Raw genomic sequence first — 72089 nt, 5'->3', positions numbered from 1 at the left:
ACTCTTCCCTTTGCTTAACAACTGGTTGGTTGTATCTCCTTCTTTTTCAAATGCATCGGAAGTTGTGGCATTGGTTGTCAGGATTCCGGAAGAACACGGATTTCTGAAAACCCAGTCAAAATCGCATCTCATCCCGATACAATCAATCCAGTTCTTTGGAGCTCTATTCAACTCAGTAGAGGGAAGAGTGTTTTAATCAGAATACAAAAGGATCAAACTTCTTCCCCATCTGGAGGAACTGCTTTCCAAGCAAAAGGTGATGGCCATCGAATGGTTAACAGTCCAGGTGATTAGCACTTACACAGTACCCTTGGTTCCATGGGTGTGTTTACACATCCATCCCCTATTAAGATACCCGCTGGAGCATTAGAAACCCCTATTTCAGGCATATGAGTTTCTTGTTCTGGTAACCCATCATTTTCAACCTCTCTCCAGTGGCGGCTTAAAGTATCTGACCAGGGGGTCATTGATCCCAAACTTGTAACTATGGATAAAAGCGGAACAGTTTGGTGATAATAATAATAATAATAAGACCATTTCTTAAGCGCCTGGTTACACCTATGACGGTGTGTCCCCGCGCTGAAAAACTACTGCTCCCAGATGAAGCTAAAACCAAGTTACACTAAAATCCTAGATTGTATCAGGAAGCTATTTACTTGGGAAAGAGATGAGTTTTTAGATTTTGTCTGAATCTTGTTTCGGAGGGCTCCATCCGAAGATTCAAGGGGAGGCTATTCCAGTGTTTGCTAGCCAAGAAACGGAAGGAGTTACCTCCCATTCTGGATCTGTGAACTCGGGGGAGTTTGAATAACATCACTCCAGATCAACCTTAGATTCATGGAAGTTCTAGGGGAAATGAAGTTCACAAAATATTTCCAGGTCATCCCACGAGAAGGAATTAAGGGCAGTACTTTTAGCTCAACATTATGTCTCACAAGTACTAAAGGGACAAGCAGTCTGGGTCAGGACAAATAATATGGTAGCCAAATCTTGGATTAACCAAGAGGGGGCAGGGTCCCTGGAGTGGTACAAATTGGCTCAAGAGATAGGAAACTGGGCAGAGAACAATCTACCTTATCTCAGTCTACTTTCCAGGAGAACAGAATTCTTTGGCCGATCAGCCGAGCCAGTCCATCCAAACCTCAAGTTTCTGGTGTCTTCATCCAGAATTATTCAGTATGATATCCCACTTATTTTCAGGGTGTCTTGGTAAGACCTTTTTTTGCTCATGAAGCTAATTCTCTTCTCCCTCAGTTCTGTTTATTAGAACATTCAGATTAAGTTGGGCAGTGGATGGCCAAGCAGTAGTTTTGCCGCAGGGCCTGGCTTATTGATTCCTCTGCTGCCAAGAGCCATTCAGAAGATTCAGAAGGATCAAGCCTGGATGTTGATGGTAGCCCCTTGCTGACCTTGTACGAACTGGTTCCCTTATCTTCTGATTCTATTGATATTCCCTCCCTGGGTGTTTCCAGCTTAGTTCTCTCCTATAAGAGTTCTAGTTCTGGATCAAGCAATATTAGAGAGTTTAAACTTCGGGGTTAGAAATCGAGAGGTTAAACATCAGGTCTAGAAGCTGTTCAGCAGATGTAGCAGTAGCAGTTCAGCAGTCTAAGCGTCTATCAACTTTAAAGATTTACAACCAACATTGGCCGTTGTTTTTGAAATGGTACAATTATAGAGGTCTTCTTCCTGTCTCTTCTGAGCCTCCAAAAATGTTAAACTTTTTGAGGGATGGTTTTCGCTTGGGTCAAGCGGTGCCCACATTTAGAAATGAGTAGGTTGCAATCCAAGCCTTCAGAAGTACAAACTGTGCAGGCATGGACAATTTAGTTGGAAGATTACTTAAAAGTTATTGTCTAAAAAGATCAGTTTTTCACTTTCCAGATATCTCCCATTAGTTTTAAAGATTCTACAGTGTTCCATATTTCTTCCTCTAGAGTCAGAGGATCTTAAGATGTTGTCATACAAGATATATATTTGGTAGCTTTATACTCGGGTGTCGGATTGAAGAGCTAAGTGTCCTATTATGCACTGATCTCTTTTATGCATTTCTTTTCAGATAAGGTGATTCTAATTCCTGATACATCTTTCCTACTTAGATCTTGTCTTCATTTCATATCTCTCAGGATCTGGCGCTCCCTTCTTTTCATCATCATTCAGTATCTCTGGAGGAGATAAAAATAAATACTGTAGAAGCCCATCACACACACTCCATTTATGTTGAGAGAACAGCATCATTCATGAAAATAGACTCATTTTTGTTACCTTTGGGCTGCTTAGAGGAAATTTAAAGCCATCCACTTCTACTCTGAGTAAATGGCTGAAAGCAATGAATATCTTCGTTTATAAGCCAGAAGAAAAAAAAACTGTCAGGAGGGAAGTGATTCTAGGAAGATCCACTTATGGAGTTTGTACTTCATGGGGCTATTTTAAAGTGGCATCAGTGAAAGACATTTGTGCAGGAGCCAAACAGTCTACCCTCACACATTTATGACCCACTACAGACTTCGGGTGGGAGGAGATTCCTCTTCCGATTTTGTGGTAAAAGCACTGGGATCAGTAAAATCATTGTAAAATCTTCAAATATAGTAACAATAAGTTCACTGGCTGTAGCAGAATTAATGTGTGTCTTTTCCGGCTGTTTTACTTCTGCTTGAGCATACACTCCACCAGTAAGGACTGAGTTGAGGAAGATAGGGTCAGGAAATACTGGCCTGGTTACTTACTGGTAATTTTTAATACTGTGACTTAACTGACAATACCTAACTTAAGGATTTAATACTGATCAATTTATAATGCCTCTTTCTAGGTTATTTAAATCAGGCTACTCCATATTGAGTAATTTTATTTAGTCTTATTGTGAATAATTTATTCTGTCGCCCTGATATTCTACAACAAGTCCGTGCCCTGAATTTGGTACGGTATGGCATTCTGCAAAGGTATTCTACGTGACTTTTTGACATTTCATTTTTTGTCAATACCTAGTGGGCATGCACTAGCCCCACTGAGTTCCATACTCCTAGGCATTACAAGGCAAGAACTGCAGACCTCAGAAGCAGTGGGAATGGCTATAGCAGCTTCCTCATTTAGCAACGGCAATCTGATAACCTGAGAAGCTGTCCAACTTGGAAAAAAAGCAGCGCAGGGAGTGTGGATTCCGTTTGCTCCTAACAAAGAGTTTAGCTCCTTTAAAAAGACATTGAACAGTCAGGATTGGAAAGAAAAAAAGCAATGGTTGAACATATTTTTAGGAAGCATGGGTTCCAGCTTAGAGTGAAGTGCTGTGTTTCTGTTTTTGCATGTACATAAGGCTATAGAACTTGCTTTGAGTCAGTAGCCAGAAAGTGGATGACCGAGAATTCCTCCCGATTGGTCCCTACGACTGGCAGGAGGTTCATCAATTTAATGCTTCTGCCAATTTTAGACGTATGCAATAATTTGTGCAGTGGCAAGTCTGCTATACTCCGGTGTTCCTAAATACATGAAATCCAAGGGTGCCGTCAGCCTGCCCTAAATGTGGGGAGGAGGACACCTGGGTACATTAGATCTTCTCATGCAAAGTATTGAGGTCTGCGTTGTTTTGTTGTTTTGCTGAGTTAAAATCTCCTGATGCACTGACAGTTTTAATGGAGGGGATCAAGATACCTAGGTTTAACATCCAATGGGGCTAGGAAGGCCCGGTTTATTACTAACCTGATAGCCAGGTCCACCATTACAATGGATTGGCGATCAACCACATCTCCCACATTTCATTAATTATGAAATGATTTTAGTGTATAGAAAAGAGAAAATCTGTGACAAACGAGCTTATACACTGAATAAATGTAATCTTGCAAAACTGGTGGTAGACTAGGAGAAGTAGGGATAGTTATTAGATGTGGGTTTTTTTCTTCATAGTTTTCATTTTCTAAGTGTAAAGTCTTGTGTTTTTTATTAGGTTTTACTCTTTTAGCTTTGAAGGTCTATGAACAATGAATTTGACTGTATCATGATCTAATTTGCTGATGACCATGTGAAATCAAATTCGTTGTGTCACGATTGTGAATGCATTTTTGTAGCCAAATAAATATACAAATAAAAATACTGCTACTCAAGGTTTTCCTCGTCGCGGTTCTAGTTTTCCCTCACTACCTCCCAGGACTTCAGGGTTCAAACAGCAGTGTTATAGTAGTTTTGAAGTTTAGTTCATTTCAGGAAGTAATTCAGGCTCCACCTGCTATCATCATAAGTCACAGGAAATACCAGGCGGCAATTTTTGTCATTTTTATAAGCTTGACAGTGTTGGCAAACCAGGAAAAGGACTCCACAATCAAGGACTGTGACAAAGAAGACCTGGAGTCACAGTCATAAAGATTACTGTAGGAAATAGCCCTTTTTGCAGGGTTATCCCCAAACTATTTGCTTCTTCCTCCCTTATTTTTCCTGTCCTGTGGTTGTTGGCTATAGGACTCTGGGCACTTTACCACTGCTGATGAGTGCTAAACGGAATATGCTTTCTGTTTAAATTGTAATTATGATTGGTTATCCATGATTGGCAGATTTGTTTCATCAGTAGGTCCCTAGTAAAATGCACTGAGTGTTCCAGGGCTGGTGATTCAAATGCTACTAGTGGGCCCGCAGCACTGATTGTGCCACCCACATGAGTAGCCCTAAAATGGTGTCTCAGGCCTGCTACCGGAGTGCCTATGTTTAGTTGCTAACTACTATATTGACTGGGCAAGTACACCCACTTGTCAATCCCCGAACCTTCCCTTTTCTGCATTTACGACTCTCCCCTATGGTCGGCACAAGGGCAGGGTGCATTGTAGGTAAAAGGTAGGACATGCCGTGATGTGTCTGGCATGTCCTGATAGTGAATTACAGCCATTTTCGTTTTTCACTATTAAAAGGCTATCTTGCACATAGGTTAGAATGGGGAATGCTGTGTATAATGTTTACCTGCATAACTTCCCAAAGGAGCAAGATGGAAAATTGAAGTTTGGTACCCCTGAACTCAGAATTTAATAATCCATCTTTTAGGAAGGATGTTTTTTAAATCCTGTGTTTGAAAACAGCACTTTTAGGAAGTGGCTGTTTTCTTGTCTGACCTTTCTGTGTGCCTTTGTCTGTTTGTGAATTGACTGTCTGGTTTGTGAGTGACAGGGGCTGGGGTGGCTCCAGGGATCTTGGTGAGTCAGCACTAGACTGAATAGTTTCATCTGCATCTTCAGTGGTGGGAGGAGATAGCACTTGGGCCTGAATAGGGCTGTGCCTGCCTTCCACAATGCTGGCTCCCCCTCCAGCTGGGCGGCTGACAAACCTGCCCGTCTCTCTCAAAGGATAGAACGAGTCATGTAAACAGAGTGCTCCAGGACTGACCAGAACTGGTTTGGACTAGGCAAAGGCTTCTCTGCCTTCAGAGAACAAAGAAAATATTGGTATAAATGCTGGGGCCCAGACCCCAAGACTTTAGATCATCCTGGAATCAAGAAGGAACCTCTGCCCAGGAGAAAATCTGGAAGACTGAAGAGGAAGGACTGTCCTACTGTGTGTTTGTGGGCTGACCTGCAGTTGTTATTCTGCCAAGGAGAGGGGAAGGACTTTGCTGTTGCTGTGTCCCTTTGCTTGAAGAGATCTCCAAGGGCATGAGAAGAGCTGGCCTCCTGTTAAGAAGTCCCAGGCACAAAAGGACTTCCCCCCCATCTTCCCCCTGAACTCTGTTGTGTGAGTTCTGACCTGCCTAGAGTGCTTGATCCATTTGTGGGGCCTCTGAAGGTTGATGTCTGCTGTTTGAGGAGCTGGAAAAGAAGAAGAAAAGAAGATCTACAGTTTTGCACGCATCGCTCGCTTGCAGAGCCCACAGTCGACCGTGCAAGAGATTTCCTGTCACTGCGAAGATCGTCGCAGTGCCTGTTGCCGCTGCAGGAACCAAGGCATTGTTCGCTTGTGGAGCGCATTGCCCCGATACCGGAAGATTCCTGTCGCTGCGAATATCATCGCAGAGCCTGTCGTCGCTGTGAGAACCATTGCATCGCTTACTTGCGGACTGCAACCCATCACTGTGAACATAGTCGCATAGTCCAACGCCAACGCATCGAGGGGCCGCGGCAGTAGAGGATCAACACTGCACTGCGCATCGCCACTGCACTGAAGGTTGTAGCCGCCCCAAAGATCGTTGCATCGTGCCTGTGTGAGAAGTATCCTTCAGGAGAAGCTGCACCCCGAAATCCATACAAGGTATCGCATCGCTCCCCATACAGACCGGATTTGTCGCAACACGCCCACTGCATGCAGCGGGGTTGTTGCATCGCCTCCCCAGGGTCTCAGGAGTGACGTATCACTTGTTTTTCGACGCTGCAGTTGCTGCTTGGAACTTTTGTCGCATCTGCAGGTACTTCGGGCTAAAAGTGACGCAACTGTGGATTATTTTGATGCAAACCCTTGAACTCTTTTAAAATCATATTCTTGAACTGTGTATGTTGGATTTTTGTTGTTTTGGCCTTGTGTAGTTTAGATAAAGATACTTTATTTTTCTAAACTGATGTAGAGTCCATTTGTGGTGTTTTCACTGTGTTACTGTGAGTGTTAGTACAAATACTTTACACATTGCCTTTGATAAGCCTGTCTGCTCGTGCCAAGCTACCCAGGGGGTGAACAGGGGGTATCTAAAGAGTGTATCCCCCTTACCCTGACTGGAAGCAAGGGTTCCTATTTGGACATTGGTACCTACCTCGGCCAAATAGAGACCCCCAGATCTAACAATTACGGTAAGTAATCGGGTCATGCCTGATACTGGGCTTACTCCAGGTCTTGAGCTGAAGAACATTTACTACTGTTTTGGGTCAAGTTTGGCTGTATTAACTTTAGAAATGTAAGCAATTTACGAATATATCATAAATTAAAATGACTCGATCAATCCTCCTCATAATATACACAACACCTTCCGTGGCAGCCTCAATTCTACGAGGAGGTTATGGAAATCGAATGGTTATGCTGCCCTCAATGGGAGAATGTCTTTTTTTCAATACCTCTGTGATAGTTTAGGCCACATTCTAGTCAGGAGCGTTTGGAATTCCATCTTAAAAACAATTGTTAAAATGAAGACCTGCTGCAACTTATAACGTAATAACTATTTTTCTGCAGTCGCATTTTAGATGAATATACAAGAGACTTTTTCCTCAGCAAGTCTTTAAATTGAACAGAGAAGGAGAAATGCGTTTTTTCGGACTCGGATTGTATTTCGGTGCCAGCAGTGATTGATAGGGGCCTCATGAAAAGGGGGGGCTCTTGGCCCCCCCGCCCGCATGGCAGCGCGGCGATCGCCCCCTCCCTTTGTGCCTCTCGGTGGTGGGGCGTGCCCTCCGGGGCGCGCCCCACCACCGATTGGTTGGTGCCCTCCCTGACCCGGATACCATGGTAGGATGTCCGGGTCAGGGGCGGGCGTGCCGGGAGGGGCTGGGTGGGGGCGTAGCCACCCCCACCCAGCCCCTCGGGGATAAAGAAGCGGGGAGCGCCCAGGAGACCCTCTTCTCCCTGGACGCTCCTCCACAGCGTGTTGTGCCCCGCGCTCGGGGCTTCTTGTTTTTCCCGCGCTCCCCAGGGTCGCTCCTCGCCCCACCGTGGGGCTGTTTAATTTTCTTTCTTTTGTCCCCTCTGCAGGTTTCCGGTCTCGTAACTACAAGCAACTGGTGCCTGCAATGCGGGAATGGCGGAGGAGCTTGATCCTGGGAAAGAGCGGAATGTCGCCTGTTTGCGATGGTGAAAATTGCCCGAAGCAGAGGGCGAGTCAACTTTCAGGTCTCTGGTCCGAGGGGAAGCATAAGCGTCGTCATTGGAGGAGCCTTTCTCGAAGATGCAGGAGCATTTTAAAGTTAAGTTGCTTCGAGCGGGAAAACTGTATAGCACACTATAATGGAAGACTGCCATGCGTATAGAGGTTGCGAGGGCCCGAGGGGTTATATCCATGGCGCACATTTGTTTTCTTGGGCACAAACCGGGAGCAGTGTTACAATACTAGTGCTTGTGTCGTGCATAGAAGGCGCCGCTAAAGCTTCCCGTGTGTATGTTTTACTACTAATATGGTTGGGATTAACAGCGGTCAGTGTGGTCAGATTGGGGGGGCGGCGGCAGCCAGTCGCTGACCATGTAGAGCTGAAACCTACAAAACACTTACACGCGGTGTGTGCCAGTATTTTCTTCCTGCTGGCTTGTCCAAAGAAGAATTCTTTGAAGAGCTGGATTTCAATTTTCTCCTCGGGAAAATCTGCAGATCAGCGTTTTGTGTTTTTTTCGGCTGTGCATTCCAAGAGCTTCTTTCGGGAGCAGGTGCCCCTTTGGAGCGAGCAGCTGGGCACTTTCTGCTTCCCCCATACAAAGAGCTGATTATCACTCGACTTGACCAACTCAGCTTTTTTAACCCCGGGCAAAGGAAATTCGGAACACATTGTGCAACGTTTCTGTAAAGTGTACAACATTTCTCCTAAGAATGGAACGTGTCACTGACTGGTCGAGAAATTAACCTTATTTCGACACTAGCACATTGAACCAATCGAAGAGTTTATATCGGCACTTTTTTTTATATAATCACACTTGTACTGTGGTATAACGCTATATGAAAAAACACGAATTCATTGTTGCCCAATTATGTTTTAAAAACCTCCTAGGAACCCCTCGGGTCTGAAAATTAAACACTTCGGTGAGGTACTGGCACAACAGTGTCCCCTGATGGAACTCAGGAGAATTGACAGAAGCAGTATGTTAAATTACTTAAATACACCACTAACTAAACATACTTCAGTTAAGCACGCGTGGAAACAACGTGATTTCTGGAATTAATTAGCCTGAAACGGGATGAAATGCTAGCAATCCGGAAAACAATGTTATCGTGCTTGACTAACACTGTTGGCCCGGATTAAATAGCTGCCACAAACATTTGGAAGGGACATAAGGGACGATCTTTAAAATGGTTTGTAGGCAAAATGAGGGAGCAGAAATGGAAAAGCCTGGTTGAATTCTACATTACAAACTCTATGGAACCCCGGGGTTTGCTCAGACTGTTCACATTAACTAATGACGTTTCCTTGAATTCTGAGACAGCCCGGGAGAAGCGAAACTTGTTTAATTACTTGTGAGACATACAAAGCAATGAATTGAAGACCAGGGCAACGTATTTTTAACTCATGCATAATAAGAAATGTATTAAGACTTTCATACATTCATAGCTGATAGAACCTCCTTTCTAAAAACATTCACAATCTGTTTCTTGGAGCACTCTGTACTGTTTGACAACAGTTTAGGGGGTTGAATATGTAGCTGCTCTATAAATGTATCCTAATGAAGCTATCTGCACCTTTACACAAGAAGTAGCCATAATACATGTTGACGCCTCTTCAATACATACAGGAGGGTCAGAATCAAAATTAGCAAAGACACTGGAAGAACCCTGCAAACTGACCTACTGCACTTTGTCCAAATTAAACAGTAGTGATATTTTGCCATCAAGGCAATGGAGAGCTGCCCCCCCCCCCTTCTGAGGAATTGGATAAAAGACTGGTAAACTTTTTCAGAATGAAGAAATAATTTCACCTTAGGGACAAAGGTAGGCCACAAACGAAGAACCTCCCTACTGTCAAAACTCTCAGGAAGGGGAATATAAAGTAAAGACATCCCAATTCTTTTAAACATCTAGCAGATGTTATTGCTATGAGAAAAAGGAGTTTAAGGGGTAATAACTACACAGAAATAGTCTCTATGGGGCTTATCTACAAGACCCTTGCCCCATCCGTACGTCACTTTTCCCATGTTACAAATTACGCAAAAGTGGCACATGGGGCTTGTAAATATGCCCCTATGTGTTCAAAAGGGTGTCAGGTTAACGCTGCCACAACGAAAATCAACTCCCAGGCTGGAAAATTAGGGTTAAATGTGGGTCGTAAATTAGGGAATCCCTTAAAGGGCTCCCTGATGGCTTTTGTTGCAGCCCATTACATCTTTAACATGGATACTTTAAGACCAAGTTCAAACCCATCCTGTGAAAAAACCAACAAGCCATGAGTGGAGATATATGTCTTTTCTCACACCAGTTAGAAAAAGTTCTTCAATGTCTCTCATAAGATTTCGGAATTGATTTCCTTCCTGATGCCTGTATTGAAAAAGCGAATCCGTCTGAGAGATCTCTGAGTACCAACCCTGCCCTCTCAATCTCTAGACCCTCAATCTGAGACTTCTCTGACTGCTGAACTTACGAAGAGGAAATGATAGGGGAGAAGGATCCAAAGGAAGAAGCAATTCTGTATCCACTTTCAACGGAGGCTCCTCTGCAATGGTGGAGGAGTGTTGCCCCACTGCCTGGCACAGAGCCAGTAAACTGAAAATAAAACGATCCTCTAGCATTGTTTGTTTTTTGTGCAGGTAGCTGCAGGGCATGGGAGGGTGGAGGAGGCATGCTTGTGCACTCCCCAAGAGCTCATGTGTGTTTGGCCGGCCATCTCGGGCTGACCAAAACACACATGCACATTCTCAAGCCAGGCTGGAGAAACCCCACAGACGCCATAACCTGAGCAGACTTAATAGAAAAATGCACCTTGAGGAATCATTTCATAACATTACTCATTTTTTAGCGAGCCATATATATGTACATTAAGCATGGGCGGAAAATCCGTTTCGCTCGCGGATTTTGCGGATTTTCGGTAAATTCGCAATCCGCGAGATTCGCGAATCTCCCGCAAAATCCGCAAATCCGCGAGCAGCGGATTTTGCTCGCACTGCTCGCACTGTTCGCGTGAGTTCGCGGCTTCCCAGTACAACTTCGCGCCCCGCGAATAAGTGCAAAATTGCAGAAATACGATCTTAGCAAAACTGAAACTACTTACCAGGTTCAAAAGTTCAGGCTCATCATTAGTAGCCATTTCCTGTAGTGCTTCCTGAGGGGCCCCTCCAGAGTTCAGTTGCCAGTTCCAACTATTATGTGACCCTGCTCTGAACCTCAGAATAGTTACACATATGCCACAAAGGTCCTGAATTACAGCTAAGGGAGACAAGCAGGAGCCAGGCTGGAGGTTCAAATCCATTAATCAGCCCCTAATTCATTATTGTCAGTTGGGGCAGGGCAGGTGTTGTAACTAATTTTGCAACAATGAAAGCACTTAGCAAGTGCAAAAGATCACTAATCAGGAAGCACTAAGGAAGCAGGTGCCAGCTAAAAAAATATTCTGTGACACATTAATCAGCCCCAAATTAATTCAGGTCACTTGAGGCAGGGAAGGTGTGCTTGCGTTGCCACAATAATGTACACTGACTGGACAACCAGAGGGTGCTGTGATGAAACAGAGGGTGGCATGGGTGGGCCAGAGGGTGGCATGAGTAGTCAGAGAGTGGCAGTGGTGACAGAGAGTGGCAGTGATGAAGAAGAGTGTCCCAAACAGGCTGGACACGTAGAAACAACAAGTTCGCGAAACTTGCGACCCGACAGGTAAGTTCGCAATTTGCGACATTGTACAAAACCCTCGCGAACTGGCAGAAACCCGCACAAACACAAAAAAAAAAAATCCGCAAATTCGCGAGAATTCGCAGATTTTGCGGATTGCGAGTTCGCAAATCCGCAAAATTCGCAAACGCGAGATTCGCAAAATTCGCCCATGCTTAATGTACATTGATTAGAAAGAACATAAGTAACGTGGTATCTTTTGTTTAGCTTTATATCACACTTGAAAAATGTATGTCAAGAATTATTACAAGATTTAATACAAAGACTAGGCAACAAAAAACACTACAATATACCATACATCTTTTAGTAGTGCATTATACCGTTGGTACAATATGTATCAAACATATATATACATAAAGTGCTCCTGAAACGTCAGCCAGCTGATTAAACAGTTCTTTTTACAAATCCTGTTGTTGGTGATTGTAAACCAAACGGTATAGGGGTGTTGACGTTTCGGTCTTTATCGTACAATTTACACCAAGACCATCCTCAGGACTATACGTTGCACAAGATATCTACAATATTATACAATATATACACATTTAGTACATCAGATCCTACTACTTATGTCCAATATACTTGATTGTCTGCTGACATTAAACTAACCGTCACCACACCCAGTGTGACAATATAAACATACCACAAAGATCAAACCCTCATGGGTGTTTCCGGTACTTACTGAACAGATACAGTTCACACAAGCCTTCCAGACCAAATTTCTCACTGAAGACCAATCAGGTTCAGAAGTACTCCTGTGTATGTACAAAGTTAAAAGAATGCCCGTTCAATACATTCTTAAACCAGCACGCGTTTCTCCATTAGAAATCTACATAATACTGGGAGCGTGGCTTACCTCCACAATGTTATCACGGTGGTACAGTTCAAACGGGTATCAGTCCGCTATAGAAATGAATGTGCATACCATCTCACCTACAAGACACAAACAGGGCGTCTACTGTCAGACAAATGTGGAACCCACTACTGGTAACCAACGGCGCCTCAATTTCAACCCTAGCCAAGCACTAGTACTCACTCGTATGCTCCGCTCTCGACGGGAACATTCCTCGTCTATCTCAGTCAGCGTCCTGAATCGACGACTGCGAGAGGGTAATAGACGAAATCACGTGGGATACACACACGCGCATATGCGTAATGATGTGTATAGCACGACGGTGGCCATCTTGGAACGGTGTATATGACTACGGAAAATCCTATACTCAAGTCAGTGGGGCAGAATATGCAAAAGGTGTAACCAGATTGAATAAACGAATATGTCAACAATAAATATAACACAACAAATATCAAAGGAAATAATCAAAGAAAATAATAAACTCACCCACTAATATTATACCTATTTAGAAACACAGTCAGTGTCAATATATGCATGAGAGAAGATGACTACCTCTTTCCTGCCTGCTCAGTTCATTCCCTGTACTGCTCTGCATCGCAGGGATTGGCTAGGAGTCTGTCCCAGGGGATACTGGGACTCAGGAAGAAGCCAGCAGAAGCAACACAATGCGGAAGGCGGGAGGCGGCCGGCGGCATCAGGTACATTTTTTATTTATTATTATTATTTACATGCCCTCCCTGTCCCCCGTGCGCTCTCCACCACACACTAGCCCCACCTGCCCCACCACCCTTTATAATGGCTGCCTCAGTTGTCCACTTTCACCATCAGTAGTAGAGTACCATGTTGAGTGAGGCCAGATGTGCATAATCAAAATCACTTCCAATGTTTCCCTCCTCAGCCTAAGTAAACATCTGAGGAGAAGAGAGAATGGGGGAAAGGAATATAGAAGACCTGTTGGCCACTGGCAAGAACACCATCTTGGTTCCAAGAGTCCCTCTCCATCCATCTTGAAAGTACACTGGAATAAGAGTATTTTGCTCTGTGGCAAACAGATTTTCACTCCATTTGATGTAAATCTGCCAGAAGACCCGATGGCAGAGGCACAATTTCACTGAGAGAGGAATCTCTCAACTGAGTTTGTCCGCCAATACATTTGCTGAGCCCTTGATGTAAATAGCTGTGAGAGAAGTGATGTTCTACTGACCCCAACTGAAAATGTGATCTATTATCTGGGACAGAGAAGGAACCATTGTTCCCCCTTGTTGATGTAGATTTTCATGATATTGTTGTCTGTTCAAATTAAAATTGCTTTGTCTTGGAGTTTCTAAGAGTAGGTTTGCAAAGTCAGGAGGACTGATTGCAATTCCTTCAAATTTGATGATTTCACCCTCTGTTCCTGTGACCGGGTTCTTTAAGCCTATTGGTTCTCTGGCCCGCTATCTACACTGAAGAACTGACATCCATTGTTACCGTAATTTGAGGTCTTACAGTCAATGGTATTCCTTTCAGTAGATTGTTTGTAGGTAACAACCAGGAGCATTCTTCCTTTATCAAGGCAGTCATTGGAATTGGAAGAAGAACCTCTTGCTGTACTGGGGACCAATGATGCAAAGTGTGTCTTACCAATTTGTTGAGATGGAGTCTCACCTCAGAAACAAGAAATATAGTTGCTGTCATGTCTCCCTAAGCCTGTTGCCCATCCATCACCGTTGTGTTTGTCTGAGACATCATGGATGCAACATGTGGTTGTAGTTTCTTGATTCTCTTCTCTGGCAGAGTTTCCAGATCTCTGTTGGTCTCAATTCCTGCTACAATGACAGTATGCTCCTGGGCTGGGACTAGGTGGGATTTCCATAATTTATCAGGAACATTTGACATTGTAACACCTGCAAGACGTGTTGTATTTGGAGCACTGTTAGCTGATGTCATGGGAAAAAAATCAGACAGTTGCTGATGTAATAATGCCACGAGGGTAGCTAATACTTTCTTACACTCTTGTGGCAATGACTTGAGACCAAGTGGAAGGACCAGAAACTGATATTAAAGAGGGGCACCACCAAGTCTCAAAAACGTTTGATGACTTGGATGCATAGGAACATGGAGAAATGCATCTTGCAGACCTATTATCACCAGAAGTCTCCCCTTGACACAAATGTTATCACTTAGTAAAATACCCAGCATTCAGAAATGTTTTGGCTTGACCCACTTGTTGACTGATTTTTAATCCATGACAGGTCTGTGGTCTCCCATGATTTTCTTGACTAAAAATAGAATACAGTAAGTTACTTTTTCTTGCCCCTCCCCAGGAACTAACCATATTGCTCTTTTCTCCAGGAGTGTTCTGATATGGGACAAACATGAGTCTCCTCTGGTTTGATTTTAAGGACTTTTCATCATAGTGGTTCCCATGTTTGTAGGGGGCAATTAATTTGATAAGGTAACTCCTGTGAATGATACTGACTACGCATTGATCTGGGGCATCCCTCTTGCAAATTTAGACATTTTTGAATAATCATACTCCAACAGGATCTGTTCAAGAAAGGGGAATGTAATTGTCAGGAGTGCTGTTTTCCTGTTCCTGAAGGACCCAAGGAGTCTTTCCCTTCGGAATATTATCTGGATTCAAACCTTTTCCTATGAGCCCGATCAGTCTTTGGCATCTTTCTTTTCTTCAAGACTTATCTTTAGCGGACATGGATTTATAAGGAATTGTATTTTCCTGTCTTTGTGCATCTTGGTCATAAGCTCATCTAGTTTTTCTTCAAACAGCTTTTTACTCTCAACAGGGAGTTCAATAAAAGCTGCTTTCTCTCAATAATCTACCTTCCAGTCACAGGCCTAAAGGCCTTGTCATGCTAAAATCTGTGCCCCGGATGCTATAGCAGGAGATCAGATTATGTCAGATGAAACATCTACCAAATATTTTGCTTGTTGTTCAAGTTATAACAGGATGTCAGCATAATCTGTACCTTCTTGTAAAATCTGTGACAAGAGTTCAAAAGCATGCACCATAGACTGAGCAGCATAAGCTGCATAGGTTGCTGCTTTCAAAGTAAAATTATCAGATGTAAAAGATTTTTCCGGTCCACTGTCAATTTTTCAATCAGCAGTACTCAAAGTAAGCTAGTCGTCGATAGCTGATCTACCTATGAAAGGATCCAGCATGGAGTTCACTTTCACACTAGGCAGCAAATGTCTCCTTTGCGTCTAGTTGAGCATAAGCCATGTTGTGGAGCCTGGTCACAGAACACAAGTCCAAGTCCTTCCACTAACTAAAGATTCAATCCTCAATCTTATCATGTAAGGATAACTCTAGAAATTGAGTTTTCACATATTGCTGAAATATACCTGTCTTCTCCTGCTGAGGCTTTCTTTGAAAACCCAGGTTGTCCCTTATGTGATCCAGAGTTTGCGCCAAATATTATTTTGCAACATATTTCTCTGCAGTGGTAATGCTAGGGACCTTCTGCAGAATCTGAATCAACCACTGCATCTATCTTTGTTGTGGACTGTCTTTAAGAAGTTTGCAGCACTGTAGCAACTACCTCTTGAATCATGCGTTCCTCCTCAGATGCTGTCAGCAAGTCAGGGTTATGTGGAGTGCAAGCCCTCCTGCAAAGCCTATGAGAGTGCAGCCCCTCATCAGTACTCCCAGAAGCTGAAGAACTAATATGCTATCTCTTTCCGGTTCTCTCCAAGCGAACAACACCTTATAACTAAAACATCACATTTGACCTAGAAGCATCTCAAGCAGCCGAGGCAGAAAGAAAGATGGAGTCTCTCCCGTTCGAGGCTTACAAGGCCCGAAGTAAGCAGAAAGATGAATAGTTCTATCAGAAATATACTAATAACCTTACAAAAGGACGAAATCATACCAATACTAAGGAATCTATCCCCTAACATAAGCTTATAGGCCCTAGAATAGAGAAAAGAATAGGAAATTTTGTCAAACATCTTGTAAATAGGCCAAATCTAAGGCTCTAATCCCTCTATTAGAATGATAGTAGGCTAAAGTCACCTTCAATCAAAAATTGAACAAAAAACCCGGTCAGAACATTTCACCCTTGACTTTAGGCTATTAATATTCACTAATTGGAACTAACGTCTGTTGAAGAATAATATGAAACAAAGTTGACAGATCTATTTCTAGTTCGCCATCTGCAGGTTTGAAGTAAAGAAGGAATACACTGAATGCAACAACAAATAGCGACTAGAATACAAATAGCAAGCAAGGTACCCCCTAATATTTGATGTAAAGAATGTAAATCTGGTAACCAATTAAAAAGCCAGTCAAACCAACCCTGGTCTATGTGTTTTCTAACTTCTTTGGTTAAATCGTGGAGTTTGTCAATGTGAACCTGAATCGACCTAGTGTGGTCCGATAGATTGAAACAGCAAAGGCCCTCAAAGTCAGAACAGTCATGACCATGTTTGGGTAAAAGGTAGTCTATAGCAGCTCTATTTTGTAGAATTGCCCTACGCTCACCTTGGGCATCTAATAGCAAGTCAGATAGAACCATGGAAGTGTGATTGATGGATTTAACCATCCAGCAGGCCATTTTTCCAATAGATTTAGCATTATACACTGACAAGGCAGGAACACCTAAAATAGAGAAAGCCAAACTAAGATATTCAGATTCAGAAAATAAATGTAGTGAAGAGTCACAATTGTCGTTCAATATTACAGCATCATGGGCAATACGGGAATTCGTATAAGGGTGTGAAGAAAACATTAGCAAGCTTAATCTAGTAGTAGCACAGGGTCCTCCGGAAATATTTGCAGGAATATAGGGCCAAGACGTATTGCCACAAGAGAAAAGCCATCCAGAAGGTAATAACATTGTACGATAGTGGCTAGGTGTAACTACAAGACTTTTACATGTCATATTGTTGTTGACCGAAGTACAGGATTTGGGTAATCTTCGAGAACATAAAGTTTTTTCGTGATCTGTAAATAAAGTGGCACCTTTCAGTTTCAAACAAACACATTCAGGTATGGCACTCGGATCACATGTGAGGAAGAAACATAGATCACCCTGTGTGATATTATATGTAGTTATCTGGGAATGGCTTGGTGGTACTGGGTCTAACAGCACCGTACATAAAGGACAGTATTCATGGTTTGCAAAGTCACCTAGAATAATGTTAGGACAGGCATTTGATATATTGAAAATATGGGCAAGGGTCTCCAAAGTAGCTGGGACGGCAACCAAACAGGTCGCTAATATGTCCGTTACCGAACGCATCGGTGTCAAGCAGAAATGTGGGGAGTTTGTCACTCTCCGTGCTAGGGTTGTCCAAAAGTTCGACGATGAATCCCACGGAGCAAAGGAACGATGTCTTCTGGTTAGTGAATCAACCAAAGTCTGGGGGTTCTTTCCTCTCCCGACTTAGCAGGCAAAAGGAGTCCAAAGCCGGCACATCCTACAACAGCAGTCCAGAGAATGATCTGAAAAGAAAATCAAATACAGGCATCATTCTTTCTCGTAAGTAACTTTTATCAGCTGGGATGGCTTCCCAGCTATCTCTCCCTGATCTCATGACCAGTACCGTATTATCATGACCGGTTGCAATAATTTCAGCTTGCTCAGGGGGATTTTTAGGCGACTGCACCCATACTCTCGCTCCTGGATTATCAGTGGAGCCAAAACCTTTTTGCCCTCGAACAATTGATAAGAGTTGGGGCGGTGCCTTTTTGAATCTCGCCACTGAAAACAGGCATGATTAGCAATTGAGCAACTCGGTCTGTCTTATGAATTGGTAAATCAACATCACTGCTATTTAGCAGGAGTACCTTAATCTCTCCCTGATAATCACTGTCAATTACACCTCCAAGCACTTGGATGCCTTTTAAGGCCAGGCCCGATCTCGGGACAATTAATCCAAAACTTCCTGTCGGTATGCTGACACCAATGCCAGTTTCAATGACAACTCGATCTCTTCCTTTTACAGTAATGTCATTCATGGCATGTAGGTCTAAGCCTGTGGAACCTGGGGTTGCTCTGCATGGAGCTAGGGCTCCAGGGGAAATTTTTACCAATACATTACAGTATTCTTAACTGTGTTTGGTCTAGCATCAACAGCTGGAGGAATTAAATGCATTAATGGGGAGTCAGCATTTAAATAGGGGCGATTATTCAAAATCAAGAGTGCATGAAACAAATGATCTCTCCAATTTTTATAACTGTCATCAGATAATTTACGCAATTGATCTTTTAGCAAACCATTCATTCTCTCCACAAGGCCTGCTGACTGTGGGTAGTACGGTATGTGAAACACCCATTCAATGTTGTTTTTCACACAAAATTCCTGTACCAATCTTCCTTCGAAATGGGATGCATTGTCAGATTGTATTTGAAATGTGATACCATAATACAGCATAATTAATTCCAATGTTTTAATGGTATTTACTTGAGTAGCTCGTTTACAGGGAAATGCCACCAAAAGGCCACTATAAGTGTCTACAATGGTGCATATATATTGACAATTTTTACTCATGGGAAGTGGACCGATATAATCAATTTGCCAAATTTGAGCGGGTAATTTACCTCGATGTAACTGTCCTCTAACAATTTGGGGTACTTTTCGTTGTCTAGAATGTTGACAGACAGGACAATGCATTATAGTATCTTTAATTAAATTTAGAGGAATATAAATTCCTCGGTCAGCAGCCCACCTGCTAGTGGCTCTTTCTCCAAAATGTCCTGCTTTCTGATGGGCCCATCTCGCCAATCCCGCCAAATCAGAATTCTGCATGTCCACCACTGCCTCAGCAATTTTAGATTTCTCATCTGCAATATTGTGAAAGAATTTGTCAAGGGAGTCTATTGGTGTATGGGCATCCACATGAAAGATGGTAACAGTACTTTACGGAAGCAATTCCCAAATTTCTTGCCATAATTCTTTACCCCAAAGTTCTTTAGAATGTAATTCCCAATTGCGAGCATACCATGTTGGTAACCAGACTGCCAATCTATTAGCAGTGGACCAGGAGTCAGTAAAAATGTGACACGTACCAGGCAGTTCCGTTTTAAAACTTGGTAAACAGCATACAATTCAGCAAATTGACTACTTTTTCCTTCACCAGTTGTACTCAGCAATTTTTGTGTGACAGGATTATAGGACACTGCCTTCCAATGCCTCTTCTCTCCTATGTACCTCGCTGAACCATCCGTAAACCACACATGGTTTCTGTCCTCCGCGGACAGATCATCAAATGGCTTACCCCACTTAACAGGCGATTCCTGTACTATAGGTACGGAGCAATCACTCTCAGTCTCTTTCGATGCCGCCAGCGCCACTTGCTCATGTAACGTTGCAACACCTTTCGGTCCCACACGTGCTCTGTCTTGTATGTACCATTTCCACTTAATCACACTCGCCTATTGAGCATGTCCAATTCGATGAGTTTTCGGCGAACTCAGAACCCATTGCATAATAGGAATTTCAGGTCTCAACATCACATCATGTCCCAAAGTCAATTGCTCGGTATCCACCAGAGCCCAATAACATGCAAGTAACTGTTGTTCAAAGGGTGTGTAGCGCTCACCAGCATTGGGTAACTTTTTAGTCCAGAAACCCAACAGTACTTTATTTCTGCCATGTTTTTGCCACAAACTCCAATTCGCATAAGGACCTTGCACAGACACATTCAGATCCACATCACCATCACGTACAGGCCACAGATCCAAAGCATACTGGATCGCTTCTTTTGCCAAATCAAACGCATCTTGCTGCGATTTATTCCATTCAAACACATTCTTTTTACGAGTGACTCTATACAAAGGGGCTAATATCTGACTCAAATGTGGAATATGTTGACGCCAAAAACCAAATAAACCAATAAATCTCTGGGCTTCTTTTCTGTTCCAGAGAACTGCAAAATCGAGAATTTTCTGTTTTACTTGTGGAATTACTTCTCTGTTTCCTTTATGCCAATTAATGCCTAAAAAGTTTACACTTTGTGATGGACCTTGTAATTTGTCGGGATGAATTTCCCAACCTTTGTCTCGCAAATGATTGATAACCTGGTCTAACTGAGTCTGAACTTGATCCTGTGTTTCACCTTGAATCAAAATGTCATCAATATATTGACACATCTGTATCTGTGGGTTTATGGGTATTTCAGCTAAATGTTCCGCCACCAGCCGGTGACAGATTGTAGGACTATGTACATAGCCTTGGGTAAGTCTTCTGAACATCATTTGACGTCCATTCCATGTAAAACTGAACTGTTCCTGACACTCAGGGGCAATTGGAATTGAAAAGAAAGCATTGGCAATGTCAATAGAAGCATACCACATTCCTGGGTGTTTTTGAATTCTTTCAATTAAAGTAATAATGTCCGGTACTGCAACAGTCAAAGGGGGTGTATGTTTATTCAATTCGCGGTAATCATCAGTCATACGCCAAGAATTGTCACTTTTACTCACCGGCCAAACAGGATTATTCCAAGCAGAAGTAACCGGAGTTATAACTCCTGCATTCACTAGATCCTGAATAGTAGTACTAATTTCTTCATGCCCACCTGGAATACGATACTGTTTTTGGGAAATAACTTTTGTAGCCTGGGGAATTTTTATAGGAGGCATTCTCAAACGGCCAACTCGTACAGGTCTGGATGATATATAACCTCTATTTCCAAATTGATAACATCCATCATCTAAATATAAAGTCATACCTTTTAAGATATCAATTCCAATTATGTATTCTAAGAGTGACACAACTAAAAAAGAATATTCTTTTCGGGGAATTCTACCTATCTTCATTTCAACATTTGTTTGTACTGCGGGGGTTTCCTTTCCACCTAAACCAGTGATTGTAAAAAATTGTCCTTTGAATTTCTTTGATTTTCCATGAATTAAAGTGGCCTCCGCTCCTGTATCTACCAATGCTCGGGCCTTCTGTATGTTACGATGTCTCCAAAAAATTTCAATATCTACATAGGGTCTATTGTCTTTGTGAGCCCAACTGCGTACTGGAGCTTGACCTATTTCCTAGTCATTTTTATTGTGTCCTGACAACCAAGACAGATCAGGGTAAAGACTCTCAAATTTTTTAGACAATGTAACTTCCTGTTCGTACCCTTTCCCATCACGAAATGGGTTTTTGTCATCTACATGGTATTGTGAATTACGATCAGAAAACCTGTGTCGTTCCTCTCTTCTCCTTATTTCGGGGGACTGATCCATTTCATCTCTGTATCTGTTTTCAACACGCTCATCTCTCCCCCTCTCTCTCTCTCCCTCTCTCCCCCTCTCTCTCTCACGCCGAGGGGACACATCTCTCTCACTTCGTCGTCTATCACGCCGATCTGAATCATCACGACGTCTGTCATCCACACTGTCATCAGAATATTCACAATCACAATTATTTTTTCGTACACGTCTAGCACCCTCCTTTCTGTCCAAACCACGTTTGCGAAACATAACCCACAAACGATTATTAGGTTCACCATCAATCTCTTCTCTCTTCACACCATCATCCAACAGGGCAAGAAACATATCACATCTAGAAAACTGATAATTCCCACCAGTACGACCCTCAGGTCTGGATTGTCTTTCAGGTTTAAGCCATTTGCCCAATTCACCAAGCTGACGTACAGATTCAAGCACCAAAGACAGAGCGTTACCAGTTTGATTGATCAACAATGTCACCATAACTTGTTTATATGCAACAGGGGAAGAACGGATAATGCGGTTCCGCACAGAAGATGTCAACAAACCATCCAATAATCTGTCAGAAGTACTCAGAAAATCACAGTCTTCATCACCTCCTCCTTCAGTCTTTGTGCCGCATCTGGCAAAGTATACCATGACTTGTCATTCAGAGGCCAATCAGATTCAGTACGGTACTTGTGATTACAGCCATCAGTCGCTAATTGAAGCAAACTAATTTGACCAACACCATTATAATTTCGGAAATGATCCTGTACAGTAGAATCAGAACTCAAAGAACAAAACTTCAAAGCATCTCCCATATCCAACATAATGCCAGCAGCACCCAATTCGAAGAGACGCACCATCCACGTAAGCAAAGCCTCATTGGGCCGTTGTTGAAATCGTTCCAAAATATCACTAACTTCTTGTTGTGTAAAGTCTTCTAAGCTATCCAAAGGAATACCATTAGGATTACCAGGAGCCTGCTGTAACTTTCGTCTAAAAACCAGATGCGCAGAAACCTCAGTACGAGGATCACAAGGAACCCGATCAACAGATTTAGAGAGACAGTCAGATTGAGAAAGGTCGTCAGATTTACAATATCGACCACGCTCACCGGAACCATCAATTTTGTCAAAAGTATTAGTTTTACAGTCACGCCCGGTGCGAGAACACTCGTGTCTGTCAGACTCCTCAGCCGAAGAGCAAGAATCATTCGAGTCCCAGATATTACCGTCCCACTCATCAGGATTCCAGTCCAGTCCGGCTTTCGCCACGACCAGACGCACTTTCCATTTGCTAACTTGACCACGACGATTCTTATATTTGTATTTAGCAATACGAACAGCAGCTCTTTCAGCAATAGTCTGATAAGTTTCAAGTTTGTCGGCAAGCAACTTATTTTGACATCTCAATAGAGTGTGAGCATTTTGCACTTCAACAAACTTTTCTTTGAGATCAGTACATTGTCGTTGCAATTTCAGAAATTTCTCATGTACAATCCTGTACGCATACAATACAATCCAACCTCTGCGTCCTAAGATAGGAAGCTCCTCGCCCTTCACAATCGGCGCTTTCTGCAAGCAAGCAATCACATTAGTCGGATCCGCCGCTTCCAAACAAGAACTCCAATTCTCACTCAAACCAGTACAATCAGCCCACTCATGAGCCAATGCCTCATACGGCGTTGATTCCCATCCGGGAATTTCAACAGGCAATTTAAACGTAGATTTTGACCTTCTCAAAAACATTGTGCCAACAACAAAAAGATATATACAACTATAGACAAATAATATACAAAATGTACTCCGCACGCACCGAGCGCAAACCAACAAGATAAAAACAAAACCGCGCTACCAGGCTTACGTAAGCGGTTCGTGATGCCAGATGTAATGACCGGATTTTCGGACCAGATAGAATCAGCTTACCAAGACACCACCAACCCGGCCGAAACGTAACCACCTCCCTCCTCAGGACCTACTTACCTTGGTACCTCGATACCTACTCTGGGGATGGGGAATTAGCAATTTACAAGCTTATACTATTAACAACACCCCTAAATCCATAGGGATTACTAGAAACAATCACTAATGGCTACGGAATTCCATATTCTACACCACACTCATACCTTATAGTCTCGCGGCAACTCAGGCCCAGACTATGCTACTCTCCTCCTCATAGTGAAGGGGGCAGTTCTGATCACTTACCATTACACACTGACCTCAATCAGTGCTCACGCAAGCCGCAATCCTGCGGGTATACACACCGTATCCTCCCGGTGCTCACTCAAGCCGCAATCCTGCGGGTATACACACCGTATCCTCCCGGTGCTCACGCTGCCGTCACAATCGTGTGACGATACACACGTATCCCTCCGGTGCTCTCACTAACGCCGCTACACAACGGTGATCACTGTCCTATTGATACCTTCAACTTTCTCTCTCTCTCTTTGTTGGGAAGTTTCTCTATATATCTAATATCTACTGGGGATGTCTCATACACAATATTATATTTTATGTGGTAGATAGACAGTTCAATCCTCTCACACAAGAATGGCCAAATCACAACATGTAAAAAGGTTATTTTCTGATTTAGGCATTCCCTGCTCCCTTGCTCAGTTACCACTTACCCGGACGGGGAACACATCCGTCCACATAACAGCATCTGACTAGAAGAAAGGTTAGTCTCATCATAAAAACAACACTTGCACAGTGGTTCACTAAGAACTGGGGTCCCTTTATTACACAATAGCAAATTCTAATAACGGTATAACACTGCAATATAACATATAGCCTGAAAAGCAAAGGAAAGAATTAAGATATGTATGTGTGCGCTAATAAGAAAGGGTCGACGTCACCTTATGAGTACAAAGTCTGGACTCAGTTGTCATCTGGGTTCCCTTCTCGTCTGTGCCTTGGCTCATCTTAGGATCACCCCTACAATCACGGACACACGTCTGCACCGCTCTGCTCTGTCTCCTCTGCTCCCCTCCAAGTCACTGGAACCTCTCTCTTATTCTCTGCTTCGTCTGTTTCACTCTCGTCGTTCTGCACTACTCCTCTCTCCTCTCTGTCACGGACTATCGTCACCTTCCAACTTCGATCTTATAATTCAGTTTCTGCCGCTCTAGTATTCGTCCGCTCCACTAACTTCTTCACTCTGCATGCTCTCCTCTCAGTATCAAAGCTCACCAACTGCTCCAATTAAAGTAACTTCAATCTTTCTGAGAGATTATCAGCCTTCGGTCTTTTCAGACTTCAAAATGGCGACTGTCTGCTCCAAGTTGATTAACTGCAAAAATGCTAGCGACTAGCTGCCGTCTACTAACTGACTGAATGAACTCTCCTCCTCTCTGTACTTTCGCTAATATAGAACCCTGTTCCTGCATGGAAATTTCCAGCCAGTAACCTGCCACCCACCAAATTCTTGTACCACCCCGTGCCAAGGACACGTTCTCAGCCGGCCGGCCTGATGTTGCGTCTTCGACACGAAGAAAAATACAGCCATTCAATAAGGGCCAGCTCGAGCCGGTTCTCTCTAAGCGAACAACACCTTATAACTAAAACATCACATTTGACCTAGAAGCATCTCAAGCAGCCGAGGCAGAAAGAAAGATGGAGTCTCTCCCGTTCGAGGCCTACAAGGCCCGAAGTAAGCAGAAAGATAAATAGCTCTATCAGAAATATACTAATAACCTTGCAAAAGGACGAAATAATACCAATACTAAGGAATCTATCCCCTAACATAAGCTTATAGGCCCTAGAATAGAGAAAAGAATATGACATTATGTCAAACATCTTGTAAATAGGCCAAATCTAAGGCTCTAATCCCTCTATTAGAATGATAGTAGGCTAAAGTCACCTTCACTCAAAAATAGAACAAAAAACCCGGTCAGAACACCCACCAAAACTCACATTGAGCAGGATGGAGTATCCAGGAATATCTGACATCATGGTAGTGTGAAAAAGGCTGCTTTAATTAAGAAGGTGTACAGGCTTTATACATAAACCTTGGTTCTAAGCCTTACATTTTAACCATCAAATCAGCCTCACTATACATCCTAATAACTATCTATCCTCCTTCATCTTCTCCTAAGTAATCCTTCACAAAACCTTCCTTTTAATACATTTCTCACCTACATTAAATACAACTCTACCCTATGTATCAAAAAATGCACCCCATCGTCATGAAAATATTCCACTGTTTCATATTTGCTGTCCCCATGCTCGAGCAGCATCAACCCTTCAGCTTTGCAAGAGTACCAAAGCTCCCTGTTCCCTTTCTGTCTCACCCCCACACTAGCCCCAGGCTTTATTGCTCCTTTCCAAATTCTTCTTCACATAAATTCACTCCACACTAATGTGATCCCAGACCATAAAGATTTGATCCCAACATATCCTATCAGTGCACTTTACAAGTGCTAGTCCCTTCGCTGGCAATACATTATTTTCTGCTGGACTATATGCAGGAACACCACGTTCAGACAGGGGAAACCCCAAGCCAAATGAATAAAACTCAGGCAATAACTCATGCCAGTGCATGGCCCCTTTTCCGAACCATTTGAGCTGCCCCACCATGCCCGCTAATCCAAGTTTCCTTCCACCTCTCCCAGTTTCAACATGCCTTGCTACCCATTTTATAAAGGAATACCCACATATCCATATTTCTAGGTGCCCTCTTCCTAGGCACAAAATGCAACCTAGGATTAAAAAAAATTGACATTAATGCACACTGTGAAACACCCACCCCAAAGGCAAACAGCACTGGTTACAATCCATTCGCCATCTCCCCTCCATTCTGATTTCCATCTGTCCAACCCCTGGCCTCTGTCTCCAATGCCATCCCAATCCTTAGGAAATGCATCTCAGAATCCTGAACTCGATAACCTCAAGCACCCAAAGCCTTCCTCAAGACCCCGAACACACCATGAACTGGACCCCGTTTGCATGCCAAAAAACCTCCTCAACTCCCACCCCATGCTGACACAATGTCAACTACCATTCACATGGGTAAAACCTCACAACCATGTAAACCTTCAGCTTAATGCAGGTGCCCCTGCCTGACTGATCCACCTTGGAGTTTGGAAGTCACACTTTTACCACCCCACAAAACATCTGCACATTGGGTCATAGAACCCCCAACATGGTCATAGAACCGACGCCCTCTGTGACCCAGAAAGTGCCAAAGAACAGCTTCACCATAATCACTGAGAACTGTAGTGTCATGTTCTTCTCTGCAAACGCTCGGAAATATGAGGATAACCTACTTCAAAACTTCCAGCGTGATCAGGCTTCGCACTCTCTCTCCAGTGGCCCATTCCCTGCCCCTACCCTCCAGTATTCGCCTCTCCATTTCCCCGTCTGATGGCTCATACCCCTACAAAAGCTTCCCAAAGAATGCTAAACTTGCCAATTTACCAGCTATAGTGTCAGCCGACAAACACTTGTCAATCAAAGACATAATGAAATGTGCCACATCACTCTTCCAGGCCCAGCCTCTGTCAGCACCGCTATGTTGCACTGTCCCAGAAAGTAAAAGTTCTTCCAAATGCCAGCCCATACACCTCGCGGGTAGACTTTGACAAAGAACTGAGGATCAACTGCGTCACATGCACAAGTGACCCAGCATCGCCATCTTCCTCTTGACTGCCCATGGTGAAAGCTCATGGAACCTCGTCAGCTGGATATGAGAAGGAACATCAGCAATTTCCCTGGTCACTCCTGTAATATGTCTGGCCTTATAAGTCACATTCCTTCACAGGTACTCCAAAACAAAAATCCTCAACAATTGCCAACCTTTCAGATCGAGAGCTAATTGGCGATTGATAAAGCTTATCATAGACATATTGTCTAAGTAGAACATGACCATTCTGTTAGCAAAATAGCAACCCACAAACAAACTGCCACCGCCACTAGAAAAACGCCAGGAAAGCAATGCTTAGACCCGGGCTTCCATGCCTCAGCCCACTTCTCAGCACACCACCAACCTTGCCAACAAATGTCAAACCCGTGGCCACAGGCTGCATCAGAAAAAAACAGCTTGACAGTCCACTCCAACTACTCACGGAGTCCTGCCATGGGTATTCCAGTGTATTCTCTCAAGAAAACTGTCCAGACTCGCAAATCCTCCTTCACTCTCACCTTGAGATGAACTCGGTGGTGTGGGAGTGATGGCCCTATCAACGCCAATCCCAATCATCGACAGAAAGTTCTGCCTGTCCTTATAACCCTGCAAGCAAAGTTCAAGTGACCTAACAGGACCTATATCTCTTTCACCTGAGTCTTGTCGTTTGTCAATATCTTGTCCAGTAAGTCAAGACACTTTGGCTTCTTGTCCTCTGGCAACTTAATCTCCATTTTGTTGGAATCCAGCTTAATTCCCAAGAAAGTAATAACTTGAACAGGCCCCACTGCTTTTTTCCAGTAGCAACAGGACACCCGCATCCTGCATCAACTCTTGAAACAACAACAAACAACCTTGAAACTCTGGCAACTCTGGGGCCCCTACCAAGAAAAAAATAATCTAAATAGGATGTCATGACATCCTTCCCCACCACATTCATGAACAACTTCTGCAAAAAGGAACTGAATCGTCACAAACAGTAAACAGGAAATTGAACACTCCATAGACAATTCTTTGTTCTGAAAAAAGTGCATACCCAGCAACTTGTAATCCTCAGGGTGAACTGGCAACAGCCGAAAGGCTGATTTGACATCACATTTTGCCATCACCGCACCCAGGCCAAATGTATTCATCTGCTGTATGGTGATGTCTATAGATGCATAGTGCACTTTACCAAAAGCCTAAGGGATAAAATCAATGACTGACAAGCTCTCCCACTACGACAAATGTTCAATCAACCACAATTGCCCCGGTTCTTTCTTAGGGACCTCCCCTATTGGTGAAACCTGCAGATGCTATAAAGGCCAGTCATGAAATGGTCACTCTAGCCTCCCTTCTCCTTCAACAATTTGCTAGGCCTGGGCAGTGAACTCCGCTCCGTTCGCAGAGTTTACAGAGTTTTTGCACTCTGCGAGGATCCCAAAAACTCCAATTTGAGTAGCGGAGCAGTGTTTTTTCCTTGCTCGCATTCATCAATGATAGGTTGCCGAGTACCAGCAAGGATAATCCAATGCGAGACCACTTCCCAGTGAGATTTCTCAACTCGGGTGGTCTCGCTCGTGTTGAGAAACCTTCCCGTCATGTTGAGGAATCCTCCACTTGAGTAGAACTTCTACTTGAGTGGAAGAAAGAAGCCTCTTGCCCTGTGCATGATGCCGTTTGTGATGATTTTCCAGCGCAGGGCAAACATTAGGTGCTAAAAATCAGTGTGAATGGCGTGAGGTACTGCACTCCGCTGCTCGTGGAACTCCACACCATCTTTTCATGCCAATTCACTGACTGTAAGTTGTTCACCCACTGCTGCACCCTGACAACCTCATTACACAACCGAAAACCATATTCAAAACTGGGCAACAACGACTCCCTCTCCCTCTCCATCCCCAAAAGCCCAAGTCAATATTGCAGCCATTCAACCATAACTGGTGTATGATTCCTTTCCCATAGGATGCTGTCCCTCTCTGCCTCTGCCCCTGCCACTCTCGCTGTTACCTTGCCCCTGTCCTCCGATGCTACCTTGCTGTCCATACCCATTCCCCTGAGGCCCCCACTGTGTGATTTCTGCCTCCTTTGGAGCATTTGTGTTTATACTTACTGTGCTCCCACAAACAATGGCCCCTGTTATAGGACCGGTAAGCTCCTCTGCTCCATGCATGTCCACTCCTTGCCATACCCAATCCTGCCTGGGTAGGACTTGTAAATCACCGACCACCCACTCGCCGTAAAAGTCGACAGGCCAGACCACTCTGTCATTATCATCTGTAGAAACGGCTCATTATCTAGCTGTCCTTAAAAACTGTCAGTATCCTTCATGAGCTGAGTGCAAAACTCCTCATCATTGATCACCCAAGCCTAACCCCCAAATAAAATGTGGGGCTTCTCTACTACATCAAGATACCAGAACAATGCCAAACACCTTTCAGGATATTTCCTGCAGTACACGCTTGAATAGATACAAAAAGCTGCTGTCCAAATCTCAATATTGACTGGCCTGGAGGAAAGCTCTTATTCTTCCTGCTTTGAGCACATCTTTGCCCATATCTCCCTATGTAGGAGCTTGAAAATCTCTATGTAGTCCCCTTTCCAAATGCACTTTTTTGTAACCAGCATCAACTGATCACCTAATGGCTTAGTGACACCTATGTATGGGAGCTTATTATGGCCTCCTTGTTCTTGCAGCTCTCACCTACTGCCTCCATGAAGACCAAACTCTTCCTGTTCACCTACATCACTATTACCAAATTTTACATGGTAAAGGTGTTGATAAGTATTTGTTTCAGGTAGGTAGATGCAAATTCCAGTCCCTGATGCTTTGAAACACTGTCCCACACCGTCGCAGGGCAATCTGCAAAGATGTGAGCTCTACCCTCGTTCTAGGGCCGCTAGGTCGCACTAGAACCTCCCGGCTGTCTGAAAACTACTGCTGCTGCTGTTCCTACCTCAACCACCTGTCTGACACTAAGCTGTCCTGTCTGTCCTGCTTGAAGACCTGTCATGGCACCACACCCAGCTCCCAGCTCCTCCGTCCTGGTACTACTCCCCCTCCACCCATTCCACTGAGCATGCTCTAGTCACAGGAGACCTCCCCTGCCTCCGCAACCCACCAAAGACCCACCCTTCCCCAAGTCAAATGCCCTCTGCATTTCACCCACCACAAATTTGAGGAATTCACTGAATCTGCCTACCTACACCTCAATGCCCCTATGTTACTGCCACCTTTCCTCATCGAAGGGGAAACTAGCACCTGAGCGCTGTCCAAATGAGCCACTGCCACTCTCCCCCACGGCCACCTGCCCTAGCAGTTCAGCTTGTTTCTGTCTCCCTGCACCCACCAGTGTTCCCCTTTCCAGCCCCCTCCTGATCCTGACACAGGGCCTGCAAGCGCAGCCTAGATAAGTCCAGAGGCAGGCCCTGAAACTCACAAGCCCTGACCCCACCCCATGTGACCAAGAGCCATCACCGCACTCTCTGGCCTGACATGGGCCACATCCAGGCCTTCAGACACTTGCACACTACACACAGGCTCAGCTCCTGGCCAGGCAGACACTGACAGCACTCTCCTCGCCTGCTGTTAAGCACCATAGTGCTCCCGCCTGCCTGAGTGCTAATACCGTGCCCCATCACTTTCGCCTTTCCCGGCTGGCGGGTAAGACACCACTCTGGGGGGTCCACACAACTTGTCCTGTTTCTTTACTCCTCTTATGACCTGACAAGGGACCTTGGCCCTCAATGGACAGTCGTCCGCGCACGGGCACACAACCCCTTTCCACTCACCTACTTCCAAAACCAGGTGCTTCTGGTTACAAATTGGGGATGAGCAGGCCATAACTGTGGCCGCCACCACCCCAGCGAACCTCCCATTCATCTGCACCATGTGGGGCACATCTCCCTGCTTCAGTGCCCCCACCTCCAGCAGATCAGCCCTCTCCGCCTCCTGCAGGGTAATAGGAGCCTGCCAAACACTATTACTCAGGGCCATGACAAAACACCCAAAAATCTACACAGGGTGAAAAACCTGAAAGAATGACCCTTGCCAGCTGGGGTGTATTACCAACTAAAATGGCACCGTACACATGTCGCAATCCCTTAGAGCCCACTTTTGCCCAGCGCAGACTAGCCAATCATGCCGCCCCTTGTCCCCGGACCCTAGCACCTGCTTGGAGATGGCAGGGGGCAGGGCATTCTGCCCACCCAGGCAATTCCCTCAATCTACCAATATCTAAGAAGGCTACTTACACCGCTTGGCCACTGTCTTCTGCAGTATCAAGAGTGTCCTGGGATACAACCCAAAAACTAAAGAAACGGAGAGAGTTGGGCACAGTTTTTATCTGTGGTCAAATGATCAATGTGTCTGAGGCTGCCCACCTCTCACGAGTAATTAATCCAGGCAAAGGACCCTTGATGAGGTAATGTTTATTTGCAATGTGCAATAGTAGATTATAACTGTCTTTGATTCTCATCATTGATGTAATGAGGTGTATAAAACTCAAGATGTAATGAGCTGTATAAAACTGATAAATAGTAAGTAGAGTTTATTTTCTTCAACTCTATTATATCATATTTACTTCTTAAATCTTTATGTGTCCCATAATATATTTGTTGAAATAACTTATTGCACATCTATGCTTTCATTTAGTGTTATTCAAGTATCTAACAGTAAAAAACAAAGTGTGGTACTCACACTACAGGGGTGAGAATGAAAAAAATAAAATATAAACATACCTTCTTCTTTACCCTACTTCTCTCCTCCATATTCTTCTCTGCTGCCCGGAAGCACCCAGGCTCCCAGACTCTCCCATCCAATCACGATGCTGGATGAGCAGTGTCGAAATTGGTCTGATCAGCCTGGTTGGCTGCTCAGACAGTACCTGGAAGCCTGGGCATGTTCTCCACTGGGCTGTGCAACACAGCTCAGTGGAGAACATGTCAAGTGCGCAAGGCGGTTTGGCTAGCCCCAGAGGGCGGGCAAAGCCATCATGAGCACTTAGGGAGGGAGTGCAAACCATTCCTGATCCCTCTGATGGCAAGGAGCCCAGCTCTGCCCCATCAAACCTTGCTGGAGTCGCAAAGAAAAATAAAATGATGATCACTTTTTGGTATTATCATTTTATTTTTATTTTCCACTGCACAACGAGCTGGGGGTGCGATGCTCTTCCGCATTAGTGGAGGAGCCGCCACTGGAGTGGGAGCTTATTTTAAACTACACAAGAATAAAATTGAACTGTTCGCCCTCCTGGTTTGTTTCTATTAACTTGCAGCATCTTTATAAAAAAGCATGTCAGCAATAAACAGTTGGGTCTTTTCATCATTTGAGGCCTTGAAACAGAGTGCTTTACACATGCATCACTTATTGATTGTCAACCAATGAAGAAGTCTGAGGAGAATGTTAAAATCGTCAAACCTATTAATGCCCAAGAGGAGAAGTGGAGCTATATATTGAATAACTTTTAGTTGTGTGCAAGAGCACTAACTTGAAGTGGATCGGATCACCTGCTGGAATCCAGGGTAGCTCTCCACATGCTTCTGAGACCCATCCAAAGTTCTAAAAGGTGTGGCTACCAAGAATTAGACTTCTTGACATTTCTGAATGCTACATGCCAGAAAGCACAGGTAACATGTATTAGTGTAGTTGATTCTTAAAAAAAATGTCAGTGCTCACTATCAAATCTTTCAGTTGCGAGGGAACTCATGGTAAAGATATCCTGATATTTCTCTCCTGGAAGTAGCATGAAAAAATAATGCATTATCTGTTCCCTCAGTATCATGTCTTTTTTGGTTAGAATCAATGTTCTTAGCCTAGGAGACTGGAGATGATAAAGCTCTCATCAGAGCTGCTCACAGACAGAATGGTCCAGAATGTGTCAATATCCATGACCAGCAATGCTATCTTTGAGTCGGTCTGAATAAGGAAATGACTACTCATCCAAACCTCAATGGGTAATTTCCAAAGATTAACTGAATATCACCACCATGAGATACTGTGTCCATCCACACACTCTAATAATGCTGGCCAAAAATCACAAATAGATCTAAAAAAGGATTCGCAACTCCATGGGTGACCAGCTTTGGCTTACACCACAAAATGAAAGAGCATGTGTGGGCTACCTCTGCAAACCAACTGCAACCAGACAATGTAATACGATGGAATGGCCCATTGTATCAGAAGCTGCAAATTGGCATGATACCTGTGATTAAAGAAGCATTAAATAGAAACGTCAAAGCAAAAATCACCAATGAGACCAGAACCGTCAGATCCACAGGGCCAACGTCATAAGGCAAATCAGATTTCTGCAAGGTCACCCCATATTTTTTGGCTTCTTTTGCTGAGCTTGTTTCATTTGCCTTAGAAATCTGTGCACTTCACCCCTGCTAACCAGGAATGGCCGGTGCAAGTAAGAGTATATACACGTATGCTGAGGCACACACAATCAGTCCAACTTGTATGAAAGTCAGTAACCAAAACAGTAATTGAAGGAAGTCCTTTTAATGTGCTCCTTTCGTTTTTATTCTCTTATTCCTTTCTTCTCAATCTCATGTACAAAACAACAGCAGCCGACGCGTGTTTCATCCTATGGACTTTTTCAAGGCTGCAAACAATTTAATAACAATTAAAAACATACATATAGAATATGTATATCAATAAAAACAAAGGGAAAGACCACAGACTGGACAATCCCAAATGTGACACCACAAAAGAGTCCCATCTGTGCCGTAATCAAAAAAGTGACCAAGAAGAAAAAGTGAAACTTCATAGATCAATGCAATGTGACTGCTGTCTCACTAAAAGTGCTAATAACAAAGAGCATGCTAAGTTAACAAGCTACATCATCCCCTTTTCTTACCCAAAAAGGTATAAGAAAACCGCCCGGCACCTCTGAAACCAATGTATTAGTAAATAATGCATGAAGGAAGATTCTGTGTGGAAGAAACTAACAATGAAACTGTTGAACAGGCAAAGAAAAAAACACAACCTGATCAACCTGCGTGTCCTGCATGACAAAAAGGACTGTCCTAACCAGGACAATGATAACATGCAAAGAACCCGGGACGGGCAGTATCACATGCAGAGGAGAATCATCTCCAAGTAAACCACCAAACAGAATGGCAACCATGATTTAAATTTGAGGTAAACCCCCGATGTGGCCGCTGCACCTCCCAAGTGGGAAACCATGTGATACTGTCAATTATGAGAAACATGTCCTAGGACAGACCTGGATGTTCTTGAACGGACGTGGGATCCTAGGCACTAGCCGTGCATAGCCTGAAAATCATGTGTTGGGGCACAATATGTCGGAAGCAATATTGCGATCCCAAAAGCCAAGAAAAAATAATAAACCTGCAGTTCAAACAATGGCTAACTGCACCTGCATGGGTGACATAAGTATGTAAGATAAGCCCATGCCTAATAATAGGGTAGCTTCAAATATGAATCTTTCAAATATTCAGCATGACATTTAAGTAACCTGTAGGATCTCATAAAGCGCCGTAGAAAATCATCACAATATCATCAGGGACGAGCACTGGGTATTCGTGCCCCCAGTAGAACATCACATCAGACACTGACCCAAGTGGACTTTGAGTAACTGTCCAGAAACGACAGAACAAAACATTTGCCAATGCACAAGCAGCCAAAGGGTAAGATGTGTCTAGTATTAAGAACCCATAAGAAGCACTGACCTGTTGTTCATTTTGCAAACATGGAGCCACTGGACATGTTAAAAAGAGGAGAACTAATATCGGTACCAGCCGTGCAGTACCACTGCAACCGACTGCTCAATAGCCTTGATAAGCGTATAATAATGCAAGCATTATAAATCAACAATACACCTGTATGTAGACTGCAAGCATGTAAAAATCAGCAACTACGATGAGCCGGTGCAATGAAACTGACCTGGAGCTAACACAGACCGCAGCATGTAATGGAGCCTGTAAGCACTGGGTACTTGATCTGCACCCTGTCGCAGGCACCCCATGGTGCCTGCCACACATTGCAGGGTTTTACAGGGGGATTCCATGGGTATCCCCCTCAGCCACCAACCATGGGTTGCAGGGCTAGGGAGCCCTGCCGTGTCGGAAATAAGTCTTGGTGGTGAACTTCGCTCTGCTCGTGGAGTTTGCGGCAATTTCTGCACTCCGCGTTATGTGGAGCTCACGGAGTTCCGAAGATTTTTCCATTGCTTGCATTCGTCAACGTGAAGTTGGCAAGCGGGAGCATGGAAAATAAACCTCCTGGCAAGATTTCTCAACGCGGACGGTCAGATTTCTCATTGCGAGTGGTCACGTATGCTCGCTACTGCTCGCGTTTAGAAACCTTCCGTTCGCATTGACAAAGCTGCAGCTCGAGTAAAGATCTACTCCAGCAGCAGAAAGGAGGCAGCTGCCGCTTGTGCAGTGCATGGTGCCATTCGCGATGATTGCAGAGAGTGGACGAGCACCTGGCACTGAAAATCACAGCGACCAGCATTTATCTAATGCAATGGGCCGCTTGTGGATCTCCATGTAGTGGGCAGAGTTTTTTTACATTTCGCGGAGTACCGCGTAGCTGTACTCTGCATACTCCGCCAAGGCTTATCTAACAGTGACCAAAATAAAAAGGCCTTTGCAGAGTTCCTGGTAGGGAGGCTTAGTCAGAAAGACCAGCAAAGAAAGGCTGTTGGAAATTGACATCGTAATCCTGATGGCGCAAAACGCCGTCCATAGGGGGTTACGGTGGAGTTCTGAGTCGGATGACCAGTCGGTTTACATTCCGAATGCGAACAATATAATCGGATGGTCTGACTGTAAATTGACTGAGTCGATCGGAAGGGCTCCAACTGTCGGGCGGAAGCTTTCCACCTGACATCGTAATGAGCCCTTTAATGTTTCACATGTCCTGGCAGTGAAAAATGTCCAAAGTCATTTTTCACTGTGCATGGCTCGCTCCCCTAAATCAACACTATTTTACCCATTGCATTTAATAAGGGCTTTATTCAGTTTGTGGCCCTGCACTCTCTGCAGGATCACCCCCAGACTTTTTGACTTTACCCTCTAGTTTTTTGTTTGCCTTAGGGCTCTGCACATTTTACCACTGCTAATTAATGGTAAAGTGCTTGTGCTATCTTCTTAAAACAGGTGGAATTGGCTTACACCACTTGGCACATTAAATTAACTTGTAATCCCTATTAAAGTTGTACTACATCTACCCAGGACCCATCAATTAAATGCAAATAGTCAGCCTCCAGCACTAAATGTGACACCCACTTAAGTAGACCTTGAACATGTCTCAGACCTGCTATCTACTGCAGCATGTATGCTCAGTTCCACCTGCCAAAATTTGCCTTTTGCCATGTCTAAACTTTCTTTTTGAATACATAAAAGTCACCCTCAGGGTACGCCATAAACAAGCCAGGGTTCAGGGTGCAGTGTATTTAAAAGGTTGGACATGCACATTTACATTTTACATGTTCTGGTAGTGAAAATCTTCTAAATATGTTTTTCACTACTGCAAGGCCTACATCTCTTATAGGATAACATTGGTTTTCTTTATTACAATACATAGTTATAACTTTCAATTGTGAGCAGGTAGAGATGTTGAGTTTCATATCTATGGAATCATAATTAAAAGCCCTCTTTAACGGTCAAGTGGGATTTTTTAATCACAATTCTGAAAATGCCACTTTTTGAAAGTTAAATGCATATAGTGTATCCAGAGTGTAATTATTCAATCTATACTACTATTATAAAGAGAGAACACAAATCTTTGAGCCAGGTAAACTACAAAAGTAATGCACCAATCACTACACCCAATACACTATTTGAAAAGGGAGATGTGGCAGAAGGACATAGGCTATAGATATGTACACCATATACATTAAAAAAGCAAAAACGCCAAAAGTGGTAAAGTAGTCCCTTGGGGGCGTGGTCGTGGACGTGGGCGTCTCAAACAACAAATGTGGGCGTTTACAGGACCGTGCCAAGTGCAAATAACAAACATAGGCCAAGCAACTTCACAACACACTTACATATGCACATATAGAGCGGAAATGTGCTTTCACTGAATTTAGAACGCACAATATACAGACATAGAGCGGAAATGCGCTTTCAATGAATTTCTAACAAACATTTGCAAATCCCAACACATACAGCGGAAATGCGCTTTCAATGAATTTAAATTCACACATACAGCGCGGTAACACCAATATACAAAAACAGCAGAGGTGCGCCCTATAAGAAATATGCACACATTCGTTGCAGTTACCCAGACAACATTGACGCCTTCGCATTAAAAACCGGGCGGGCCTTCCATCGATGAGGAGTGTCAAATGACGCCACACAGGGGGCAGGATTAATCGCATACTACACCAATCACAACGCACTAAAGAAAACACACACACGACTTCGGCTTACCAAAAAAAAAAGTCTTTAACCATTGGCCATTGACCAATGACGTCACAGGGGGGTAAACACGAACAAAAAAAGCCGACATTTCTTAATGGAGAAACGCATTCACGAGACTTCCTCACATCTTGCGGACAAGATAAAATGCTTACATAAGACATACGAATAACGAAAATAACACAACTGACGATAATCACTCGAGCACTGCCAGGACTTCACCACACAATTGACAAAACGAAAGGGAAACTTCTTTGAAGGGATACAAAAACGAACACACGGAAAGAGCCTTCGAAAGAAAAAAAAACATTAAACAGGTGACACAACACTTTCCTCACATCTTGCGGACAACATAAAACGCGGAAAACAATACATACGAATAAAAAAAATAACACAAGTGGGCCAAATCAGTTGAACAGGGCCAGGACTTGCACAGACAACTCTTCTGCGGGCGGGCGGGGGCCCTGAAGCAGCCTTTTGTTCCCGGACAACGTCGGGACGGGCTGCTAGTCAAGTATAAAGAAATAGAGAGTAACCCCTTAACCAAAAGGGAACTTGGTAAGTCAAAAGTAAGCGTGAGTGCAAAATCCGTTCCGCTCGCGGATTTCGGGGATTTTCGGTAAATCCGCAATCTGCGAACTCCAGATTTTACAGAAAATCCGCGAATCCGCGAGCGGCGGATTCGGGGGGCAAAAGTTCAAGCCTTCAAGCTTGAAGTTGTTGTTGTAACTATTTTAGGATGGCGCCGGCAAGCTGCCAGCGCCATCCTAAAATAGTTACAAAGTTAGCTTCAACAGGAAGCTCCTGAAGCACTAATAGATAAAATTAAGCAGGTGCTCGAGCACCTGCTTTATTTTATCTATTAGTGAAGCCAATTTACTAACTATTTTAGGATGGCGCTGGCAGCTTGCCGGCACCATCTTAAAATACTTACAGGAAGATGATGGATGGACAGGTCACTCAAGGGACCCCTGCCCACATCGGTGCGATTGCATAGTAACACTCACATGGTCGCTGGAACTAGTTGAAGCTCAAATTCAGTGACTCATTCATCAGCCCAAAAACAATCGTGAGCGTCGTCGAGGCTCGGCAGGTATGCCTTCTTCCCAAATCTACCGTCAAAAATCAGCTGTGATGGTGGATAGAGGCCTTTGCATCCTTGACTTTCACGAGCGCAGTCCTCGTGCTGTTCCTGTGACCAGGAGCTTTTTTCTCTTGATCTGCTGCTCTGATCGGTCTCTGACCTTTTATACACACAAGAGGCATGTGAACTCGCATGGAAGCCCCGCCCGTTTGGCCCTGCTCACACACTCGCGGTGTGCACCGTCTTCCCGCCATTTACCCACTATGATGGACAGCTCACTCAAGGGACCCCTGCGCCCTTCGGGCGATTGCATAGTAACACACACATGGTCGCTGGAACTAGTTGAAGCTCAAATTCAATGACTCATTCATCAGCCCAAAAACAATCGTGAGCGTCGTCGAGGCTGGGCAGGTGTGCCTTCTTCCCAAATCTACCGTCGAAAATCAGCTGTGATGCTGGATAGAGGCCTTTGTATTCTTGACTTTCACGAGCGCAATCCTCGTGCTGTTCCTGTGACCAGGAGCTTCTTTCTCTTCATCTGCTGCTCTGATCGGTCTCTGACCATTTATACACACAAGATAGACTTGAACTCGCACAGAAGACCCCTCCCCATTAAAAAAATCTGCTAAATCAGCGAATCCGCAAATTCGCGGATTTTGCGGATCCGCAAATCCGCAAATCCGCAAATTCGTGGATCGTGGATCCGCGAAATCTGCCCATGCTTAGTCAAAAGAATAAAACAGAAATGTTCCCTTGGTCTTATTTTGTTTCTAAGTTTTCACTAGTCTTCTAGTTAGATCTCTTTTTCACTGCGTTTTAACATACACTCACCACACAGATATAAGTAAAACCACAAAGAGGCACTATGTACAGTAGAGATATTTAACCTAACAACTCCAAATGTACATTATAAGTTGGTTTATTTAAAAGATTTTATAAAAACATCACATATTCACATATTCAATTTATCAAAGGGATTTTTTTTATATAACAGCACATACAATGTCGATAACAGGTTAACACATACTGAAATCCTATGCCTAACAGTCAATGGTATCACTGTTCAAAATAACATTAAAAACATAAAAAATACAATAATCATGAAACCACAGAGGTTTGCTGTCAACACTTCTGTGTGTTCTGCTTTGTGCACCACCTTCCTCAGAACTATTCAAAACCAACACAATAATCTGAAAATACAAAATTACAAAATTTCACAATCAGTATAGTACATTGGATTACAATTTAAATATCTCACATGCTCTATATATTAAACAGCATTATTGCACATGCCATCTTTTTGTCTTTTACTATTTGTGGTCCCACTTCAAACACATTATCTACTATCCTGTATGTCACTCTTCCACTCATCTTTCACCAAGAGCCCTTTACCCTTTGGCTATCGGCTCATCCTATCTGTCCTTACATCTAGAGCTCTATAATGCGTGCCTTTATTAGGCACTCATATGGAATTCCTTTAATTATATTGTCTGATGTTCTGTTTGTCAATTCTTCAGTCCTCTATGACACAAGTCCCATTTATCTTATTCTACAAACTGATCCTTACATCACATACACATACACATACACGCATTTAGGTCTTGGTTTAGCATATTCAATCAACACTTCTTTGATGAAAGATCAAGTCATTTAATTCACCCAACCTTTTTTTTTATTTTGAAACTTTGTGATGTTTTTGTTCATTTCACAAACACTTAAACCTATCTTTCAGACAACATTAAAGTATAAGGCGCAATATTTACAGCCCTGTCTGAATAATTCTAAGCTTACAGAAACATCATACAAAATGCTCCTTAAAAGACCTCTCTGACACGACATAAATACAAATATTTCTATGCAAGAGTTAATCAAGTGCATTACATATTTCATTCATAAAACAAAAATTAACAAAACTTCATACACTGAGAATTAAACCAGTCTTATGTTTTGCATGGTTGTGAGGTTTCAATTATTAGTAATATGTTTTCCAAAAAGTGGACCCCCTCCTCATATTCGCCCATGGCAGTTATAAGATGCAATATATCTGAGTAGGCTACGAGTGTCTCTTGCAGGTTTCACTTTTACTGAAACACTCCCCAAGTCTGGCAATCGACACGTTTCAAATCTCTCATTGCTTTTGGGTTCTCATCAGGAACCTGTTGGTTGGTTCTCATTCTCCCTCTGGTTTCACTTGTTGTCTGTAGTAGTGGGATCTCTAGCAGATTCCACTTAGCTCTCTTTTCTGTGGAGATGGTTTATTTATCAGCCTGGTATCTTCACAATTATTTTTCTATGTTTTTTTCAGTGATTTGCCTCCACGGTTGTTTCTTGAAATCATTCCAGCATGTCTGACTGGAATCTGCTAGAGGTCTCACTACAACAACCAACAAGTGAAACCTCTAGAAACTTCCCCAACTTCAAAGTGGGAACCAGGTATATATATTTGACCTCAGACTCAAACTATTCAGTACACTTCTGGACCTGTGAAGGACTCTCCAGGGAAGAAGGACTGCTATGCTGTTGAAAAGACTGCCTCCCTGCTGGACTGCTGACCTGAAGGGATGGTGCCTGCTGTTCTGACCTATGCCTGCTGTCCTCTTACCTGGGTGAGACGGACTGGACCTGCAGCCTGTAAATATGAGTCTTACCGTGTCAAGTGGTGCCACCCCAGGCCTGGACCCTTGGAAGTGGGCCTGAATGGTGCTCTGCCTGCCTATCTGTGGCTCCAGCAGAACCAATGCACCACTTCCGCTGTGTGGTGCAACCTTGAGCTGAATCCAGGCATCACAAACCCTGCAGCATCTTTGGAACCAGCTGGTGTGTGATGCTTCCTCCATGCAAGGTTTTACATTGAAAGCCCCCCTCATCAACAACTTCCACAACTGTGAAACAGGACCTCGAATCGCATCCCACAGCTCCCCGGAACTAACTCTGCGCACATCTCTGACACAGACCCCGCATCGCCTTGGCTGCATAGCAAATTCGCAAAATTTTCACTGACATTTTTAAACGTACATAACTTTGTTGTTTTGTCAGTTTGGTTTCGTTTTAAAATTAAAATGTACTCTATTGTTCTAATGTGATGTGGGATTATTCTTGCGTTGTATTTTCACGTTATTACCATTTTAAATGCTGCATAAATACTTTGAAAGTTGCCTCTAAATTAAGCCTGACTGCTCTGTTCCAATGTACCCGAGGGTAGAGCACAGGTTAATTTGGGGTATGCTTATGACTTGTTCCTGGTAAGAATTATGGTTCCCGCTTGAGTAGGAGTTTTCCCCTTCAACTAGTAACCCAATTTTTAATGAAAGCAGCTAGAGACATATTTCAAAGACTAATTTTGATAGTAGATAAAAATTCTGCCTAGTGGTAGAGTCAGAGTTTACATTACTACATTGAAAAGTTGTAATTTTCCTACCTAAACTTGAAAGGCTTTATTAACAGTGTCCATATTCAACATACCCCTCATGGCTCCCTTGGAGTGTTATGTGCATTGCTCCAAGACACTGGAAAAGGACCTTGGATGTTAATAGGGGTGTTTCTCTCCTGAGCAGGATGGCCTGATGGATTTACCCAGTGCCTTCCTGACCTTCAACTGATAGCCTATCCTGTTACTGGTTTATACAGCTCACACCTGGACCTGCATGAAACTGACAAAAACTAGTTTGGTGGAGACAATGAACTGGTCTCTACCCACAGGAAAGCACCAGGCATAAACGTTGCATTGCATTTCCAATACCTCTCATCAGGACACTCTAGGACCTGTGAAGACTCAGAAGAAGGACAGCCCTGCTATCTGAATCCTGAAGGAAGTCTGGTTCTGCTTGCCTTGAACCCAGGATCCCAGAGGTGACTCCAAGGGTCATACTTGAGCTATAGAAACACAACAATCTTCTAAAGGTCTTTCTCTGCAACTCTCCAACTATCTAGTAGCAACTGGCTCTGCCCTGGACTCTGCTGATGTCCTCTGTTGGAATGAGTCCTAACCCCCAAGTGGTGCCCTCTAGCTACTGAACTCTTGGCTGGCATTAGAGTCCAACACTCCTGTCTCTAAACTGCAAGAACTGGGGCTTAGAAACATTTTGCACCATGGGAGATCGGGACCAACTTCGAAGCTGCTGACATTGAATCGTTGGATAGACTTGATTTGCTACTTGATCCTGCTGAAGGAGATCCAACGTCCAGAAACATTTCTAAGTCTGAACTTAGAGAGCTTCACAGGGACCGACATTGTGCAGCATTTGACATTCATGAACACCTTCATGGGGATGGACTTCAGACTTTGCCAACTCAGAACTATCCTACCTCACTGACGACCGCACCGGGACCCTACAGTTCAGCAACCAGCTGTCATCGAGCCCCACTTTGGACCCAGCTTGAAGCTTGCCCTGTTAACAACTTGTTGATGACCACTGTTTCTACATGATAGTTTCTAACTCAGAAGGTAAGCTTTCCACTGGGATGAACCTGGTCCCTGTATCTGATCAGTGATCAAATGCGGTTGTTCTTAGCTTTTGACTTTGACCCGCTGTAGCGTGATCAGAAAACCACAGTTGGTGTGTTGCACTTTTTGGCACTATTTTCACTTGAATCATTGGAAATTCATGGCTACGGTTCTACTAAATGTGTTTTTGTCATTACTTTATGTATTTAAACAATTCTCTGTTTTTCAAAATTTATTTAGCACTATTCTTTTATTGTGTTTTCAATTTGGCACTGTTTGAGTGCTGCATAAATACTTTGCACATTGCACAAGCCTGACTGCTTTGAGACAAGCTACCAGAGGGTTAAGCATAGGATTATTTATTGGCATTTGTGTTTCACTGTGACAAGGATTGTGAATATTATTTGAAGTAGGTTCTCACCCCCTTCAACAAATATTCAACCCTTCCTGGTGGCTGATACCCCTCTTATATCCTCTGCACCAATATTTCCCCAAACTAGGTGATGGCAGCAAGAGTAATATTGTCTTCACCAACGATTATGCTATCATAGATCATTTGTATGTTATCTTTCAGCAGATGGCAACAGTGACACTACTAGGATTGTTGTGATCAGAAACTTTCTTAAGGCACCATTCTTGTTGACCTCGATTCCTGAGAGATTTGTTTCACTATAGAAGGAGGCCTTCACCTAATAAATAAACTTTGTATTGATTGATGCTTTTTTGAAGGAACAAAATATTAATAGTCTGGAACTTCTTATAAGGTCCCCACATTAATGAACTTAAACTATACCCTAAAAGTTACAGATGCAAAAAGAACAATTGAATAATTTCAAACATTGACACCCAATAGAAATATCTGGGCCTAAATCCATTGTTTGTTTGCTCACCATGCTCTGCCATATGTAAATCAGTCTTGGCCCTGCTACCCCTGTAAATCGTCAAGCCAGAACTGCCGGGCCAGGTCCTCCATGGACCGGAAACAAGCACCCTGGAACCCGATTTAGGATAGCACCCTCATTAGCCAGGCAAGCATGACTCCAGTGGCATGGTGAGCACGAGCACGTGACTCGGTGTGAATGTTTGCATTTTTCAGCATTCCATCCATCATTAGTTTTTTTTGCTTTTGACACCCCAAGAGGGAAGGGTATGGCCAGACATGAGTCCCATGCTCACTGTGCTACTGGATTCAAGCTAGCCTGGCTGATGAGGTGTGATACCCCGAAACCTATCTCATGATGCTTGTTTCCAGTCCAGGGAGGACCAAGCTTGGCAATTGGGGCTGAACTGTTCCCACGAGGAGCAGGGTTAAGACTGATTTGCATATGACTGGGTCCCAACTAGGGTGGTGTAGTATGCAAAAAACAATGGATTAAACCCAGGTCTTTGTGAATGGATGTGAGTGGTTGCCTTGCTTTCCGTCCATCATTTGTTCTTTTTACCGTTAAAAGTTACCCTTGCTAAGAACATGGCTAACTAAGATGGGCGGAGTTACCAGGTGTGAGAAATTGGATACTGGTTGACTGGGGCGTGAACTAAGGTCAAGCAGCAACCACAATCCTTGTCAGGTTAAGGCACCAGCAAACCTCAAATTAACCTGTGCTCACCCCCTGGTAGGTTAGCACAAAACAAGCAGTCTTAACTTAGAGATAATGTGTAAGTATGTGTGCAACACTTCAAACAGTAAAACAGTGAGAACACCAAACACAAAGGATCCCACACCAGTTTAAGAAAGAGAATTTATTTATTTATTTATGGCATTTGTAGAGCGCTCTGCAACCCTACGGTCATCCTGGCGCTAAGTACATATAGCTGAGAAACCTGTAGAACAGAGAGGACAGTGGTCAAGGTGCTGATCAGTTAGATTTTTGGGTAGATTTTTGGGTAGGCTTTTGGGTAGATTTTTGGGAAGAGCCATGTTTTAACCTTTTTGCGAAAGGCCATCAGTTTGTTTGTTTTTCTGATGTCTATAGGGAGGTTGTTCCATAAATGAGCTGCAGTAATACTGAAGGCTCTTCCCCCACAGGTGGCTTTCTTGATCCTAGGAACGCTGATAAGGTTTAAAGATGAGGATCGAAGAGACCGGGTGGGCTCATATCAGTTAAATTTATTTTGGAGTGGTCGAGGGCCTAGCCCATGAACTGCCCTGAAGACAATACATAAGGATTTGAAACAGATCCTCTGGTGTATAGGCAGCCAGTGGAGGTCGGCCAAGGCAAGAGTGGTAGAAGATCTTCGTTCCCGAGAGAGTGCCAGTTTAGCTGCAGCCGCCTGGATACTTTGAAGTCTGGAGATGAGATAGGCAGGGGATTCCAGCAGAAGGGCGTTGCAGTAATCCAGGCGGCTGAGGATGGTGCTCCTGACTATGTTAGCTCTGGTCTGTGGGGGCAGGAGAGGTAGCAGCTTTCGCAGTCCTCGCAGTAAGTGTTGATGTTGGTCTCTAGGCTCAGGCTGTTGTTAATAGTGACTCCGAGATTCCTTACTGATTTCACTGGGGTAGGCGAATCTCCTAACAGCTGAGGCCAGAAGTCTGTAGGTAGACATTTGGGGATTCTTCCTACTAGGCAGTGCAGTATTTCAGTTTTGTCACTGTTAAATTGTAGTGAGTTCTGGTTTAACCAGAGTGACATTTCCAGCATGCAGGTGTGGAAGGTCTCCAGTGAGTTTGCATGGGCTCCATCAAGAGAGATCATTAGCTGAGTGTCATCTGCGTAATTTGTCACGCTGATGCCATGGCTTTTGATGATCCTCATCAGGGGTTGCATATAAATGTTAAAAAGTATGGGGCTGATAGCAGACCCCTGTGGGACCCCATGCGGGACTTTAACGAACTCTGATTGATATGGAGGGATAGCTACTGCCTGCCATCTATCCGTCAGGTAGGAGCGGAACCAGTCAAGCGCGACTCCTCCGACTCCAATGTTCTTTAGTCTTTTTATCAGGATGTCGTGGTTCACCGTATCGAATGCGGCGGACAGGTCCAGCAGAATCAGAATTTATGATTCTCCCCTGTCCGCCCTCATTCATAGGTCATCCATGACTGTCAGCAAGGCTGACTCAGTTCCATGAGCTGGTCTGAAACCAAATTGCTCCTCTTCCAGGATGTTTTTAGTTTCTAGGAAGAGGGCTAGGGATCTACTGACCCATCGCTCTATGATCTTTATTGGGTATGGTAAGAGGGATATAGGTCTGTAGTTCTTTTGGCAGTTTGGGTCCAGATTTGGTTTCTTTAATAACGGGGTAACTACCGCCAATTTCCAGTTTTTTGGTACGGAGCCTGTGTAGAGAGATTGGTTACAAAGCTGATGCAGAGCTGGGAAGATATCATCCTCGAATTTCTTGACTATTCTATGGGGTGGAGAGTCTAGAGGGGATCCTGATGACGTGTTGAGGGCTATTCTTAGAAATTCCTGTTCTGAAGGGACCTCAACGTTTTCCAAGATGGCGTTAGGAGAAGGGTTTCTAGCATAATCCACCTTCTTCTCTCTGTTCACTTGATTGTTGTTGTCCTGCATTGTGGGGATAGAATTGCCTTTCATTCGCTCGACAATTTTACAGATTTTTTCCTGAAAGAATACTGCTAAGCCGTCACAAAGTTCTTGTGAGGGCTTGATTTGACTGTCAGCGCAAGCAGGATGAGAAAGCTCTCTGATAATCCTGCAGGTGTCGCGGGATTTATTAGAGCTTTTGAGAATTAGGTCTGCGAAGTGGCTTGTTTTGGCTAAAATAATTTCCTTCTTATATTGTACGATTGTGAGTCTCCATCGCACTTTCTCCTGTTCTGAGTATTTTTTTCTCCAGAGCTTCTCCGCCTTTTTACAGGTGTTTTTCAGTTCTTTCAGTTTGTCCGAATACCAGGGCGCGGAGGGTTTTCCCCGTTTCCTGATTGTTTTCAGCGGTATGTTATCATCAAGTTTCTTAGTTAACTCATTACATAATGAGAGATAGTTTGTAGTGACATCGCTCTCTAAATTGAACGAGGTCCCAACCTGACGAAAGTCAGACTTTCCTTCCTCTTTCCTTTTCAGCAGGCTCCTCCAGTCACGACCAATGAAGGTTCTGGTCTGTGCACTTGCGGGTCCTGTATAAGTCAGGGTGTGGATATTAAATATGAGGAGGTGATGGTCTGACCAACCTACTGGAAGAATTGTATCCATGGTCATTAGATCTTCTGCCGCGAATATTAGGTCCAGTGTGTTTCCTTGTATATGTGTGGAGGTAGTTATCCACTGTTTCAGCCCCAGATTGAGACAGGATTGGGTGATGTTATGCAAGGCTGTGCGCAATTGGTCATTGTCCCATATGTTAAAATCACCGAGTATCAGCAGCCTGCTGTGAGAGATTTAGATATTATTTATAACAGTAATCAATTCCTGCTGTTGTGAGGCATTGAAGTGCCCCGGTGTCCTATAGCAAATTAGGCCCGTAAGGCAATGTTCAGAATCATGTTTAATGGAAATCCTGAGGATTTCGACACAGGAGACAGTGTCAACGTCCAAAGTTGTAATGTTTAGCTCCTCCTTAAAAATGATCCCCAGGCCTGCTCCTCGTCCTGTATTTCTGGGTTTATGAATTATCTTGTATCCTACTGGACATGCTGGACCTAGCTCTGATTCTGTTCCCGCAGCCATCCATGTCTCGGTTAGGAAAAGAATATCTAAGTTATTGGACTCGATCAGAAGCTGTGTTTCAGTAGCATGTTTCGGGAGGGATCTGACATTTAGTAGTCCGCTAATTAATTTTCCCTTAGTGCTAAGCTTAGGTCCCGCAGAGGTTTGCGGGAAATGAGTCTTGTCAGAGGTTGGGTTGGGTTTCAATAGAGATTTGGGGAGGAGGGGATTAATGTTTGGTAGCCGTCTGCTGCGCTTCCGGTAGGGACACATGCTTTATAGGAATGGAGGATGGGAACAGAGGGGGCGTGGCTATGGTTGTGGGCGTGCCTCTGGCGACCGGCCAATCACGTCGGTGCAGCTAGAAGTCCCTGCCTACGTCAGCGTTCAATCTGCTGATCGGGGGAAATAGTCCAGGTGCGACAATTAAGATCAAGATTTTACACAATTCAAGTTTTAAAAAGATGCAGTCTATTCCCTGCTCCCGGCTGTGCCTCAGGAGAAGCGACCATGAAAACGCTGCGCTCGTAGTCAGCGCGTGTTTTAACACAAAGGGGGCGTGGCTATGGTTGCGGGCGTGCCTCTGGCGACCGGCCAATCACGTCGGTGCAGCTAGAAGTCCCTGCCTACGTCAGCGTTCAATCTGCTGATCGGGGGAAATAGTCCAGGTGCGACAATTAAAATCAAGATTTTACACAATTCAAGTTTTAAAAAGATGCAGTCTATTCCCTGCTCCCGGCTGTGCCTCAGGAGAACCAACTATGAAAACGCTGCGCTCGTAGTCAGCGCGCGTTTTAACACAAAGGGGGCATGGCTATGGTTGTGGGCGTGCCTCTGGCGACCGGCCAATCACGTCGGTGCAGCTAGAAGTCCCTGCCTACGTCAGCGTTCAATCTGCTGATTGGGGGAAATAGTCCAGGTGCGACAATTAAAATCAAGATTTTACACAATTCAAGTTTTAAAAATATGCAGTCTATTCCCTGCTCCCGGCTGTGCCTCAGGAGAACCAACTATGAAAACGCTGCACTCGTAGTCAGCGCGCGTTTTAACACAAAGGGGCGTGGCTATGGTTGTGGGCGTCCCTCTGGCGACCGGCCAATCACGTCGGTGCAGCTAGAAGTCCCTGCCTACGTCAGCGTTCAATCTGCTGATCGGGGGAAATAGTCCAGGTGCGACAATTAAGATCAAGATTTTACACAATTCAAGTTTTAAAAAGATGCAGTCTATTCCCTGCTCCCGGCTGTGCCTCAGGAGAACCAACTATGAAAACGCTGCGCTCGTAGTCAGCGCGCGTTTTAACACAAAGGGGGCATGGCTATGGTTGTGGGCATGCCTCTGGCGACCGGCCAATCACGTCGGTGCAGCTAGAAGTCCCTGCCTACGTCAGCGTTCAATCTGCTGATCGGGGGAAATAGTCCAGGTGCGACAATTAAAATCGAGATTTTACACAATTCAAGTTTTAAAAAGATGCAGTCTATTCCCAGCTCCCGGCTGTGCCTCAGGAGAACCAACTATGAAAACACTGCGCTCGTAGTCAGCGCGTGTTTTAACACAAAGGGGGCGTGGCTATGGTTGTGGGCGTGCCTCTGGCGACCGGCCAATCACGTTGGTGCAGCTAGAAGTCCCTGCCTACGTCAGCGTTCAATCTGCTGATCGGGGGAAATAGTCCAGGTGCGACAATTAAAATCAAGATTTTACACAATTCAAGTTTTAAAAAGATGCAGTCTGTTCCCTGCTCCCGGCTGTGCCTCAGGAGAACCAACTATGAAAACGCTGCGCTCGTAGTCAGCGCGCATTTTAACACAAAGGGGCGTGGCTATGGTTGTGGGCGTGCCTCTGGCGACCGGCCAATCACGTCGGTGCAGCTAGAAGTCCCTGCCTTCATAAAACAAGATCAAAACAACAAACATCCAATCAGTAGAACCTGAGTTATGAATTTTGAAAGAATACATTGTAAAATAGCACGTAAAGGCAGAAAGTGCCAACAGCAGCTATCTATTTCCTCTGGACCAGGCTGAAGTAAAATGTTCAGCCTGAACGTGATGCAACATGGCTTGGATACAGTCCCTGATTAGCCACGCTGAAGGTTTACTTTCTCAAGTTTTGTGGCAAGAGTCCCATTTGTATTTGAAAGGGTCAGAAAAAGAGTATCGTGGGTGGGCTGGAGCTTTGAATTGGCAGTTCCTCGTAAGCGGCCAATGCTTCTGTGTGAAGTGACGGGTTGGTGTCGGCACATGCAGATATTTGGTGCGAGTGGCTCAGGCTCAGTGCAAACGGGACTTGTCCCGGTTGCAAAGAGCCCAAAAGCTTTATCTAAATAGCTTGTGAGCCACACCAAGGGTCCTGGACTTGAGAGGTGCAACTTGGTGGTCAGGAGTTGGGTCCAGGAGCCTGTTGGGGAGCCTTTTATGTACCTGACACTCAGGAGGCCAGATGACTAGTCCTTTGAGTCACTCGGTAGTCCTGAAAGTTGGCACAGCAGGGCAGCAGTTATTCAGAGCAGCATTGAAGCAGAGTGGCATTCCTTGTAGCACTACTGCTGTCCTTCTTCCTGGCAGAATATCCACAGGTCCAGAAGTGTACAGAAGTGGATGTGCTTTGAAGTGGGGAGAAGCTTCTAGAGGCATGCTTTTGAAGTGCACAGGTGCCCTGCCTTCCTTGCCCTGTTTCCAGTCTAACTACTGGGGGTATGCAGCCCTTTATGTGGAGATAGGACACACCCTATTCAAGTGTGAGTGGGGCTGTGCTCAGCTCCTCCATTCCCTCCTGTTAGTGATTGCCCATCCAGTCACACCCAAGCTCCCATTATGTGTGGCTGTCTGGGAGCAATACACAAAGCCGAACTGCCAACTACACCCAGTTATTTAACCAGAGACAGGCTGCTAGCACCAAATGGCTAAGGCAAGAAAATGGCAACTTTCTGAAGAACATTTTCAGAATTGCATTTTAAAACCTGACTTCACCATAAGTTAGAATTTATATTGAGAGTCCAGAGACACCAAACATGAACTGTTTATCTCTTCCCATTTGGAATTTACACTTATAAAACACAATAGGGTAACTCTAATGTTATTCTGTGGCAGAGATGGCCTTGCAGTAGATTTAATAGTTTTTAATTACCAGGACATGTAAAATATAAATGTACATGTCCTGTAAATACACTGTACCCTGGCCACTGGGCTATCTAGGGCCTACCCTAGGGGTGACTTATATTTGTAAAAGGGGAGAATTCAGCTTGACAAAAGGTTTATTTAATAAAAACTGGTGTGCCGTTGTGCACCAAATCCAAGGCGCACAGCAGCATGGAGAACAGTTGAAGCAATCAACAGACAGATTCCAATGTAATCAAGGTCATCGATAGTAATCCAATGGTATTTATTTTTCTTTAAGCATTTTGAACATTAAACAGAGGCAAGGCAATGCAATTCCATTTGATCAAAACCAAAGAAGTGCCCATCCAGGCTTATTTTTGTAGAATGTCAGAATGTATTTTTCATCTGGGTTAACCAAGCAGAAATGCACCCAATGCATTTAAGGTCAAAAGCCCTTCATCAGGGATAGCTTTTGTATAAAAAAGACCCATCAGTCATCATGAATTTCGTCCTAGAGGCAAAAAAATAATGAATATGCCATCATAAAATATGACATGCAATTAATAAAAAACATGCTTAATATCTGTCACCAATATGTGTTGCAAGAGATTCTAGCACCAAATACGTGCCCAGTTTAGCTGGTAGATGTGGGACTATATACAAAAAAATATTTGGACACAGAGATACATTTGCTACTATTCCATGCATGGGAGCACCGCATGTGATACAGTACTCCAAGTAAAAAAATGAAAACCACTCATAAAACTTACTGTGTAACCTGATATGTTATCCTGTCCTTCACAACAAACAATAATTCAATCCTTTGACCAACAGTATGAACACTCGAACTAGCTTTCAAGAAATTAACGGAGGGGCAAGTTACGAGTCTGACAGCCTTTGAGTGCCAGACTCGCTGTGGTGCAGCGGTTGCAGTCCTGCAGCTGCCCTATTCCATGTGGACATTAGGACCGCCACTGCTGTGCTGGTGGTCTGCGCAGTGGACAGGGGTATCCAAATGCAAGTTTCCCCACTGCCAGCCTTTTCATGGCAGTGAGCCTGCCATGAAAAGGCTGGCGGTGGGGAAACAAAGGGGGCCCTAAAGGACCTCCATGCCCCTGCAGCCATGGAGATATATTCAAGGGGCACAACATGTGCCCCTCTGTTTGCATGCACCCCAAGTTCCAGCACGGCATGGACTTCACAGTCCAACCCTTGCATACACTATTTTTGCGTTCCCATTGAGGTGCCCATTTTCGGGTTACATCTTCGGGAGCTGCAAAAGAAAAGCCCAGCAGGCACGAGTTGAACTCGTAAGCTGGTGGGTGGGCCATGCACAGCTTTGGTGGTGCTGTGCTGGTGCAAGCCGGTGCAGCACTGCCAAAGTTGGAATCAGGCCCAGAGCTGTGCATCAGATAGGCTGGTCATAAATGCTGTCTGATTATGCACCACAGGTGAAGACAATCCTGTATCCATTGCCGTTCAATTTAAAGAAAATACGTGACTACCAAACAATGCAGTGCATGTGCATGAAAGAAATACTTAAGAACCACAGTGTTGAAACAAGGCATGCACAATGCTACCCCTGCAAATAAACATAAAAATTAACTCTATTGTGCAGCGATAAAATGATTGTTAAAATGGAGATGAAAACAAAGAAATTAAAAGGAGCCCAGTCATTAAAGCACTGCAGAAATATAAACCGAAATGCAGCTATAACATTCATACAAAAGTATTACTTATTTAATGTAATAAAGAAACCCAATGTTATCCTATGGAAAAGGTAGGCCTTGCAGTAGTGAAAAACACATCTAGGAGTTTCTCACTACCAGAACATGTAATGTAAAAGCGCATGTCCGACCTTTTAAATACATTACATCCTGCCCTCTAGGTTGTTCAGGGCATACCCTGGGGGTGACTTATGTGTATCAAAAATGAAAGTTAGGGCCTGGCAACCTTTTTATATTGCCAGATCAACATGGCAGTTTAAACTACACACACATGCTCTGCAATGGAAGGCCTGAGATGTTTAAAGGTTTACTTAAAGTGGAGGTACAATTATTAAACCCTGGACCATAGCCAGAGGAACTGCCAGAAAACCCGATAAAATGCCTTTTTGGCTTCTATCACGATCAGTCCCACTGAAGCCTCTTCAACCAAGGCAACCACTGGGGCTGTTATAGCCTTGTTAACATGTGAGGTTGTGTCACATCCTGGTATAAACCCAAGCTAATTTCGATCAACCAGGTCAGAGATCACTGCATATTGGACAATATCCAAATGTAGATATTTGAGTCAGCATTATTAAATGAAACTGGCTGATAGGAACTGTAGTGCGTAGGATCCTGCCCTTTTTTGGGAAATTGATAATGTTAGTATCCCCCCATGATCATGGCACCCTACCCATAGAAAAAAAGGAACTAAAATAATCTCAAGGGACCAGTGCAAGAACTTGTGAAAAGACCTCATAAAATTCCAAGGGAATTCGAATTGGCCCAGACACTTTGACCTTTGTTATTTGCATATTGCTGTTTCCACTTTAGGCAGAGTGATAGGCCCATCCAGCTTTAAACGTTGTTGCTGACTCAATTTGCGGTGATGAAATGTGTCTGCAAACTGATTAATAGATTCTATAGAGGCAACACAATTCTCCTGATCAAGATTTTGACAAAATGTCGTAAATTTATCCCTGACTACTGCCTGATATACGAATTGTTCACATTTACCATTAACCATCTTCCATACAACTTTCCCACTGGCTCTATCTTTAACCCTAAAAGCAAGAACCCCAACCTATCTCCACATTATTCTAAAAAATAAAAATGTGCTTGGCCTAAATCTTTTTTATCAGCTCTATTCCATATATAACTTACATTAAGGCTGTTTGTAAGAATTCCAATTGTTTTGAGAGCTCTGTGAATCTTTCCATATTTTGATTGATTATACTTTTAGCTCTATATGACTTTTTATACTCTTTGCTCTATATGACTGAAAGAAGAATGCTTTCAAGCCTCAATGGCACGCTAATCATTCTGCTTCATGCTTAAACATATGCCCTTGTTAATATTGAAAAAGCCGATATCAATGTGAATAATGATACATTTATGTATTCAAACAAGATTGCATCTTTATTGGCAAATTAACCCATTGTGAAATCTGCGTCGACCACAACTAAGAAATTCATAGTTAGGCAAGCCCTAAGACCCGGGCCCAAGGTTACTGATTGACAGATCAGTTGATGGATGTTTGTAAAATGGATGTTTGTAAAATGTTTATGAGGGGCACCATAGGTGCCCCCAATTGAGCAGGGTCAGAGGGGGGAAAGGGGTCCTTCTACAGGCCCCGCGGACACTTTCCAACATCCTTTTCATGTCAGAAAAGCCAACTTTAAATGGCTGTGGGACAAGTGCCATCATAATACCAACAGCGGGCCAAGCCTGGCTCCACCATCATTAGGGGATTATGGTGGGTTTGGACACACAGGAAGCCGATGGTCCCTCTGCCCAATGCCTCCACCAGCTGCATCATAATGCAGTGGGTGGACCGCAAAATCCGATGTTGGGCGGTTGCGGTCTGACCAACATCGTAATCGGTCCCTTAGTGTCCAACACCTTCCCCAGATTCGCTTAGATTGGAGTGGGAAAAGTAAATATCACCCCTTTAATGTTCAACAACTTCCGCAAATTGGTTTAGATTGGAGTGGGAATAGTTAATGTTACACCTTTATTGTCCAACACCTTGCCCCAATATGTATAGATTGGAGTTGGAATAATAAATGACACTAATTTAGTGAGTAATGCCTTCCCCAAATTTGTTTTGATTGTAGTGGGAATAGTAAATGTCACTCCTTTAGTGTCCAAAGACTGCCTCAAATTGGTTTACATTACAGTGCAAATAGTAAATGTCACTCTTTAGTGTCCAACATCTTCATCAAATTGGTTTAGATTGAAGTGAGAATAGAAAATGTCATCCCTTTAGTTTCCAACATTTTGCTCCCATATGGTTAGATTGGAGTGGTATAGTATATGTCACCCCTTTATTGTCCAACACCTTCCCACAATATGGTTAGCTTGTAGCGAGAACAGTAATGTCAAGCCTTTGGTTCCCAACACTTTCCCCTAATATGGCTAGATTGGAGTGGAAATTGTAAATGTTAACCCTCTAGTGATGAACACTTTACCCCAGTATGGTTATATTGGAATTTGAATAGTAAATGATACCATTTTAGAGTTCATCACCTTCCCCAAATTATTTTATATTGGAGCGAGAATATTACATTGTCACCCCTTAAGTTGTCCAACACCTTCCCCCAATATGGTCAGATTGGGTGGAAAGTCACCCAATTCGGGCTGGATTATGTTATGAGTTTGGCAGTCCTGGAGTGGGCCACCACGCTACAGCCCCGCTCCATGACCGCCAAACCTATGTGCACACCACCCAGCAGTTTATAACTTTTTCAGTCACTAGCAGGTGGTTCCTTGGCATTGTAGCAGCGGTGCTTATTAAATATGTACCCCAATGGAAACTTCAAAGGCAATACCTCAAAGACATGGACTGGTGCAGTCCATGCCATGCAGGTACTAGGGAGCTTGCACACTGGGGGCATAATATATGCTCCCTACATGCACCCAATGACCCAAAGGCAACACCATGCCCTGTAGGGCCCCCTTTGTTTCCTCTTTGTCATGGATTTCATGGAGGCGGAACCACCATGAAAACCGTGGTGAAGAGGAATTTCGTAATATGCTTATCGGGACTCTGCTGGTCTCGCCAAGCATTTTGCGGCCTCAAGACTACTATGTCACAGCCACGGATCTCTTGTCCCTGGAAATTACAGCGGTGCAATGGCAGTCCAACCGCCCAACTCATAATGGGGCAATTGGACCGCCAGTGCAGGGGTGGCTGAACAGCAATCACCATGCCACCATGAGTGTGGCATTTCATGGAACGCCAGACTCATAATCAGGTCCTCTGTGTACAACAATAGTTGGTCCAATGTTTGTAGGCAATATTATCAATAAAGGCACATTTTTCTCATTCTATTTTTTCAGAGTTTACTTATTGTACCATTATAGATTTTTTAACATATATATTTCAACCTAAAAATAAACATTTGTATAAATGTAAGTAAATACCATATTTACAAGATTTTTTATTATTAAACAAAATGTAACTCTTATTCCATTACTATTGTATTTTGCATATTTTCCTCTTTCATTCTTCATTTTTTAACAATTGTCTTTTAACACTTCTTACATTGTTTTGTATACATATTTTCAACATTATTTTTAACATATTTTTTTCAGTACATATTAAATATTTGTATATATGGTATACTATTATTTTATACATACATTACAATTTTTCAATTTTTTAACATCATTTTTTCATGTTTTACGTGTTTAATAATTTTTTGCATTTGTTTATACATATATTCAGTATTTTTACATTATTTCCTATTAATTTCTATGGAAAGATCGTCTTTTTTTAGTTTCATTTAGCGGGCATTTTATTTTACAGCTACTTTGTATTTTGTAATCTATGTGTGTTATTTTCAGTCTAATTTCTTGGAACCAGGTCACAGTAATTAAAGGGTTTGCTATGGGTTTTGATGGTAGGGGTGGTTTGTGGGCACTACTACAAGTTAGTTATAGTGTTGTTTATGGCTTTTTGGAACATTTAGATGTATTAATAATAGTCTTTTTCACTAGTTTGTAGCTTTTTTGTTTTTTACACTATTTTAGATATATATTGATATGCTATGTTACTTATCTATTGATGGTCAAGTCTGATATATATGTCTTTTTGGAAATGTAATGTGTTTTTTTGGGTGGGTTTTCTAATCTAAGTTACAGGTTTTTGGGTACGAATGTGTCCTATGGACATTGAGAGTTTCCATTTTATTTTTCAAGGAAATCATTCTTGGTTTATGGTAAACCAATAGGTTTCCTGGAACATTTATTTTTTGAACACTTTTTAAACTTTTTTATGGTTCCTAGATACCTTTTATTGCTTCGAGGGATCCTTATTGGATTCATTATATTTTTGCATTTTTGTGGCTTTTTGGACAATATTTTCTCCATTTTTGGTGGATTACTATTGGTGACTGTGGATACAGAAAACAATCTGAGGCTACAGAAAAGTGATTTTTATTTATTTCATTTATTTTGGGTGGGGAATGTGGTATTTTATTGTTTGTGTAAATATTATCTGATTGTTCTTTGGATTTGTGTGATTTATGTGTTGTAATTAATTTATGGGATGGATTGAGTTTGTTGTTAGTTTCTTACTTGGTGAGGGTTACATTTTTTATTTAAATAATGAATGTATTTATTTTTATTATTTTAGTCTTCATAAGCATTGGATTCATATTTAATGTTTTCATGTGTTTAATAAAATATCATATTTATTCTTTAATGTATTATGTTGGTAGACATTTTTTGATCAACTTTAGGACTTTGGCAGGCTGATATTTATTTTATATAATGCTCTTTGCTATCACTTCTAAGCATTGCATTCCTTTGTTATTTAAGAGTTTGACTTCAATTTGAAGCAAGTAATACATTCTTTTGGTTTGCTTGCTAAGTTTAGGAGTAATTTGGGTAAGAAAATGGTCCATTCTTAGGGCCTGATGTTGATGTCGGACGGACCTGAGTCTGTCCAACATCGATTTGGTACTGGGACCGACGGACCAGCAGCCCCAACCTAGTAATTAGGATGCAACCAAACACTGTTTGGTCGCAATCCCATTCTTTACATTGGGAGCATGCATTCCATCTAGAATGTATGCTCTCATTGTGAAGAGAAGAGGTGCAGTTCGTCCCTGCACCCAGTGGCAGGCACAGGGTGCAGGTATCAACAGGAGGCTGTGCTGGGGGCCCCCAAAGTTGACTTTCGACAGCCTTTCTGTGTTGAAAAGGCCGGCACAGAATCTGATATTGTAATCCCTCAGGGCGGAAAGAGCCACCCTTGGGATTACTGGAGACTTTCTGAATGGCAGAAGGGCTCTCTGAGATCGTCCAAAGCCATTCAGAAATCCAGTTCGGATTTGTTTCCGTCCTACTACATCCAAATGGGTCAGTGAGAAATTAATCCTAATAGCTGATTACAATGCTGTCGGAACGATTTTGACCAAGTGTCAGAGACGTTTACTACGGCATTGTAATTGCCCTCTTAGTTGTTGGTAGCTTTGCTCTTTTTGGAATGCTTCTTTAAATTTGTCGATTGCAGCTTGGGCTCTAACTAGTGTGGATTGGAAGGCATTGCTCCATCTTCCACTGCAATGTTTGTTTTGGTTTATTGTGCCCAGGTGCTGTCATAGACCTTTCACCATGGTATTTGGAATTTGGGTTGGAGGGGCAACTGTGATGCAGTATGCCAATCCAAGTATCTTCAATATAATCAATTAGAGGGCTAAGTTTGTCTTCGATCTGTTGGTAGAAAGGGCTTTGTATAAATAAAGTGTGGTGATTGGCTACCTCTGTAACAGAGACATAGGCTAGTGCTATAATTAGTTTTATTTCAAATGCAAATTGGCTGTCTGTAGAACACTTAGGGCCATATTTATTAAAGGGGTGCATGCACAAGGCAACCCTCAAGTATGATTTGTTAAGCCACGAAACACCACCTTGCGTGGTCCTGAACGGCTTAATAAATACAGAGAAAAGCATCGCAGAGCAGTAGAGATCTTTCATTGTTGTGTAAGTGCTCTCTTGCCAGTATCAGGCCAGGCTATCAAAGCATGTGTGGACAATGTGCCTTTTCCTATATTTAAAAATGCCTAGGGGCCAAGCTTTCCAGGAATGTAGATCAGTGAGTTTTGTGAGTTTGTGCAGTGCTGTATTTATACCTTGCAAGTAGTTATGAAGAGCAGGGCAAGACCATAGCATATGTCGGAGATCTGCTTTGTCTGACATTCATTGGGTACAGGTTACATTTGCAATGATGAAGTGCTGATTGAGTTGTGCGAATCAAATATGCATGTAGATCTGTATGTTCTTAAACCGAGAATTTCCAGAGACAATGAGTGGAAACACTATTTTCTGGATCCACTTCTTGTTGTTTAGCACCCTCCCAATGTAATCTTTCCATTTGATTCAGAGCCGGCCCAGTCAGATACCATTGTGACTGTGAATCACCTTATACAGCAATGTGAACAAACGCTTCCCTCACCCAAGGAGAGTATAGCTCGTAACATGGGGGGCTAGGGGGATCTTCATCCCTAGTCAGCCATAGCCTGTAGCAGATGTTGTGGAGATAACGACAGGTAAGGAATTGCCCAGTCGGTAGGCCAAAGTCTGTCTGGAGATGAGCAAAATAGAGAAGATAACCATATGAGAATAGATCACCGGCTGTGGTAATAGAACACGCCTTCCAGCTATGTAGAGCTGCAGCTGAATATGTACCTGGGTAGCGTGGGAGGCCCACTAGAAGGAATCCTGGATCATACAGAAGGACATGGTGTGTGAGAGTGTGGGTCTTGATGATGCATTTGTAGGCAACTCGTCCTTGGAGGAAGGTGCCACAGTTCTTTCGGAGAACGACCTTTACAACACAGTCATTACACCGTGGTATGTTTAAATTGTGGGCATTAGAACTAAGTATGGGCGAATTTTGCTAATTCTCGGTTCGCGAATTCGCAAAAAAACCTGCGAATTCGCGGATTTCCCCACGAAATCGCGGATTTTGTTGCAATTGCACACTATACTCAACTGGAGTACTTTCTACTGGCCAATCAGTAAGTGCTACCTCCTGGGGTAAATGTATTGTGCTTTTCCTGCACTACGGCTGTGTAAAAGCCCAGAAGAGTTTTCTCCAGTGAGCCCGTGTGTCTGTAACTTGAGTGAGCTGTCCATCACAGTGGGGGAAAGGGCGGGAAGAGGTTGCATAGCCGAGTGTGTGTGGGGCCGGGCTTCTGTGCGAGTTCACATGCCTCTTGTTTATAAAAGTCAGAGGCCGATCAGTGCAGCAGATGAGGAGAAAGCAGTAAGTGCTACCTCGTTGGGTAAATGTATTGGCTTTTCCTGCACTACAGCTATGTAAAGGCCCAGAAGAGTTGTCTCCAGTGAGCCCGTGTGTCTGTAACTTTGCCACCGCGCCCATAGGCGCTGAGGTCCCTCGAGGGAGCTGTCCATCACAGTGGGGGAAAGGGCGGGAAGAGGTTGCATAGCCTAGTGTATGTGGGGCCGGGCTTCTGTGCGAGTTCACATGCCTCTTGTTTATAAAGGTCAGAGGCTGATCAGTGCAGCAGATGAGGAGAAAGCAGCCTCCTGGTCACTGGAAGTACAGGGGGATTGCGCTCGAGAAACTCGTGGATGCCTAGACCTCCATCATGGATTACAGCTATTTGGGGAGAAAGCACACCTGCCTAGCATAGACCGTGCTCACTAGATTCTTGGGCTGTTGATTATAATGCGTTACTAAATTTGAGCTTGAACTCGGGCACCTGATTTATATCTTTAAGTGCTTCTTGTTGAGGTTTACTTTTTGTGACAGGAGCCTCGTTGCCTAATTGTAACTATTCTCTGACCCTGCTTTGAGGGTCAGAGCAGGGTCAGAGAATAGTTGCAAGTGGCAATGAGGCGCCGCTCAGGAACCACTTACAGGGTTACAGCAGGTGCCCAAGTTGAAGTTAATTTCTTTGTAACCATTTTGTAAATGATTACAAAGAAATTAGCTTCAACTTGGGCACCTGCTGTAACCCTGTAAGTGCTTCCTGAGCAAAATTCGTCCCGCTCGCAGATTCGCGGATTTTGCCGCGATTTTGTGCGATTCGCGGAAAATCCGCAAATTCGTGAGCGGAATGAATTTTCCGCCAATACTTAATTACAACGCAAGTTGTTACAACGACTTGCGCTGGATGCGCTGGTTGTGTTACTCTGTCCCGGTAAAGTGTTCCATGGGTGGAGTGTGGTTGTTGTTCCATTCAACTCCCGTGTATATTTGCACATTCCAAGACTTACCACCAGTGGTACACCTGAGAATGTGCCAAATCTGCTACACCTCCTCAGGGGAGGTGTAACAGGGAGAAATATGTTTATTTCTCCTTGTTTTCTTTCACTTTCCATATGAATTCTGCAGCACCCACACAAAGAGGAAAATGCCGCAGGGACTGTTTTGTGCAGTAAGATGCACCTTAAAAAAATGTATTTCTTATTTGTATTGGGTTTTTGCATTGAAGAAAAGGAACAACAAAACAGTGAAAAATACTAACATGCAGTGAGAGGCATTAGAAATGACTTGCAATGTAATGGTTTGCGTTGTAACAATGTAGTAATGGCATGCGATGTAAATGAGATTCCTGATTGGAATGCCTGTGGTCTTCCTTGTTGGGTCTCGGCACAATGTGGGCTGTATATGAGCTATATTAGCTGCTGGAACATACGTAAATATCTTCAGCTGGAGGAGGAATGATTTGGACTCTGTAGTTATGCTAATCTAAAGTGCGGTGACATTGGTCATCCTGTCTGTATTTAAAGCATTTCTATGATGACTGTACGATGTGGATACTGAAATTTATGCCTATATCAATGTGATTTTTTTTGCTTGATAAGCTGAATGTTTGAAGTGGAAAAAAACTTAAAATAAAGTTGTTGTTTTTTAAAACAGGGCTTGCGGGAGGGCATAGACAAGTGCAGCATGAAATGCAAGGGATCATGTGTGGAGGAAGCAGGAGGTCAGACATGACGTAGTGGAGCTGTGAAGATAGGGTATAGTGGGGCAGCTATTGGGTGGTGAGATAATGTGGTCCAGGTTAAAAGGAGATGAAGGGTACTACATCCGGGGGATCTTAGGGACGCAAAGGTTCTAGGCGAGAACATGTACAGTAGGGCCTCAAAAAAAAGGTGTCAAAGTGGTAGAATCAAGGGGGGGTCATCTGGGGTTGTTAGGCATACAAACTGTGACAGTATCATATCCCATTCAGGGGTGATGAGGCGCCTGCAAATGTGATGTGCCTAGGTTGAGGTTGTTAGATGTGTTTTTAGTCACTACTTGGGTGAGTTTATAGATTTTTAATTATTGATGCAAACTTACTTTCTTATATACTTTTTCTGGATTATGGTAGTAGTTTTTTATTCTTGCAGGTTATCGGTTTTCAAGATGAAGATTTGTCTTTTAGGAAGTCTATGTAGAGATACTGAATTTTGAGAGAGTTTTAATAATTATTTGGTATTTTATGTTTTAAAGTTTATTAACAAGGACATGTTAGTTTAAATATGTTTTACTTACTTGGGGGGGTCATTAGGATTGCCGGCTTTTCCGCATCCTCCGGGCCGGCGGAAGTGTCCACCGGTCCAGAGGATGCGGAAAAACTGCTGCGGAGCCTTCAAAGACCCTCCGCCAGATTAGGATGGCTGTGGGGTCAGGAAGAACGTCCGCCGCTTTTCCGCCACGGTCGCCTTACGACCGCGGCATAAAAGCTCTAATATGGAGGTGGTGTCTAACAGACACCGCCAGCCATATTAGGATGGGGCAGAATGAATGCCTTTCTGCGGCATCTTCTCCGCTTTGGAAAGGTATACAGTGTTTTCTTTGGGGGCCCGTTGCAGGCCCCCAGGGTGACGGGGGTTGGGGGTGCACATGGGGGGTACCATTGGTACCCCCCTGCATTTGCATGCACAAAGCGACAGGCACCGCGCGGTGCCTGCCGCTTTGTGCATGCAAATGCGAAGCATGCATATTTAACCTTGCAGCTGGTACGGCTTCAAGCAGCACCCGCCGCAATGTTAAATATTGAGGATGTGACCGCCAGGGTGGCGGTCACATCCTAATTGCACTGGAGGGAACGCCGCAGCCCCTGCGAACGTTCCCTCCACCTCGGGGGTCGCGGACGGACGCAGGTCCGTCCGCGATCCTAATTGGCCCCTAAGTTAGGTACTTGTTGAATTGTATATATTTCATCTTTAATGGTCTTGTGAGAGAGTCTGGCAGAGTTTCCTCATCATGCAGCTTTTATCATTTCCTAAGTATTTAGGGCATAATTAAGAGTTTGGTGCAGTTGCACTGGCTCTCCGCCGGCACAGCTGTGTTAAACCTCTGCAAGGACTCACACCATATTACGAGTTGAACTCGTGTACTGCGGACAGTCCTTCACCTTTCCCATGGCAGTGCCTGGAAAACAGGCAACACAATGGTAACGGCAACAATGTTTCAGCACGACATGGACGGTGACGTCCATGCCGTGCTGGAACTTTGGAGGAATACAGACAGGGGGACAAATGTTGTGTCCCCCTGAATGTATCCCTATGCCGGAGGGGAGGGTGGCCTTCTAGGACCCCCTTTGTTTCTGCACCGCCAGTCTTTTCATGGTAGTTTTCCTGGTGTATGTTCAGCGGGGCTGCCCCAGTCCTGCTGAGCATGCTACATTGTGGGGCATCACCGCCAGGGGACAACTGTTCCCTGGTTTTGTTCCCTGGTTCAGCCGGTGGTCCTCTGCCGTAACAGCTTTTCAAGTTGAAATGCCATGGATGGGCCACAGCGAATCTGGCGGTCGCAATGACTGTGGCTTTTATATCATTTATTTAATTGTTTTCCTGGTTTTAGTGTTTAAAGTTGCTTTTACTTTTATTTTGTTAGTTTGTTTAGTTTTAGTTTGAAATATTTAAACAGTTATGTCCTTCTATGGTAAACGTTAATTAGGGTTTATTTTTAATGTATGATATATAGTTGGAAAGTTTTGAACATAAATTCATTTATCTATAGATGTATTTGTATTTAGGTTGTTTAAATGTTTGTAGTTAACTGTCATCTTATTTTAGTTATATTGTTATGATTTTAGGTATATAAATTATTGGGGGGAATGGTAAAGATTTTCTTGATGTAATATATTTATATTTAATTTAAACATGTGTATAAAATGTTCTAGGATTTTCCCAATTATTGTTTATGTAAAAACTATATTTTTGTATTTATTCATAATTATTTGACTATTTTGGTGTTAATATTGTAGTCGATATTGTGTGAATTGATATTTTTGACATTTTATATGTTTATTTTAAAGGCAACAATATTTTTGTTTCTGATATTTTTCATATAGGTAAAAATGATATTTTTAACACTGACATTTGTGTTCTCGATATTTGTGGTTTACCTAGTTGAAGGATAAGAAGTTGATATTTTTGGTACAGATATTTAATTTCTGATATTTTTCTGTTTTGATACTGTATGCATCAATATTATGTCAGTGATCCACATATGGCACTGGGTAGACGTAGCAGACATGTTCTCCAATACCCAATGCATACTCAGAATTGGTAATTAGGCCAATTACCTAGAAGGCCTACTGAATACACAAAGGTGTTGTAATTGACATATTTTCCTTCATCACATGGAAAGATACACATAAGAAAGGCAGTGAGAGTTGCAAAAAGGTCCTGAAGAAAGCATTGGAATGCATATTGTACATTAATAGAGCTAAAACATGTCAACTAATAATAGGTCATAAGGCAGGAACACTAATAGTTACTTTTCGCCGCACTCTGCTCTTCTGTTTTAACCATGTTTAGTGCAGATGTCACAGAATTAATTGACTGAGAAATTCCTGTCATAATAGAATTTTAACCTTTCAACACTCAACCCTCCATACATCATCACAATCTATCAACCAATTCCAATGAGTGCTTAGGGTGAGCCAACCTTGCCCCAATTTATTGTTGGGGAAGGAGACACATATGCGGAAGTATGTCACCTAATGTGAGTGACGAGATCTATTCTTTTTTAAGAAATTTCAAAGAAAGGAGAATATAAACATGTACCTAATAAGCCTAGATACTGTTAAGAGTATGTAATAATAGTTTCAATTTCCCCAACAGAGTGACCCTCCCAGGTCTTACTTTGTGTATTGATGTAGTCATTGGGAGGTGGCACTTGATACCAGGGGGCATATGTACAAGTCCCTATCGCCACAGGAAGATCACTTTTTTTTACGCTTCCGTGGCCAGAAGAGCCTTGCCATAGGTACAAGACAGCGTTAAGCCAATTAACATGGCTTAACCCTGCCTTGTACATAAGGCACCCTTTCACACTGTGTTTAGAGTGAAAGGAGCATGCAGTGGGTGTTGTGGTAGGCGTTCCAACTCAACACGTTGTATTTGATGCTGCCCCCCTATGTACAAGGGTAGTGTACATAGGAGGCAACGCCAAAATTAAGACCTGGAATTCCTGGTCTTAAGTAGGCAAAAAGAGGAGTAATGCTATACTTCTCCTTGTTTTTACTTTTTCGATGTGTGTTGCCTTGTGCAGCACACATGGAAAAAGAAAAATACCATGGAGTGTTTATTTACAGGAAGGTGTCCCTTCCTGTACATAAACAAACCTTTTAAAAAAATGCCATTTTGTAACTTTCATGTGTGCTGCACGAAGCAGCACACATGAAAGTTACAAAATGCATTTTAGGATTGTTTATGTGCAGTAAGGGACACCTTCCTACACACAAAAAATCTTCCCCTGCACGCAGACACCCTTGCGCTCTGGTGCAAGGGTGCCTGCGTTGGAGCTAAGTTGTTAAACTTGGCGCCATCACAGGGGTAAACACAAGGCTGCACCACAATCCTTGTAAATATGGTGCAGCCTTGCGTTTCCGAAGTGGCGGCGCGTGTCGTTAAGCCAAGGAGGCTAACGACACGCTCTGCCACTTCCTTGTAAATATCCCCCTTGGTTATTTTAAAATCCTCTCTCTGCCCAGGTAGTGATTTTAATAATGTCTTTTGCGACCTCATACTATGTGTGAGGTCATGCTCATTACATTGTGAGAGGGCACTTTATCTGCATCCAAAGCATAACCATATGTATCTCCTTCACTAGGTATATTTTCATCCACTGAAAATACATTTTTAGAGGTTCATTAAGGTTGGAGCAGCTCGTTATCTATAGAAATGTGTAATTAAATACCTCAGAAAGTCTCGGAATAAACCACGGTGACATTGTGGTCCTAATAAAAGTTAAATAAACATCTTTCAGCATTGATATATTGCTTTTACTAAAACGAGTCTTATTCTTAGAGAACTAAAGACAACAGTTACTAACAGCAACCACAAGTCACCACAATAAAATATAATGACACAAGATCAGAGCTACATATCCATTTTGTGATATTTAGATCGAAAACAAAAATGATCAAAAGATTTATATACGATGTTTTCTCTACTATTCATGAGCAAAACAATCTACAGAGATAGCTTGGGTCTAAAACACTCAAACAGGTAATAAAACAACTTCAAATATGAGTTTGGGCAGGGCAACCTCGTGGCTGACAGACGCCAACCATATCCTTGTTAAACGATTGCCCTGATCAAAGAACCGCACCCGTTGCTACCACTCAGATGTAGCCATCTTCACAATTGCCTTGCCAGTATTAGACCCGTAATATTATGAATCATGCACAATCAGATAAGTTTAAATCGACGAAGTCATGCTATTTTACATCTAAGAATATCACAGACAATATATTAGCCTTAACAAAGCTATATTATAGAGACAGTTGGTGTGCTATGAGGCACATTGTTAAAGAAGAAATTCAGCAGAAAATGTAATTTCAGTTTTGTGATGAGCAATAGCTGTTTGCAGAATTTCCCTTTTAGCTCTGACAGATAATATCTCAGTGCACCAGCCTGCATGCTCATTTACGAATTTAGACTAAAATGAACTGCAAGTGTTGAATTTAAATGTAATATTATGAGTTTGTTAGTAGAGAACAAAAATGCAATTTAAATTCAAGTGTTGTACAAAATGTAAGATATATCTTTATATAACAGATGTTTCATTGCCTTACTGAAAATCCGAGCAAATAGGTTTTCTTTAAAAATGGGAAGTTACTGAATTTCTAGTTTTATTTTTCATATTGTGTGTTGCTCTCTATGCCTTTTCACCCACCCAACCACCAATCAATCAATCAATCAAGCAATCAATCTATCTATCTATCTATCTATCTATCTATCTATCTATCTATCTATCTATAAGTCTGCTATCTATGTTTATCACAGTCGTTCCCTCTTTTCTTAGCACCATGTTCACAATGTGACAGGAACCTACAGTTTTGATTTGTTTTTTGTGGCACCAGCGAGCCCAGACCATTGGAGCTCCTGTGTGGGGCCATATTCACTCTAAATAAATCTTATAGCATTACAGGTTGGCTCATAGTTGTCATGTCACAACTCGACATTTGACAGGCTCAAGTTAGCAGCAACAGGTCTAAAACAAGCCTGCTAACTTATGTTTGACATGCCGATCTCACCACCTCACCCAAGGCTAAAAACCACAAACTGGCTGCTAAACAATGCACTGATTTTAAAATAACTTTTGGCATTCCACCGGGGTAGAATAGACAAATTCCACTAGCTTCCAGAGGCCTGATGCCTAGTTTCTGAAACTATCAATCAGCAAAAAATACATCTATGTTGGGGTACATCTCTACATTATTGAGAATGCTTCCTCTAAAGCTCTCTTTAGATCCATCTCACTCTTGAATGTGTCCCGGGTTGGATTGGGATCCCAATTTGGCCCTGGCATTGCCAAAAAAAGTGGTCCACATTTGTGTGGCATGTCCTTTCGTGAAACACCATTTTGTTACTATGAGAGGTCCCATTTGTAGAGAAATGTTTGGTAAATTAAGCATTTTAAAGATTATAGAGCCAGTAACATTGGTAAGACTGGGAGCACTGCACTTCTGAAAACTGGATTTTACTTGGAGTCTTAACACCCGACAGAATGTAGTTAGATGCTCTTTCCCAACTAGTTATGACCTTGACACTTATCATCACATTTATCATTATACAAATCAGAAATCTAGTACAAAGTCAAGGGGCAAGGGGTAAACTGGACTCTCTGGGAATAGTGCATGCAATACCAAAAGGGAGAGGAAGAACAGATCTGAACATCTGCCTTGGAGAATAGAACCTCTAATGACAAACAGTAAAGACATACATTTTGCATATCAACCATAAAAACATTTTGCAAAATACTAAAAAGAAGTGAAATCTAGCTCACTCACAATCTTTTGACTTTTCTCTGAATGTAAGTACATTTTTGCTGCCTAGTCCTACCTCCCCTCTTTCTTTGTTTTCACTGCTCTGGTTCGACAGTGATCCCCAGTTCTGCTGGGTAGTACCAACTGGGGGCTGGGGAAAAAGGAGGTGAAAAGAGAGGTGAAGAGACCGTATAAAGAGAGAGGTGAAGTAGAACTAGAAATCAGGTAGTGATAGCTATGATGGGGAGAAACATAAGGTAAAGTGTGAAAGATTGGGTTGCCAGAATAAAATGTACATAGCTATAGAAAGAGGATGATGTAGGTAGATAATGAGTGTAAGAGTTATAGGTCATATTTTATGGTTATAGAAAAACACATGCAAACCTGCAAAGTGAACCTTCTTCACTTTTTCAAAGAGAGAGAATATGTAATAAATGCCACATAGAATACAGAAGAAGCAATAAACACCCTCTGCGCTCAGAATCATGGTTCAAGTGACCTGCAGCCAACTAGTGATATTGGTTTAACCCGTTCTATGCTCATGATGGAGCTGCTCCGTCATGAGCCTCGGTTGAGCTGTGCTCATGACGGAGCGGTTCCGTCATGGCCCGCCCGGCGCGCCTGCGCGGCGCGAATTTCGCGCCTGCGCTGGACGTTCCATTGAGCGGGGCGGGCCATGACGGAACCGCTCAGTCACGAGCACAGCTCAACCGCGGCTTGTGACGGAGCGGCTCCGTCACGAGCACAGCTCAACCGCGGCTCGTGACGGAGCGGCTCCGTCACGAGCATGCGAGCGCCGCTTGGCCGCCCCACCCCCTTAGCGCTGAGGCGGAATTCCCGCCGCAGCGAAGGGGTTAAATATTCCATTTGTGTAACAATCCCTCACAATTCTTCACGTGCCCCTCCATGTTAAGACTCATGCTGTAGCACCAAATCTGAAGCACGTCCTGTGGGCCACATGCATGATAACAAAACACAACCAACCAGAAAAAGTTGTGCAATACCAAATGTCCTTCCTCTTGCAGGCAGGATATAGCCACATGTTTGGGCATAACACTACCTAAGCTCTTAAACAAACCTGAGGCAATTATCTTGCAGAAACCCCTCAATGGATGGCAATAACCATAACAAAACAGAAAATCAGCAAAAAGGACATATAACATCAACATGCTGGAAAAGGCAATTTTGCTAATGTTGCTTAGGCCTCAAGCAGGGCCTATCCTAGAAGGAAAATACCACTAATATTTGCAATAATAGTATTTGTTTAGCACAATCGCAATATTTCAGGAGAAGATGTACAAACTAAGGAGAAGCACTCAGAAAGCCAAGTAGGAAAATTCATTATAATTTATATAGAAAAGTCCAGTAAAAGTGTACGGTGTCCCAAGTAAAAAACCAATTAGAGTCTTCATTTTGATGTTTTTCAATTATAAAAGACACAATAATAGTACATAAAAAAGTCAATAAAATTAATATTCCTTAGAAGACAAGCAAATGATAAGAAATACATGTGTTTGTTAAAATATAAGATTAAATATGCTAAATATGTTATAAAAATTAAACATTTTGACATTAGATGATGGTGCACATGTAATTATTAGGAATTTTATATCCATAAAATGTAGAAAACACCAGCATAATAATTGGATTGTTGATACAGAATTAGTGCACGCAGAGCTCCCCGCAATTAATATAAAAAATGACTGATTATTGTGGGGCAGTGTCAGCTGTTACCTTCAAGCTGTTTCTTCGAATGTCCCACATCCAACTCAAGAACTTCGCCATTGCTATTGCTAAATCTTCGCGAGTATCAGTTTTCAAAATACAAAGCACTGTTTGGCATGATCTTGTGCCGAGATTTAGGCAGATCGTCTTAAGCCATTTATGTCTAGGGCACTTGTATGCAGGACATACAAACAATATGTGGATAATAGACTCTTCCATCATTAAGCACGAGGGGCATTTGGTATCTATTGCATTCTGCCATTTTGACGTGAAAGATTTTATGGGGAGAGAACCAACTTTAAATTGTACAATTTCCTGTCACGTGGCCTGGCAATAAAATCCCAATATGCATCAGACTTAAATTCGTACTTGTGTTCCAGGAAAATGCCTGTCAGGGAGGTATTGCTCACCAGTGTCATGGACTTAAGGTTAACCATGTCCCAGTATATTGCTTTATGATCCTTTTTTGATGGGAACAAATTACCTACTGGGCGCTCCCACAGATGGCTAAGCCCCATATCAACCAGTGTGCACTTAATCTTTTGCAGCCACTTTAAATGACGTGTCCACTTCTCTTATGTGTTTTTAGTGCATTTGCATATGGTAGTAGCTCCGGCATAGTCCAAAGCCTTCTCCAGTAAGCTAAGGGTCTGAAATCAGCAATCTCCTCAAATGTGTTACATCCCAGATCTAGGAGTAGTGGTTTAAGGGGAGTGGATTGAGGAAGACCAGGTAGGGATCTCAAAAACTTGTTTTGGGCTAAAACTTAAGGAGTTACATTTTTAAAACTCCAGAGCTCTGCACCGTAGAGTATCGATGCCCTTATTTTTCCATTATAAATCGTTAGTGTATAGGAAAGTTGATGCTCTTTCAGTAGGGCTCCTGCAAGTTGGTTCTGCCTAAGGGCAAATAAATCTATCTTGGGTTTCCAATTTAAACTCTTTCCCATAGAGACACACAGATAAGTAAAAGTGTCAGTTTGTTGCAGTAAGACCTTGATCATTTCCACTCTTCCTTTCACTATTTTATGTTTATGTAGGACCATGAACTTCGTTTTATCTACATTTACTACTAGCTCGTGATCATTGCAGAAGACCGTAAATCTGTCGAGGACACGTTGCAGACCTGATTGGGTTTTGGACAGAATTAAAGTATCATCTGCAAACATCAATAGTGGTACCTTCAAGCAGGCAAGAGTAGGTGCATCAATGGGGTATGTAGTATAATCTGTAACAACCTTGTTTATAAATAAGGGGAAAGAGTAGGAGCCAAAATCCACCCTTGTTGGACCCCTTTGCTTACTGGGAAACGATCCGTTAGTTTTCCCTGTTTGCCCCAACGTACCTGGGCATAGTTTGACTTGTGCAATTTAATGATAATAAGTAGGAGTTCAAGAGTCATCCCTAATTCCTTGAGTGTATCCCATAGTTTATTCCGGGGGACCAGATCGAATGCTGAGTTTAAATCTATGAATGCTGCGTATGGAGACCCCCCAGCTAAAATCACAGTACTCCAGTATATCATCATAAACCTGAAGACTTGATCGATAGTACTAATATGGGGGCGAAAACCAGCTTGAAAAGTAGATAGAATGTTGTGGTCATCTATCCATGTGTTGATTCTACTCAGCACAACCCTGGCCACAATTTTTTGTATTTTATCTATTAAGCTTAATGGCCTATAGTTGCTTGGGCTGGCGGGGTCCCCTTTTTTGTAAATGGGTATTATCTATGCGCCACGTCATGATTCAGGAATAGGACCCCTCTGGCTAGGGCGTTGGATAATGTATGGATATATTTAAGCCAGTTAGTTTTATCGTGTTTAAATATATTGGCCAGGATACAATCTGGGCCAGGGGCCCTTCCGGTAGGGACAGAATCCAGGGCTCTTTTAATCTCCCCTATCCCAAAAGTTAGTAAGGTGTCAGGAACTATTTCGGGGTAGTCTGTGGGGATGCCTGATGTGGCAGCAAATTGGGCCTGATAATGCGAGACCCATTGATCTGGAGCTACATTATTAACTGGTGCTGACAAGTGAAAATTAGAACCTATACACAGAAGTGACTGGTTGTTACATACATTCATTTTTCAAAGATACAAATGAACAGAAAGTGACATTTCATCAATTTATAACAATCATTCAGAACCTCCTGTGACATTGGCGGAGGCTGAGTACATTGGTTCGCTTTGTAAACGTGCCGACAGCATTTCGACCGCCTAAGAAATATGAGGTCTCATCAGGACCTAAGATAGAGGGACACCTGAAATCCAAAGGAGAGAGGGGTCAATGATTTAAATCAATTAAGGATTGGAATAAAGGTAGAAACTGTAAAAAAGGCAAACTTTGTTACCTGGGTTAATATTGATATTCTGTCAGATTTGTGGTGTGTAAGCCCAAGGGAAATTAACTCAGTGGAATAGGGGAAATAAGTATTACTTAAATAGAGCCCAGCTGGGTGCTATTTGAGAGGAGACCAAATTATACAGGAGGAGTTGTTAGCTGTAAGGAATACACAGTATTTAATAGATTTACAGTTTTCTGGTTAAAACCGGACCCCTGTAAGCCAGAGGGGATCTGACAGTCCAGAACGCATGTGGGTAATTACACAGCTATTAAGGAGGGTGGGTCAACCGAAAATTCTTTTTTGCTATGTACTTCTGAAGGGTATAGAGAGGCAGAATTAGCAAAAATACCAATGTCGTAATTGTA

Source organism: Lissotriton vulgaris, chromosome 6, assembly GCF_964263255.1.
Source record: "Lissotriton vulgaris chromosome 6, aLisVul1.2, whole genome shotgun sequence".
NCBI classification, from domain to species: domain Eukaryota; kingdom Metazoa; phylum Chordata; class Amphibia; order Caudata; family Salamandridae; genus Lissotriton; species Lissotriton vulgaris.
This window is presented reverse-complemented; position numbering follows the sequence as displayed.